The sequence below is a fragment of the Citrus sinensis genome, chromosome 7, assembly GCF_022201045.2.
Source record: "Citrus sinensis cultivar Valencia sweet orange chromosome 7, DVS_A1.0, whole genome shotgun sequence".
In the NCBI taxonomy this organism is placed as follows: Eukaryota; Viridiplantae; Streptophyta; class Magnoliopsida; order Sapindales; family Rutaceae; genus Citrus; species Citrus sinensis.
In genome coordinates, this window is record NC_068562.1 from 25,762,625 (window position 1) to 25,833,114 (window position 70,490).

Consider the following 70,490-nt stretch of genomic DNA (forward strand, 5'->3'; position numbering starts at 1 on the left):
CTTTCTTTACGTTTATTTATTTTATGAACTTGTAATTGGAGAGTTTTGAGACTTTTAAGTTTGAGATTTTTGTGTAAAGATTTTGTTTCGTGAGTAACCTCCTTTATCACGTTCTCTGCATGTACTTAGATTTGGGGTTTTACATGTGCTTAACAAGCAGTTTTTAGAGATGTTTCAGGAAAATATGTAGTAAAATTTTCAAATAATATTTTATACATGTTGTCTATGCTTCCTCACAATTAGACCAATTTAATCCACATGTCAAGTGTAATAAGAAGCGATTTACTTTCATAGAGACAACAGAAAACTGGAAGCTCGAGCGAGAATTATCCTCAGATGTAGCGACTTGTGATATAAATATTAAAAATACAAACATTAAATATTTAATATTTAATCTATTAAATTAAATTACGTATCACAAGTCATTCCATCTTAGAGTATTTTACACTCGAGCTTCAAGTTTCCTATTCTCTCTATGAAAGTAATCACTTCGTACTATACTTGACATGTGGTTTAAATAGGTCTAAAGGTGAGTAGGCACAGGCAGTATGTATAAAATATTAATTAAAAATTTTAATATAGATTTTCTTATAACTTCTCTAAAAACTATTGCCAAGCACATGTAGAGAAAATATAACTAATATTAGAGACTATATATATATGTATACACACACACACCGCATCGAGGTCTACATCATGAATAAAAAGATCTAAAGGAAGTTGAAATAATGTATGCATTTCTCAAATCCACACGGCCATTGTTTCATTTATTTTATTTGCAGTGAGATGTGTAGTTTACAAAATTTATAATTATATATAAAAAATTCGCTTGTAATTAGAATAATGAATTCCCTGTTACATCAGATTTTACTTAAGAAAGATAATTATTAAAAGTGAATTCCGACCATGTCCAAGACTTAATGTTGCTAGCAGTTATAAAATGTATAATGAAGCAAGAAATTGAACTGCTTTAATAAAAAAAGTAAAAGACGTACTTTTGTTTTTACTATTTTTATGTCGAATATTATTAGAAAATATATTATGAATGTTTACTTATCAATGTTATAGTTTATATATATTTGGGGACTGTAGTCTACAGCAAATTCAAAATGACTGATTCATAATTTTTAAACATTTTAATAACTTAAAGTTCAAAGAAGTAGAAAAATGGTGTCAAAGTCCAATATTGAAGCTGAATACAGAGCTTTGTTAAATAGAGATGCAAAGGTAACATAGATCTATCCAGTACTGAAGCTGAATACAAAGGGATAAGGCTCTTCAAATTGAGGTGCCGGCTTCTCCATCATGTTTTCTTGGCCTGGAACAGTTCAGTCATTTTGCCAGCGTTTAAGTTCTCAAAAGGTTTGGAAGAGAAGCTGAGTCTCCGTTGACATTGGGCTGTACAGCTTGCAGGGGCTCGATTGAGGGAGCCTTATCCGTGTTGTCGGCATCATCATTTTTATTCCCATTTTGAGTCTTTTTTTATTCTGAAGGGGTTTGAATTCTCTCAATGACTTCAATCAAAAGTTTCCCAAATGGGATGCCGGGAGATATTATGGATTTGGCTTCTGCCTCGAGCAGCACCTCTGAAGGTCGTTGATTTATCATGCCCTTGAGCCATCAACACGTCAGCACATATTTCTGAGTATTCATGCCATATCATATGCTGTTGGCATACAAATGACTCCTGCTGACAGGGCTTGATGGAGAGCAGTTCACTGAGACATTTTGTCGATCGGGAAGTTCGTTTCATCAAACATTTTGCTTTGCCTAACAACATTGATTCTGACAATATTCGTACTCAGGCTAGCATTGGCATATAACTCTATTTAACCTCAACATACGTAGTTCAAGCTCAAGCTTCCAATTTTCTATTCCTTTTACGAAAGAAAAATGCTTCTCATCATTCTTGACATCTGGTTTCCGATCTAGCAGGTGTCCAACTATCGGGAGCTGTGATCATGAATCCAATTGTAAGCATAATTAAATATGTTACTGTAAATTCTTAAAACTTGTAAGAAACTGCTTGTTGACAAGATAATTAAACAGCTGACACAATTAATATTAGGGGGTTGAATATTTACCTTATCCAGGTCTAACATCACGCAGGAATAGAAAGATGTCCCAGCAGTCTAAATGTTCAATCAACAAGGCCATATGGCCTTATTTCGTTTAATTTTCTGCAGTGAGATATAGTGATAGTGAATTGACTGAATTCGGATCGAGTACATCATGCCATGGAATATGCATAATGATTAATTAAGCAAGAATTACTTCGACCATTCCAATCTAAAAATTTTGAGCCGCCAGGAGGCGGAGCTCAGACGTATTCACTGTCACCAAATATTTTTCCTTTCCATTGACTCTTGAGTCTTTTATCTAGTTGAAACACCAAATGTCAAAATATTGCAAGGGTCTTGCTATGGAACTGGTGTGACTCAGCGAATCTGACTGTGTTAAGATGGAGAAACAATCTTTTAGGGAATGTGCTGGAGAAGAGCCCATGTATACCAAGTGAATGTGTGGGAGTAAGGGAAAATTATTTCAATTGCAAGAGAGGGTCGGGTTGACATGAGAGCTAGGATACGTGGAAACAAGGGTTACTAAAAGCAAGTAAGCAACTGTAGGATCAAGCTGTTGGCATCAACATTTTACTCTCAGACAATTGATGCTCCAATAATAATCAAAAGAGGATCACAAAGGAAAAAATATTCAGGCTTAGGAGACTTGAAGGAATATTTTGATATGTGAACTTCTGGTTGCAATTTTCTTAGGCTTTGTGTAAAAACAAAAATTTGATTGGATAAAAAATGACATTTAATAAAAAAAAATAAACAAGAATTTACACATTTTAATTTACTAAAAGACTTTTTTTGGTTTACTTTTTTCAAACATTAAATGTTAGAAAGTAAAATTTATATATCTTACCTTAAAAAAGTTTATGGTAAATCGCTGATTCGATAATACATCAAACTTTTTTTCTTATTTTCTTCTTCTCCTCTTAGTTCTACAACCTCCATGATTAGTTTTTATCAAATATTCTTTTGATGAAAGGAATATTTATGAAGTTTTACAAATTGGAAAATGAATTATGTGCCAATTGTGAATGATGGTTTTAAGCATCTTGCATTATTTATAAAATGAAATGTAGTGGTTTTGAAAATGTTAACTAAACTATATGACACAAAAGAAAATCTCGGAGAATCTAGTGTATAATCTGGCTTACAGTTAAAAAACAATAATAATTAAATTCTTGAAATATAATTTGGTATATAATCTGGCATATCATATATTACCTAGCTTATACTAAAGAGTTTAAAATCTCAAAGAATGTGGTGTATAATCTGGCACATGGTAAAAAAAAAAAGTCTAAATATGGCATATAATCTATAACCTGGCATATATAAAAAATTCCTAAATCCCGAAGATTGCGGTATATAATTTGGCATATAATACTATAATTATGAGATATAGGGCCAGTTTAGGATTGCGGAGGCTGATGAAATAAGCTGCTTTTGTTGTGCAAATAAAATAAGCTGCTGATTAAAAAAGAAGCTTAGCATTTGGTAAATTGTGTTGTTATAGTTGCTGTGAGTTTGAAAAGTAAAGTGTATATGTTTGGTTAATTTTATTACGAAAGTACTGTTTTATTATATAATGACCAAAATATACATAAGTTTTAATTACTTTTTATTTTTAGAATATGTTTAATAAAATTTTTTAGACATGTCTTTTTTCTTAAATATGTAAAATTACATTAAAAACTCAATTAAAAAAATCTAAAGAACTTTATAATATGTTACATAAAAATGATAAAGATAAAGATATGATTTATATATTAGGGTTTATGGATAAATAAGATATAATTATCTCTTTATTAAAATCTAGGGTTATAATAGGAATTTTAAAAATGTATGGCAACTTATTAAATAAGTTGTTTATGAAAAGTAACCTTATACCTATTTTTAAAAGCTGCTGATAAAATGAAGAAAATTATGAAATAAACTGCTTTTACAAAATTTACCAAACACTATTTTTACCGAAAATTATGAAATAAGCAATTTATTAAATTTCAACCACAATCTCAAATGGGCTCATAATATGCAATTTGCTTTACAAATTTCGCTTTTACTGAGGGAAAAAGGGTGAAACATCATTGTTGTTTGATAAAACTAATTAAAATCCTCCTGTTGTTTTAAAACACTTCCAAATTCCCCGAAATGTCAACTTTTTTTTTTTTCCTGATTGTATCATTTTACCCTCAGTAGTTGTTTGATATTGAAATATGAATGCCTTTAATTATTTGATTAATTGAATAAGTTTTTTTAATCATAATTAATTGAAAATTTATGGGAAAAAAGTAAGGGAATTGTCATAATTTTTTAATTAATTCTGAAAAATTCATGTGCATGCATTTTAATTCTAAAAGAATTTCAGAATTAATTGAAAAGTTATGACAATTCCATTATTTTTCCTATAGTTTTTCAATTAATTACAATTAAAAAATTATTCAGCTAAATAAGAGTAATGATACAGCCACAAACTTTTGTACAAACTTATTTTGTACAAACTGATGTGGCATGATAAGATTGGTTGAATTAAATATCACTTGGCCCGCATGATTTGTTTTTATTAATTTATATTTTTATTCAACCAATGAATTAATGCCACATCAGTTTGTATAAAATAAATTTGTACAAGAGTTTGTGGCTGTATCATTACTCGCTAAATAATTAAAGGTATTCATATTCCTAACATCAAACAACCACCAAGGGCAAAACGATAAGTCAGCAGAAAAAAAAAAAAAAGTTGACAATGATATATATAAATTTGTTCATTTGAATGATTCTTGTAGATATTTGTATATATATCTCTATAATTCAACTATAAAAGCAAGTTTTGCAACATCCAGATTTGGCCTGAGGTCATCAAATGATCAAATCATTGTATTTGTTTATCAATTGATGTGAAAAGAGTAGGGCGGGATAAATTAGAAAATTAGTTGATAGAATAATCAAAATAAAAACAATAGTTTCTACTTGGTGAAGAAAAGAAAGAGATATTTGTTACACTATACAATGTCGGTATGTTGACTACTTGTGTATTTTCTAAGAAGATAAAATAAAATTAAAAAAAAAAGTAAATAGAGCTTATTGGAGTACATATGCAGAGCTTATATACATACCATTCAGTATTGATTCACCAAGGCAACTATATTGATAAATAATTGCAACGATAATGACGGAAAACGTGGTTTCTTGAGTTCTTGGCCAAGTTCTTATGCAATGAGAGTGAAAACTGCATTGGTTGAGAAGGGAATCAAATATGAGTCAAAAGAAGAGAACTTGATGGACAAGAGTCCTTTTCTGCTTGAGATGAATCATGTTCATAAGAAAATTCCTGTATTGATTCATGAAGGAAAGTCCATTTGTGAATACCTTATTATCATTTAATACATTGATGAAGTTTGACATCACATATCTACTTCTATGCCCTCTGATCCCTTCCTTCGATCTCAAGCCAAGTTTTGGGCTAATAAGGTTGACAAAAAATGTAAGCTCCCTAGCCACATATCTCTTGCTAATTCCTTTTATCTTTTTTTTTTTTTTTTTTTTTGCTAAAGATTTTAAGTGACAACTCTAAATTATTTAGAAAATACTTACAACTATAGTTTGGAAGGGGATAATTAGCAATACCTTTTTCAAAAAAATATATATTTGATACCCTTTATCGAAATATTTCGCTCCTCCCCTCGTGATGAAAAATTCATCAAAACTCTAAAACAGGTTTGACCTTATTAAGGTAAAATAGTAAAAAGAATAAAACAAATTAAAAGGGGATTTTGATGGACGTTGAAAAGTGATACATAACAAATTAACAAAATACTATAGTTATTTAGTTAATATACTTTGTTCATATCCTATTTAAAGTGGCAAATAATGTGTCAATATTTGATTGATTTAAGTAATATTTAATTATTAAATCTTATCATTCATGTTCCAAATAGTGAATTCTATTTGTGACATATCAGTTGGGATGCTAAGTAATTATCCCGACTGAGCAAGCATAGAAACACTCGAAACATAATTAATTTATTGAAACAACATAGCAAAATTACGCAACTCTTACAATTTTTTTAAGATATTTGTTATTTTTCACACATTAAAATTTGTAAGAACCAAATATTATCCATCTAAAGTTTTTATTACACAACAGTCGTGGTTTAATCAATTGTTGAAGATTTTGTTTAGGGAAAGAAGAATATCCAGAGGCAGGAAAGAAAGAGATGATAGTTTTTTTAAGAACATGGAATGAGAGCTTGGAGACAAACACTTCTTTGGTGGAGAGAGTTTCAAATTTGTAGATTTGCACTGGTCCCATTCACAACCAACTTTTATAAATTCTAGACTCTTAGGAATTTTAGCATTGAAGCTGAGTGCCCCAAGCTTATCGAGCTTATTGCACGAGCCAAGAGATGCTCACAAAAGGAGAGTGTGTCTAGCTCCCTTGCTGATCCTCACAAGATCTATGACTTTGCTTTGGACTTTAGAAAGAAATTTGGGATCACATAGACAGTCCAAAGGCTATAGAGAAATAATTCAATGACCCATGTGATGTAATGACATTTAAATTATCAGTTTTTTTGAATTTGCTTGTTTAGCATAAAATTCTGGTAAGCAAATACTAAAACACACTTTATGGTAGCTGTTAATAATAAGTTGATTTTACTGATGATTTTACATCACATCAATATTGAACTTATGTTTACAATGTAAAGGAATTTGATAAAATTTAATTAAAGGATGTAGCCTTTAGGCTTATACAGATTGTCATTAATAATCTACTAAGACTCGTATACAAAGCAAACTATAATCTCAGTAAATTCGAGTGCGGTGAGCATAGAAGCCCAACATTTATTAACAATGGTAACAAAATGGCACTGCAACGGTCCTTGTCAGGATAACTGATTCACACCCAATATCAAAGGAAAGCAAAATGGTTTGACATTAGTTAAAATTGATAAAGAAAGACTAAATGAACCCCAATAATGCAAAAGTATGAGAATGTAGCCGGCACACAGCATAATCTTTCATTGGAATATATACAAAGTTTTAGCTTGTTTCCCAAGTTGATTATCGTACTACACACATACAGCTGTATGATGGATCTAGTGGCAACATTCAATTTGACCACAGGGTTGTTCTCAGATGTCCTTTGAATATATAGGGCAATCTCACTTGTCTTCATTATTGTAGGTGTTGAAGTGTGAGCTCTGAAACTGATTTTCAGAGATTCATACGACATGTCAGTTCGTGATTGGAACAGACTACGACTGGTCGGTTAAGATCATGCAAAGCCGTACGACAAAGCTGTTTGTTCATCCATGTGTGAGTAAGTGAAGCACGTGGTCATCACATGCTTACACTTAACCAATACGACTTTGCTGAGTGCCGTTTTGGAGCCTTCATTTAACGTGAAGCAAACACGTGGCTCAGAGGCTGTTATGTTCTGTTACAAGAGCGGGAAAAATCTGGGTTTTGGATTACAGGAGGATAGCTGACTGTTGGGGGGTTTTTCTGGGCTCTCTTAAGCGTGTATATATAGCCTTAAGAGATAAGAAATCAGTGTCTCCAGGCTGAACCACTTAAATGTGTTTTTCGTTGGTTGCTGTTCTTTAGTTCCTTTTGTGCATCTTTTATTGTTGCTTAAGTATTTCTTAATCAAGCATCAGAGTGTTTAGATAAGTCTTGGGGAATCTTGGTTGATTAAATTCGATCAAGGTCTAACAGTAGGCTCGATATTGCTGAGTCATCCAACATGTGACAGGGTTTAGTGTAGAGTAATTCACTGAGACATTTCGTCGAGCAGGTACTTCATTGCATCAAACACTTGATTTTGATAGCAATTATTTGCATTTAATAAAATCTGTTGTTTGAATTATTTAATCTCATAATCCATAATTAATTTCATAGCAAGGAGTAAATTCATAGATGGGATCGACGCATAAAGTCAATCAACTTCCTGTATCATAAGTTGCACCATTCGAGCCTAAATTTCGCTCAAGCTTCTAGTCTGCTGCGACGAGATGGAGTTTTTAAAATGTATAACTATATAAATTTTCTCGTAATTATAGTAATAAACTCCCTGTTGCGTCAAAATATAATGAAAAGAGATAAATATTGACAATGCATGACTTCATGTTCATGGCATGTACTGTCTCATGCCCAAAAGTTGCATTATGAAATTTGAAAATTCATGTCTTACCTTATTGTTTCTGGTAAATCACCAATTGAATATTGTCGAGCTTTTTTCATAACTTCTTCTTCTTCTTCTTCTCCTTCTTGTTCTACAACTTTAATCATGAATTTTATGAAACATCATTTTAAGGGGAATATTTATTAATGTTACAAATTAGAAAATGAGTTCTTATGTAAAATGTGAATGATGGATAAAGCGTCTAACATTATTTATAAGAAGAGATGTAATGACTCAAAGGCTATTAAGTAAATCTACAAAAAGGAAAAATATTTAAATCCCGAAGAATCCGTTATATATTCAAATATATAGTAAAAAATCTAAATTTCAAAGAATCTATTATATAGTAAAACATATAGTAGAAAAATCTAAATCTCAAAAAATCTAGCATAAAATCTTGTTTATATCTTTTTTTTTATAGAAATCCTGCTTATATCTAGTATATAGTAAATGATATGATATGTAGTCTTAAAACTTAAATTTATAGTATATAATATTGCATTAATATTATAATGGGTAAATTTCACTGTACCCCCTTATTAAACCGACATACTTCAATTTTCCTCACAAAAGTGTGAAAACTTCAATTTACCCCCTAAATATCATTATTTTTAACAGTTGACTAATGTTGACCAATTAAAATATGAGAATGCCCTTAACCCAATAACTAACAGTTTTGTGGAGTTAACAAGGATAATTTTATTTCACCCCATAAGGTCTGATATATTTTAAGTTAAATGACAAAAATAAATTTATCAATGAAAACCCTCAAATAGTAAATGACCTTTAAAAAGATAAATTAATTTTAACTTATATTTTAATTTATAAAACAATTATAATAACAACAAATTTTGTTTACAATATCACCACAATGGAACTCAAAAAAAATTTTTTTTACCCTTATCTTGAATTTAAATACTTTGTGAATGAATATAAATCATTAACCAATTAGTTGACTTTTACCATCCAAATTACCATTTTACCCTTCAAAGTATTTAAAAGATAAATTAACCCATAAAATTTATTTAAATTCCATTACTAATATAATTCAATGGATTAAGAATTAGAAAATATATAAAATTTAGCAAAATTCAAAAACAGAAGTCTTAACTCCTAATCCAAATCCTAAATTTTTGTCAGTTTGTTTTTTATTAATATAATTTGTTATAATATATTAATATAATTTTCTCTCTGTTAATTTTAAAAATCAAAAGGGTAATATTATAGGGTCAGCTAAGTTGCATTAGTGGTATGGTACCACTCTTTTTGTCTTTTTATGACCTGACTGTTAGATCCAACAAAAGAATTGCAAAAGTAAAAGCAATGGTAGGATGTATTTACTTAGGTAATTAACATTGCAGTCTCTCTAATTTTCTAAAATGTCAGAAATAATAATATTATTATTATTTTACACTCCCACCACATCAATGGTTATCCTCATCTCTACTTCTCATGCAACCCGTGATTCATATTTAGACTTTCAATTTTTTTTCTTTTTATCATAGTTTTTTTTATTTCTTTTATAAAATATTTTTATTTATTGGCTAAGTTATTAAATAATACGAATAAGGAAGATATAGGGAATTTTGAGAGCATTTTTTATTATTGATATTGGGTGATTATAATGTATGATTTAGTTGCGCATCCATGAGAGCTACAACCTCTTAAATACAACAAAGCCTATGAACTTTAGAAAGACAAATCCCTTAATTTATTCCACAAGTACATCAATATTTTATAAGTCTCTAATTATTACTGTTATTTCCATGTCTACTTCTATAATTAATTATCCATAATATTGAGAAAGTATATAACATTAAAATTGAGTATAAAAATTATTAGGAGATATTATTATCTTGTTTTTAGTGTAAATTGGATAAGGTTTTATAAAAATTTTGACAATATCAAAAAGAAAAATAAATAATTATTAAATAAATGCTTGGATAGTTGTTTAAATTTCATTATGGAGGTTATAAATAATATTTTTAAAATAATAAATTTCTATATGTAAATTTGAAATTATGTAAAATTATTTATACCTTATTACACGTACGAAGCTAATCAATTATTTATTTAATGTGAAAACAAATGCATTGTATAATATTTATTCTATTACTTAAATTTAAAATTATAAAGATTGAAACTTAAATTTAAAATTGTAAAGAATGAATTAATAGTTTATGGGAGAATACCTTTCAAAAAAAATTAAAATTAACTAACTTTTTAGGCTTCTAACGTAACATTTTTATTTTTTGTTGTCATCATAAGACAAAAATTTAGTCTAAAAAACTCATTTTAGGGTCTCCTTAGAGAAAAAAATTATTATCACATGATAATTTGGTAGCTTAAGTTATATTATTTGTAGTTTACTTATTCATGCGAAACACCTTATTGAGATTAAATTTTAGTAAAGTAAACTCATCCCACCATCTTTAATCGCATTCAGCAAGCCCTAATTGATTAGATCTTGTTTTAGAAAGTAAGATATAACTCTTTCTTTATTACAATGGTAAAGAAAAAGACAAAAACACAATATATATCCTCTTGAGAAAATGCAAGTATTATGTTTTTGAGGTTTTGTGCTTAAGAAATTAATTTAATTTATGTAGTTAGAAGACTCTTTTTTTTTTATGTTTTAGAAGAATTATATGTTTGATAAGGAATAAATTAAGATTTAAGATAGGACAAACTGATTTGAGAAGGAGATAGAGAGAATAAACTTTTTAGAATTTGAAAATTATTATATTTTAATTGGGGCTAATTGCATAAAATTATTAAAACATATGGTTTTTATTATTTATAGAAAACAATAGGGATTGCTAAAGAAAACACTAAATAAATTTTTAAAAATTTTGAAATTATTATATTTTTACTGGGGCTTATTGCATAAAAGTTTTAAAATTTATAGTTTTTATTATTTACAGAAAATAATAGGAACTCTTAAAGAAAATACCAAATTTGGGGTTTGGTACAACGGTTGCAAAATAATTTTATCCACTATTATATTGGTGTATTCTCTTAAGAAGTTAAAATTTTTAAGCTAATTTCACAAAACCCAAATATTTCAACAAATTTTGACAAACATTCAAACATTTCAATAAAAGTTGCTTTGCACGCAAATTGATAATATTTGTTTTTTTAATTAGTTAATTTTTTAACTGCAAAAGTGTAAAAAATTATTTCTTTTTTAAATGAGAAAAAAATTCACTTTTTTCTTTAGTTTTTATTTTCTGAAATTTTTTCCCCTTCTTCAATAGTTCAATTCCTTTTTTTTTTTCCTTTTTTTTCCACTAACTACATTTTTCTTCATCTGTTCCATGCTTTATCTTCTTCAAGCGTCATAGAGCCATGGCAGTAACTCGTAACAAAGATTTTGAAACGGGCGATGGTGTGCCTACACCCCTATTCTAAATCTTGGCCCCTCTTCTCCTTTAAACAAACCCTAGCTTCTTCCCAAATTTATCAATAAACCTAAAACCAAACTAATCATTGAAATCATCAACACCCATTGCTTGGATCATTGTATGCTTGGCATGGTCGCGCACGGCCATGGGTTTGTTTGGAATGGCTGTGCTCAGCCATGAAATTGCTTAGCATGGCTGAGTGCAGCCATGGGCTTGCTTAGAATGGTCGTGCATATCCATGGGCTTACTTGGCATGGTCACGCACTGCTATAGGCTTGCTTGGAATGGCCGCTCACAACTGTGGGTTTACTTGGCATGGTCGCACACTACTATGGGCTTGCTTGGAATGGCCACGCACGGCGATGGGCTTGCTTGACATGGCCGCACGCTGCCATAGATTTTGCTAGGCAATGGACATAGTTTGAATTATATATGTTGCTAATTAGGGTTTCAAGTAGAGTGTTGTGATGAAGACCAAGTCTTTCTGTAAGAAGGAAATGAAGATTGTAATTATTATACTTTGGTTCATAGAAATTAAGTTTCATTTTTAAATAATGGATTCAAAGTGGAATTGTAGAAATTAGATTTGAAAGTGGTGTGGAGTTGTTAAGTGTATGAAAGAGAGGGAAAAAATAAAAAGAAATGAAGAAGAAGCTGAATAGGTAGGGGAACAAAGTAAATAAAGAAGAAAGAAGAAGAGAGGAAAAAATTTTCCACTTTTTTATAATTTTTGAGATTTTGATTTTTAGATTATGTTATAATCTTTAATTTTGATTATGATATTGTTGATTTGGTCCAGGACAGAAGCAAAAGAACAATGAATAAGATAAAGAGACAAACACGAAATGAAAAAAAAAAAAAAGTAGAAGACAAAGAAGAAATAAGATAAAAAGGAAAAGGAAGACATAGAAGTGAAAAAATGAAAAGAAGATGAAGGATAAAAGAAAAAAGAATTTGAAAAAAAAATGCAGCGCAACTTTTAATTTTAATTAAGGATAAATTGTAGTGGATGGCATGGATAGTAATTTATTAGATTTCAAATCCCAAATCAGGAATAAAATTATTTTTTTCCAAAAACTCATTTCAAATTTTATTTTAAAAGATTATAACTGTGCATTTTTAACATTTTAATCATTACTTAAAAAAGGATTACTGTTCAAGTTTCTTAAGATTAATGAATAAAAATAATAAATATTATTTTAAGAAAAGTGATAGATACTGGATATACTAAAATATTTATAAATTATTAATTATTTTATTGCTTCACCCTTCAGCTTGATGTTTGGGAAGAAAAATGGCTTTCAATAAAAAAGAATCATTATTTAATAAGTAAAATCAAAATTTATAACAAATAATATTAACAAAAAAGAAACCGATGAAAATTTGGATTAGGATTAAGGCTTTGGTTTTTGAATTTCACTAAAGTTTATAAATTTCTTAATTTTTAATCCATTGAATTATATTAGTAATGGAATGTAAATAAATTTTATGGGTTAATTTGTCTTTTAGATACTTTGAAGGGTAAAATGGTAATTTAGATTATAAAAGTCAACTAATTGGTTACTTATTTATATTTATAAAATATTTAAATTCAAGATAAGGGTAAAAAATAATTTTTTATTTTCATTGTGGTGATATTATAAAGAAAATTTGTCATTATTATAACTTTTTTATAAATTAAAATATAAGTAATAACTAATTTAACTTTTAAAGATCTTTTATTATTTGGGGGGTTTTCGTTGATAAAGTTATTTTGTCATCTAATTTAAAATATATCAGACCTTAAGGGGCGAATAAAATTATCCTTGTTAACTTCATGAAAATGTTAGTTATTGGTTAAGGGCATTCTTGTATTTTAATCGATCAATGTTAGTCAATTGTTAAACATAATAGTATATATGGGGTAAATTAAAGTTTTCACACTTTTGAAGGTAAATTAAAAAATTGAAGTATGCCAATTTAATAAGAGGGTACAGTAAAATTTATCCTATTATAATTATCATATAAAAAATTTATAATTGTATGAAATAGGGTTTTGTCTTGGTTGGAGTGTTTACCTTACATTTCATCAACTAGTTAAAGTGATTATAAATGTAATTATCATATGAAAAGGTTGTAATGGGAATTTGTACTAAAATGTAATATACACCAACTTGGAGAATGCTACCCTATTGATGCTGTAAGGTACAACCATCTTTATACAATGAAATGAAAAGTTGGTTCAAGTGAGAAAAATAATTGAAAGTGTATATATAAAGGTAGGAAATAATGATCTAATAGTGAGCATTGATGTCCACCTACTCACCATATGATTAATATTTGAACACGTGACAAAATTATGTGGTTCGTTTTGAATAATACTAAAACTAAAAAATTCACCAAATCGCACCATATTATATTATCGCTCACCATAAATTAAGTAGGAAAATTTACCAATTTAACCATTTTCTAACTTTTAATATAAAAAAAGACCACACTCCAATTTTTCTTACAATAGCAACCATTTATAAGGTTCTCAAACCAAAATATCCCTAAAAACTAAAGAAACAAGACATTTTTCAAAACTAAATAAACAAAATATTATGCCCAATATCACCTAAGACATCTCTTGTCGCCCCAACTACACTCATAAAGTTCCTTCACTTTCAGCATTTCTTGAATTAAGGTGATTTCTTTTACCTCCAGCGGTAATTTTGTATGATAAACTTACTGCTTGTTTAGCGATGACCATTATAAAAAATGTCATCCTGACAAGCCATGTCCCAATAATTAATGTTTTTTATTTGATAAAAGTGATAATACAGCTACAAATTCTTGTACTAACTAATTTGGCATTAATTCATTCGTTAAATAAAAATAAATCATATATTCATGTGAATCAAAAAATATTTAATTCAACTAATTTTATCATACTACATCAATTTGTACAAAATAAATTTGTACAGAGTTTGTGGCTATATTAATATTGATTTGGTAATACAAAGATTAAGAAGAAAGAGAGATTAACAAAAAGGGGAGAAAAAGGACAGGAAAGAGAGAAGTAATAGAGGAGGAAAAAAATTAAAAATGAAAAAGAGATAGAATTAAAGAGAATTTTCATTAAACTTAAAGTAACAAAATTGGGCGAGCTGTGCCGCGAGTCAATTTCATTAGATGAGGCGAGTGGTGCAAAATATCAATTCATTTGAGGGTACCAAAATATTTCCCATGAACCGCAATAAGCTTCAGCTTAGGCTTGATCCAATCACAAAAATGGTGAAAAATGGAGAAAAACAAAAGTTTTTATTGCATATACTTTCACGCCAGAGCCTCATATTACAAATTATCAATAATCAATTATACAAGGATATGGATCAAGTCGACCGTCCATTAAAGAATACAATTGTTAATTAAATGTTAAACACAGATTAGAATCAACAACAAATGAAGCTTCCAAGATCCATCATTCTCCATTCTTTAAACCAATTACCATTTCCATTGTATTAAACTTCATACAATCTCTGTCACTAACTATGGAGTCAAGGGAATCAGAAAAGCTGGGATGCCACACAATGACCGCTCCCACCGTCCTTGGCACTGGTTGCAACATGAACCATTCTACAGCTGAAGAGGATTTATGGGTGCCAGAATTAAAGCCCACCAAATGAAGAGAATTAAATAAGTTTCAGAGAATCCAAGATGAACTACATATGGAACTAATAATTCAAATCATGCAAAATTAGTGTATAAATGAATGCACTACAAAAGATCAGCACATGAAACCAGTGAATGCACAGATGACAATTGAAGTCCATCTAATAGAAATAAGCATAAGCAGAAAATAATTTCTATCAAAAATAAATAAACAAAAGGAGTCACTACAGATACAACCAACTCAGAGCAAGGGAAAACAAATATCAACCAAGCTAAAAACAATAATTCTTAGGTCTCAGACATCCGAGGAAGAATTGAAGCAGCACAAACTCTCAAGCCTGGTGAAGGCGAAAGCTCTTAGGCGGCCACTGCGAATGTTTTGAGAAACAAGCCTTAGGATTAGTCATCATCAACAATACTCTTGAAAGACAATAATTGCCAATCATAAAAAGTAACATACACATAAAAAGTAGCAAATTAAAAATCAGAATTGCAATACTTATAAATAACATATGCAAATAATAGACTTATGTCCTGTGTTTTGTATAGAATCAAGGTTTCAGACATCCAAGGAAGGAATGAAGCAGCATAAGCTCTCAAGCCCTGCGAAGGCGAAAGCTCTTAGGCGGCCACTGCGAATAAATGAGAAACAAGCCTTCAGGATTATCATCAGAAACCTCAACACAAGTTCTTACATTGTGATTCTAACTCCAGGCATTACAAACCCCAAAAGTTCAAAAGCAATGTTTGAATTTTCAGTGATGTGTCACAAAGGCCTTTAAAAAAATTGAATTTTAAAAATTGCAAAATTAATAATATTTATTTTAAAAAAAAAAGAAGCAAGTCGATAACTGAGACACAGAACATTTTATCATAATGTGCAACAATTAGTATCCTGTCAATCTACCAACATCACAAGATGATTCAACAAAAACAACAGAAAGTCAAAAGAAATAACAATTAAAGCTAACAAAAAATACTTAAAGGTCTCAGACATCCAAGGAAGGATAAAAGCAGCATAAGCTCTCAAGCCCGGCGAAGGCGAAAGCTCTTAGGCGGCCACTGCGAATGTTTTTGAGAAACAAGCCTTTGAATTTGTCATCATCAACGCCAATTCAAAACTAAGAACCCATAATTAATATCGATTATAAACTTTTGAAAAAAAAAATTCCAAATTTCCCACCCTCAAATGATCAGCAAGCAACCCGGAAAGAGACTGTTGACAAAGTGAATGGGATGGATAAAAAATTAAATTTTAGGGACTTGTTCATCCCTAAAGCACTCTTAATCCCTGCTAAAGGGGCAGACGTATAGTCCCCCAAAGGAAAAAAAAAATCTCAACTCATCAAACCATAAATTATTTTCACGGGCATAACAAAAATTTCAATTATTTTTATTCATATGATAAAATGCATACTTGATACCCTAATTCTAAATACAGTGAGCAATCAAACAAGAAACTCAGAGCTTAAAGCCAATCGGCTAATTCTTAAATTAGGATATGCGAAGAGCTTCAAATAGACAAATGAGAGAGAAGATTGTATTATATAGTGAGGGGATGAGGGGTTAGGGTTTTGAGGGTGAATAGATTAGGGTTTTGGAAGATGGACGGTGAGGATTTTTTGGATGGAACAATCTAGATGGTTTCGATTTTGATCTGGCGGTGTTAATTGGGCTTTTGCGCATAGCCCAATTTTGTATTGGGCGAAAACTTTGGGCCAACAGGTAAACAATTGGATATAGATCAAATAGAGGGTAAACAGATAATTATGTTGAAATATAACGATGACATAGCGTTAAAAATCGATGACCAAACAAACGCATTATAAAGATTGAAACTTGGCTTTGGTAGCATTTATAACAGCTTGGCCCGAACGACTAAATAAATTATATGGGCTTTGGGCACCAACACATAACGTACCGCGAGTTTGTTCTTGAGATTGTTATCCATACGCTTTATTAAGTTTAAACAATCCAAAGCTTAGAGGACAGCAGCTCAAATTCTCACAAATGTATTGTGGGGGTATTTTTTTCCTCAATTAAATTTGAGTGAAGACAGTCTTCTTCCTTACCCAAGTGTGAGGAGTAGACCTCCCTCGAATATTTATAAAGGTTAAAATATGTGCAGCGCTCCATTAGCATTGATGTAAGTTGGTTCCCTCGAATATTTGTGAGGGTTAAAATCTGGGCAGCGCTCTATTAGCATTGATGTAAGTTGGTCCCAGTAATAGTCTGATTTGTAAATATCAGTTATAGTCTCATATAATATCAGTTGTAAGGGTTAAAATTTGGGCAGCGCTCCATTAGCATTGATGTAAGTTGGTTCGCTCGAATATTTGTGAGGGTTAAAATCTAGACAGCGCTCCATTAGCATTGATGTAAGTTGGTCCCAGTAATAGTCTAATTTGTAAATATCAGTTATAGTCTCATGTAATATGAGTTATAAGGGTTAAAATTTGGGCAGCGCTCCATTAGCATTGATGTAAGTTGGTTCTCTCGAATATTTGTGAGGGTTAAAATCTGGACAGCGCTCCATTAGCATTGATGTAAGTTGGTCCCAGTAATAGTCTAATTTGTAAATATCAGTTATAGTCTCATGTAATATGAGTTGTAAGTGTTAAAATCTGGGCAGCGCTCCATTAGCATTGATGTAAGTTGGTTCCCTCGAATATTTATGAGGGTTAAAATCTGGGCAGCACTCCATTAGCATTGATGTAAGTTGGTTCCCTCGAATATTTGTGAGGGTTAAAATTTGGGCAGCGCTCCATTAGCATTGATGTAAGTTGGTCCCAGTAATAGTTTGATTTGTAAATATCAGTTATAGTATCATGTAATATGAGTTATAATTTGAACAATAGTCTCATGTAATAAAAAAAAAAGTTTAAACAATCCAAAATTTATAAAACAATAATATCGTAAATCGCTAGTGAGAGAGTTATTTTTCTTATATTATTTTATAAATTTTAGATTCTCCTATATATATTTTGAGTTGCAAAAATTTAGAAATAAAATCTACTTGACTATCAAACTTACACTGTTACATCATCACTTCTTTAATAATAGGAGCGGAGTTATTTGTGGGCTGTAGCCTGTCCAAAATTTTGAAAAATTTTCAAAAATTCCATTGTGCAAAGTTTAAAAAATTGTCATTACTCTATATTTTTATTTACAACTTTATCATTCTATATAATTTACAGCTTTGCTATTCATGTAAATAAATAAAAAAGTGAGTATTTATTTTATTCTTTCATAACTTGCTTTCTTTGTTTCTTGGGTTCTTGGTGCTAACATGCTCAACTTCTTCTTCAATTATTCATCTTCTGTTGGTAAGAATATATAATAAATTTATTTTTTATTTAATCATTTACAGTATATTTATTAATTGTAAGGCAGTAAAGACTTTAACTAGTTCTTGTTCTAATTTTATTGCATAACATTAAATTATCGTTAGGTCAAATCATTGAATTTTAGCAATTAAAATTTTAAATTGATTATTGATAGATCATAGACTAGAGATAGTTATTTCCATGAAAGAAAAGAAGGAATCCGGGAGTTAAATCAAATTGCTTGATTTAGTGGGTTATCAAGACACCACTTCGAAATAAGATGAAGAATAAGTTTATGTCAAATTGTATAGTTATCTATAATAAAAGAGAATTATAGACATTATCAATTTAAATTTAATAATAGATAAATTTAATTTTCAAAATTATAGTAAAACACAACTTAAATAATTTTTAATTATAATTAAATTACTTTTGAGATTCGATTTATTTTCTAATATATTAATAAAATTTTCATTAAATTTTATACTCTTAATTACGATAATATTTGGACTTGGAAAAAATTTAGCCCACCCAAAAATCTTTTCTGGTTTCGCCCCTGTTTAATAGTGTCATTCAAGAGAGAAGTGATAGATGCTCAAACGCCATCCCTAGTGTGAGCAAACCACAAGCTTGACCATTCAACCGATATTAATAAAGAATATGGATATAGATGCTACTTCGTTCAATCAATTCGATCTATTGAGATGATGCTAGATGTTGTAGGCCTACACAGGCATTCATGTGGGATTTGGTGCAAAAGAAAAAAAAATAAATTAAAAACGTGGGATACAAAAACGGTCAAAAAAGAATAAAGATAAAAAAAAAAAAATTGCAGATATTTAAAGCACATTCAACACACCGGGCCAAATCCTTTCCTTTATGAAGAGGTAAAATGAATTAAAAGCGGCACGCCTACTATAACTTATTTCCCAAAATGCCCACGAAACCTACCAATAACTTCACCAAATTAGATTTCTGCTTTGATCATTTTGGTCATTTCTCAGTTCAGCCAACCCTCTAACAGATGATTTGTATGTAAAATAATATTTTAGAAGCAGCTGCCACCTTAACCTTAGCAAACATTCTTTAATCTCCCCCACACTCCAGTCATTTTCAGTCTCTATGAACGATATAATAACATTTGAATCCCCGTATTATATATATTTTTAAATAAAAACATAGTTTGTCTATCTTTTATCAAACAGGTACCAATCTCTTTTTAAATACTAAATTACTATTGTATATCAAATTTTGATCATCATAGTATAAGAGTTATGTAACTTTTATTGAAGGAAAAAAATAAATCTAATTCGTTTTGCTTTATGTGATTTTTTCTTATTTTTAAAATTCGATCTCGTAATAGAGTATGAATTATTAATTGATAGAGAGAGGTTAGTAAAAGATTTTGTGATTTTCATCTTAAAATGTATAATTATTTTTAATTAAAGAATTATACTTAAATTACAAATAAACAAAAATAAAACAAACATTCAACTAATGAATCTCAATTGAATTGAGTTCATGATACAAGATGTTCTAGATATATTATTTAGCACTTATATCTTTTAGATGAGAACTCAGTTTAAGTAAAAATAGTCAAAATTTCACTATTAAGGTATAGAAAAGTGTACCATTCGTTCTTATATACAATCTATTTGACAAATAGACAATTCAATTTATGATTCAATAATTAAAATTTATTCCACATATAAGTCACGATGTATACCTATACTCTATTTATATTATGTATCGATATACTATATATTGTAGACTTCTTATACAAAAAGTTTATGAGTGATCATCATAATAAAACAACGCATTGACATTAAACTATAATGCGGCAATAATTAGAACATATTTAAAAACTATAAAGGTAATTACTTTATCTTTTTCCTAACATTAATAATGAGTAATAATGTTTGAATTAACCATTAAAAAGGATGCTCTGAGCCATTCGAAGATGAATTGGTATCAGCCTGCTGGGTACTTTGTTAATAATAATAGACCAATTACATCTTTATTTAGAATAATATAAAATATCGGGGAGCCGATGTTATTAGCCACTCTATAAACATTAGAAAAAGGTGGCGGATTAAAGTTGGAGAAAAAGCAAAACCGAAAACCCACAAAATCATCATTCCTTACAGCTCATTTGAACCAAAGAGCGCCTCTCTTTCTTCTCTCTCTAGAAATGGACTCAAAAGCTACAAGTTTCAAGCATTCTTCACTTTACTTGCTTTATTTACTCATAGCAGTCGAAGTAAAACCATTTCTTGATGGCTAAGCCCCAGCGTGTGTATCAAGTTTGGAAGGGACGCAATGTATTGATTCTTAATCCTGCACTTTTCTGTTTCTTGTATGTGCTGGTTTTTGATACTCTTAATGGCTTCTTTTGCATTTGGGCTAGCTCAGTTTATGCTATAAGCTGGGGGGTTCTTGTTAGTTTATTGGAAAATCATCTGGGTTTGGTTTGGTTTGCTGTTTGCTGCTATATTTTATATAGTTACTAGTTGTTGATTTGTTTAGTTATTATAGGAACAAGTTTCAACGGGCTCTCTTTGATGTGCTTTTGATGGAATTCCTTTAGTTATTTTAGAATTTGTGGGGTTTTGCCAACATATATAATGAAGTTGGATCATGGATTCATGGTTGCTAAAATGGGATTTTTGGTCTCGGAATTTTTTAGTCAAGTGTGAGAGCTTAACAAATTTACAACTTGATTACGCATGTACTTTGTAAAACATGTTTTGTGAATGTTATGTGCTAGCTTTTATGTTGTTAATGTATTAAACTTTATTGTTAGTTTTGCAAAATTATTGTCTAATTTTTGTAAATTTTGGCTCAGGGACACACTTATATTTCACGGCTATAAATAAGAGAATATAGAAAACCAACACGAATAAAAGTAGCATGGATGTGCATTTGGCATCCAATCATTTCAGTGGCATTTGGGTGAAGACAAGAAAATACACTTGCATATAGAGATGAATTTGTGTATGTGTGTGTATATTGTGAGTTCTATGTATCATAGAGCTTTCAGCCAACATTTTTTGTAAAATTTAGATTTCTAGGCTTTCAATTAAATTATCTGTGTAATTTTGTATGCATTATGCTGAAGCATAGAAGACAATTTATACTGTCTGTTCATCTGTCTTATCTTGTTGCTCATCTTACATGGGGTTTATTTTCTCCCCCTCTATTAATCTGTCAATATTTATCTTTATTGCTGCCATCCTTTACTTGACTAAATATCTTCTTTGGCTTCTATGCAGAAATTCATGTTTAATGGGAGGCTCATATTTGGTCCAGATGCTAAGTCAATAGTGGTCACCTTGCTGCTTATCCTTGTTCCAATTGTGACCTTTTGTTCAAATGTTGCAAGAAACCTCCTTCACGAAGTTTCAACATATACTACAGGTTATGCAATTATGGGGGTGGCAATTATGCTCACAGTCTATGTTAGTTCTTCTAAGCTCTCTAATGTAGCCTTTGGTATTTGTTACTCTGTGAATTCTACCTCTGTTTTGAAAGGATAGTTGTTCAAAAAATCTCTCTCGTGCTCAGATTTCTGAAAAGGGGATAAATGATGATTTGAGAAATTTAACAAAATATTGCTTGATGTACCTCTCACTTTCAAATAGGTACAGCCCTTCGGAAATGAAATTTGGACATTTCTTTTTTACTTTGTTTTTGACATACTTATTCATTTGTGTCACCATACACTTGGTTTTATGATCATTGTTTCTTACTTCTGTTTTAGTCTTCAGTGATTTCAAGCAACCAATCAACTGTAATCCCTTATAGTTAGTTGGTCATATTAGGTGTTGGTGCTGCTCTTTCTTACTTCAGCCCGAGACCCAGGCATTGTTCCCCGCAATTTACATCCACCAGAAGAAGATGTTACATATGACTCTTCAGCTTCAATTGAGACTGGTGGTGGAACTCAAACACCAATCCCACGAGTACCCCGAACAAAAGAAGTCCTTATCGATGGTCGTATAGTTGTGAAGGTGAAGTATTGTGACACTTGCAAGTTGTATCGTCCTCCCCGTTGCTCACATTGCTCTGTATGTGACAATTGTGTGGAAAGATTTGATCACCATTGCCCCTGGGTGGGCCAGTGCATTGGGCAGGTATGTTCTTCAAGATTTCATGCTTCTTGCAGCAGTACTCAACTTTCTTGATATGAGCTGTAGTGCACAATTGATCTTGCTTCTATCATAAGCCCACATTAAAGCTCTTATCATATATTCTGCATTTTATGCACCATGATTATTGTTTCATCTGAAATTACCAAAAATATGTTTTCAGAAAATCAAGCCAGTCTTTTGGAATTGCTACATATCCGCGTAATACAAGACATCTGAAAATTAAAATACAAGACAAGAAAAGTAGTTAAATGAACTCAATCAGATGTGCCAGTTAAGGATATGAATTTTTCTATTTCCTTTGTACGTCTTATTGTGAGCCTCATACTAATTCGGCCAAGTGTTTGTATAAACATGCAGCGCAACTACCGTTACTTCTTTCTGTTCGTCACTTCTTCAGCTCTTCTTTGCATTTTCATCTTCGCAATGTCAGCTTTGCACCTAAAATATCAAATTGATTATTATGGAAATGTCTGGAAGGCAATAAAAGAGTCACCTGCCTCAGTCATACTAATGGCCTATTGCTTCTTCTTCCTTTGGTTTGTTGGAGGCCTCACCTGCTTCCATTTATATCTCATATCCACAAACCAGGTCAGTTTTGCTTTTATTGCTTGCACAATATTCCTATAGTCAAGTGCTTTATTTTGGTAGCTAGTTATAAAGGAGTTGGATCTGTAGCTTTTGTTCCGTTTCATTTACTTCTAGGTGCAGATCATGTGGCTAGCAAATTTTTTGAAGCAGTATTATAGGTATAGCCATTAAATCATACCAAAAATAAGATGTATGTGAGAACATTTCACGCTTCTATAACATCTCTACTACTCGATTGTGAAAGGGTAAGGGTTAGCAGTTCCTTTTTATTGTACCTAAATTATGACAAATCTTTGGCACTAGGTTAAAACATTTTGAATGTCAAAATTATATTGGATGTTGCCAAAGTTGCTGTATCTCGAGAATAACATGTAAGTTTGAATGAGGGAGGATAGATTCTCTTTTCATGTAAAATTTTCTAATTCTAAACCAACTTCTTTAGACCACATATGAGAACTTTCGCTACCGAAGAGAGGATGGGGTCCGCTTATACGACCGGGGTTGCTTGAACAACTTTCTTGAAGTATTCTGCACCAAGATAAAGCCTTCAAGAAACAACTTCCGGGCGTATGCACAAGAAAACGAACCAAGGCCTCGCACTCGCACCCGCACCACCCCAGAAGCGGAAACTGACAGACGAGCAAAAGTAGAAGATGACCGAGAGATTGGTGGTGATCTCCTGAAAATATCCAAGCGCCGCGATGTTGAAGAAGCTTAACACAGTTGCACAGTCAATAGAAGGAATGGAACAGTCACAAGTTGCTTCCAGTGTTGAATTTTGAACTGTACTGGCAACGTTGCACAGCAAGAACACGATTAAAGCATAAGTTTGTTAGAGAAGTGGGGGGCCTGGAGACTTTTTCATTGATTTTTCCAAACAATCAAGAGACAGCGATAGCATTAGAATTTCAGAAGACACTGAAACAGTATAGTGATTTTTTTTTTTAACTTTCTTTAGTATTTTTTAAAACTTTTACCAATGTTTATAATGCACAATTTTCAGAGTTTTTTTGCCGTAGTGAGCTCTTCTGATGTATGATCTTATGGAAGTTTTGGCTTATCCTTTTGATTTGCATGATTTGGGAAATTATAACACATGATCAATGTCCATTGTTACTAAATAAAATAAATTCATGATAGGTTGCTAGACCATCGGTGATGACTAATGACTATGCGCCTTTGGTCCAGGCTATTAAGGATTATTTCAATTTGGATTGTCATGTTTCCATCTCCCATATCTACAGAGAAGCCAATTTTACTGTATATTATATGACGAACCTCTTTTTATCTCTGCCTCTTGGCCTTCCTGTGTATCTTAACTCCCTTTTAGGTGTTAGGTCTCTTTTGCTGCATGACATTTACAGGGTTTCTTACCCCCGTTCTATTCTTCTTTAGCTCTTTTTAGAGACCTAGGTCAATCAAAAAAAAAGAAAAAAGAGCAAGATAGTAATTTAACTATGTGATTTGAAGATGATGGTGATATCTGGATACCATATTCAGCTAGGGTGTCATCAGATAATTAGAAAGTCACTAAAATTCGATAATCTAATGTGTCTAGTTTGTAGGGTAGGATAATACCATAATTTTTTTAATTAATTTTCAAAAATTATTGCCACACGGATTAACTAGTATAGAGAATTTTTGAAATTCATCAACTCATCATTTGTAATAATAAATAATAAAAGAATTATTAAGGTGAAATATTTAAAAAAAGTTAATTCCATCAGGTTTTTCAAGACTTATGACGCAACATCATCGATTTATTAACTTTTATAATGAATTTTTACACAATGGTTGAGATACAAATATAAAATTTGATCTAGACGTAATAATATTATCAAATTGAAATGAAACATTATAGTTAAATAATTATCTCCATTAAATAGTTTGCCAATGTTGCGTTTTTTTTTTTTAATCAAAATCATTTTAGATATATTAAATTTCAATATATCCGACGGATTTTTATTTAATTTATGTGAACAACTAAAAAATAATGAGAACTAAAATACCAACAAGGGTATAAAAGGAAAACCACAACCGATATAGTTTCGTGTTCAAAGGGTTTATTCCGTTTCCTTTCTTTTCAATTCTTCACCGAATCAGAATCCCTCTCTGAACTCACTCTCTGAAAATTAGGGTTTTTTCCCCCTTATTTAACAATTTTGGGCATAATCTCCGGCGATTATCAAATCGAAGATGGTAAGCCATTATTGTGTTAGATCTATGAACAGTTTAAGTACTCAAATTCACTTTGTTTGGGGAAAAAAAAATAGAAGCTGAGATTTTGCGATGATCTTTCAGGAGGGTAAAGGCAATTTGGAGGCGCAAGTAGATCAGCTTTTGAATACCGAGAAGCAGATGAGATTATCCGGTGACGTGGCCGGCACCAAGAAGGCGGTGACGGAAATTTTGCAGCTTTGCTTTGAAGCTAAAGACTGGAAGACTCTCAATGAACAGATTGTTAATCTTTCCAAGAAACGCGGTCAACTCAAGCAGGTATTTATTTGTATATAGTTAAATTAGTTATATGGATTAGAAATATTTGTTTTTTAATGGGGTATTTTGTAGACTATGAAAGAGTAGATTTGAAGTTAAAGTAATTTGTGGTTTAGGGTTTTGGGAATTTGGGAATTTAGTGTTGTTGGGATCATTGGATTTATATAAATGTGGGAGTTTGTTTATTGGGGCAAATTTTGATGTCAAGGACGATGTTGCTGAAATATTGTCATGTTCATTGATGGTGTTAAGGTTGGTCTTTAGTTTGTAAATTTTGTTTCAGTCTCAAGTTGGTTGCATGCACGGGGTTTCTGGTTCACTGAAAAGAAGTAGTTAGAATTTTGTTTTATGCATCGAAGTATGTAATGTAAAAGTTCTTTGGGAAGGATTTGTTGTTAAAGTGGTTTCGATTGTGCTGAGACTTGTGTTTACTTAGATATGGATATTTATTTTTTATCTACTGTTGATGTGATTGAATTGTAATTGTGATCCTAAATAAAAGAAGAATTATGTGATTTTTCACTGTTTAGATAGATAAGGATTGTAGGCTAGATAGACGGTACTTGCTGGCTCTCTTGAAATTCTGATAACATATCTGTTAGGAGTATACTTGTAGATGTGCACATGAGTGAGATGCTTTGATGTTGGTTTGTTACTTACACAAATTGCATTGGTTGATGTCCTGTATGTATTTATATACGTACACATATGTAGATTTGTGTAGTTGTCCATGTTGATGTGTTAATGTTCTTGATCTGGCAGTAAAGTAGTATTTGTGAGGAAATGAACACTGTGTGCTGTTTGTTTTAATTGAGTCTTGGATATTATTTCTAGTTGTTACCTTGCCTTAAAAATCAAAGTGGAGGTTGGGTTTTGTGTTTGGAGGAATTTTGATTGAACTTAAATGCTTAATTATTGTTTGCTTGTGGTTTTTTTGTGTTCCTATTGCTTTGATTCTGAACTATAGTTATCAAATTAATGACAATATTTACAGCTTTGATTACATATATAGAATGGCTGACATATATATGTAAAATACTTTTGGCATGCGGGTCACACATATGATGCAAGTATTTCTCTGTTCTCGTCTATTAATCATATGCATATGTTTAATAACACCATATGTATAGGGGTGGTTGGGTATACATTTGTATAGCAGAAAAAGCTTTTCTTTTTTTTGTTTGCTTACCTAGTGGACAACTAGTCCGCTCTCTATTTTGATTTTTCTCTGTTAGTATATTTTTTAGTTTCATATATTTAAAAAAAAAGTAAAATTATCTTGGGTTGGAACTTCTGTACCTTTGTTGTAGTGCTGTTTACCTCCTCCTGTTTCTTTTCAAGTTCAAATTGGATATGCTTAAAAGTATTCATATACCTCTACCTCTACTTGTTTTTGCATGGAGGACCGTTTAATCAAATTTAGTATGTATAGTTGTTAACTTCCCTGGGTAAATGCTAGCAAGTCACTGTTGATATGCATGCTCTTTTGTTACTGTTTATTATTAGGAGTGTATATTTGTTTCTACAGGCTGTAACTGCAATGGTCCAGCAAGCAATGCAGTACATCGATCAGACGCCAGATCTTGATACTCGTATAGAGCTCATCAAAACACTAAATAGTGTCTCTGCAGGGAAGGTGAAAACATGCTAATAGATTTAAGCTACCTTTCTGGTCATTTACTTTTTTATTCTTGTTTTTAACAGAATATTATGTTCTAATTAACATTATTATCATGTAGATATATGTTGAAATTGAGAGGGCAAGGTTGATTAAAAAACTTGCAAAGATTAAGGAAGAACAAGGGCTTATAGCGGAAGCTGCAGATCTGATGCAAGAAGTGGCTGTAAGTATCCTCTGTCTTTTTGGTTATAGGTTTCATATATTTTCTTCTGTGGTGGTATTCTCTGTAATGCCTTTTTGATTTACAGGTGGAGACATTTGGTGCTATGGCAAAAACTGAGAAAATCGCCTTCATTCTTGAACAAGTATGGCCTTTTATTTCATGTTGTTGTTACCATAAGCAGTTTTTTGTTGGCTTTAGGATCCTTTTGGGTTATGATAAAAGATATAGTGTATTATAAATTTTGATAAATTAAACTTTTCAGGTCCGTCTGTGCCTAGACCGCCAAGATTATGTCCGTGCACAAATTCTTTCAAGGAAGATTAGTCCAAGAGTTTTTGATGCTGATCCTTCGAAAGAAAAGAAAAAGCCAAAAGAAGGTGACAATGTTGTTGAAGAGGCTCCTGCTGATATACCATCATTATTGGAATTGAAAAGAATCTATTATGAACTAATGATTAGGTATCTAGTCGCCTTTATTTTTATTTTATATTTTTGATTCATTGTTTGTTTGGCTTTTGTGTTACGGTATGATTAAATGTGGTTATATTCACAATGATATCATGAGTTTTTATCTGTTGGTTGACTGTGATGATCCTTTTGTGAAATATTTCTGTACGTTCTTGTGTGATGATGATCATTTTGGTCTTTGGCATCTTATTTCTTATTGCGCACCTTGTTTCCATATATATCATATGGAGACTCTTGGATTGTCTGTAATTTTTATTGTATGTATTTTACTTGTTTTTAGGTTTGGGATTGGCCTGTATGTAGTCAGTTTTGGAGTTGATTATCTTGAACATCATTAAAGCTACACTGAGTTGTGTTTCTTTTCTCTAATATTTATCTGAAATTGTTTCAGTTCCTGAAGCATAAAACATAGATTTGTCCAGAAATAAAATGCATAGGATATTAGTACTTTTTTGGGCACTTAAAATAATGTGTTTGACCTCTTATGTTACATGAGTATTTAGTTTTATTTACTTGGAATAGTGCGATTCAATAATTGCCTTTTTTGGAGCATGCTGGTTTTCTTGGTTTTTCCTAAATGTTAACCAGCCAGCACAAAGTGAAGTTGGTTTCTAGCATTTGCATTACTTGACAATGATAATCTAGAGATGATCCTGCTTAGCTTTGATTCATATACTGTAATTTTGTTATGCCTTTCTTGGAGCATGCTGGTTCTGAGGATTTTGTTTTATCTAATAGACTACGAGTTCAATAATGGAATTTGAGCTGTATGATTTTTTTTTTTGGTACAAGTTCAATAATGGAATTTGAGTTGTATGATTTTTTTTTTGGTTGTTCTTATTATTATTATTATTATTTATTATTTTAACGCAAAATTCTAGAGGCTTGCAATGATTCAATGCCACTTTTGCAAATTCATAGAAGAAAAACTTGTTATGGTTGTTTTGTTCATATGTTTTTCTTTGTTGATTAGCGTCTTGTCCATTCTTTTCACAGCTTTGTTTTTTTCTTGCAGTATATCATGCCATTGTTTCATTCTTGTCTCTGTAGGTATTACTCACACAACAATGATTACCTTGAAATTTGTCGGTGCTATAAAGCTATATATGAGATTCCATATATCAAGGAAGACCCAGCCCAGTGGATGCCGGTAATAATTATCTTCATTTATCCCTTCTTAGTTCTGTTGAGAATTTGTGTTTAATTGTTCCCCTCCACCCTGAATATGTAGGTCCTGAGGAAAATCTGCTGGTATTTAGTTTTGGCTCCACACGATCCAATGCAGTCGAGCCTTCTAAATTCCACCTTGGAGGATAAGAATCTCTCTGAAATCCCGAACTTTAGGTATTTCTTTTATGAAGTTTGTGTTTTGTTGCTCAATGATGTATTACATTATTGTTTTTTGATGGCTGCCTTTGTTTGATGACTATGGCCTTAGGTTGCTGTTGAAGCAGTTGGTCACAATGGAGGTCATCCAATGGACATCTCTTTGGAATACATACAAGGATGAGTTTGAAAATGAAACTAACATGCTTGGAGGCTCTTTGGGTGCCAAAGCTGCAGAGGATCTAAGACAGAGAATAATTGAACATGTAAGTTTGGCTAGACATGGCTTCATCTTTACTCTTTTCCGCTCGTGGACATCTTGTATTCACTTAACACATTTGGTATCTTTCAGAATATTCTGGTCGTCTCTAAGTATTACTCAAGGATTACATTGAAGAGACTGGCAGAGCTATTGTGTCTGAGTATCCAGGTTTGTTGATGATACAATGTTTTTTCTTCTGTCAATTTCTACATTTCTATGTGGGTAAAGATGGATGGGAAAATTGGGTTTCTTTGTTATTTTATTTGAAATTATGTGGTTTTTGACCTCATTATCTCAAGTTCTCAATTCCATCTTTAAGAAGATCACTGTGGCTTCTGGCATCTATTTTAGTTGCCGCCAATCTGATAATTTGGGCAATATCCTTTTTGCTGAAGTGCAATTGCATTCTGTGAATGTTAAAAACCAATTCTTTTTCACATGGCTTGAACTTCTTTTTTTCTGACTGGCAACATTGTGGCACTGTAATTTTCATTGCTTGAATCAGATTAGTGTTCCTTATAATTCCATTGCAAATTATAATGTCAAACAGGTTATCCTGAAATTTCCCTTTCAAGTAATGTAGGCATCCTATGAAGGTTGAGCACTTTAGTAATTACATGACACCTTTAATAGAGAAGAAAGTGCTTCTTATTTTTTGGATTTTAGTTGCATTTAGGTAAATAAGAAACATGTTGGCCTTGTTTTTGAGAATGATGTTTGTTTGTCCCTAACCCTAAAGGGGGCTTTTGTTGGAGTAGATAATAGCAGTTACTAATTGCTAAAGTTGTATGTCGGCTTCTAACTTTCTGTTGCCATGAAGAATAGATTAAATCTTAGCCTTTCTTGTCCTCCTTGGCATGAGTTTACTCAGAATTTCTTCATTCCATTTTATTACTCAATCAACCTCTAAAAATTTGCTTCCCAATCCAGGAAGCAGAGAAGCACCTTTCAGACATGGTTGTTTCCAAGGCACTGGTAGCTAAAATTGACAGGCCGCAGGGAATAGTCTGTTTCCAGGTAGCCAAGGATAGCAATGACATTCTCAATTCATGGGCAATGAACTTGGAGAAGCTGCTTGATCTTGTTGAGAAGAGTTGCCATCAAATTCACAAAGAAACTATGGTTCACAAAACTGCTTTGAAAGTATGAAATCAATGTCGCCTCCAATCTGCAGGTATTGATACTCTCTGTTCCTATATACCAATATTGCCTGACACAACTTAAAAATCAATACTTCTTTTTCTTCTTTTCATCTGGTGACAAAGTTTTCACGCGTTACAGGTTTCAATTGTGATCTTAATCAACGTGTATTCAACTACGACTGGGTTGATCAAGCATGCAATCTATCACAGTTCTTTTGTTGGTAGGTTTAGGAGATATAGACCTTGCTTTTGCTTTCTAGAACTCAAAAGATTGTTGTATACTATCGGTACGTACCTTTGCCGCTGTCTAGAGCATAAACCTCATTGGTCTTGTTTCATAGCAGGGGAAAGAAATTGAATGCTTCACTTGTTCTTTATTTTCTTTGGCTTGGATTATGTGATTTTGGTCTTTTTCATAATTTCCTAAACTATTCTGTGCTATGAAGAATTTACTATTATTTTAACACTATGATTTGAGTTGAATACCCATGACCCGAGATTAGCTGGTTGTCAGATGGTACCTGTACCCTCTATTAAATTCTTGTTGGTATTGACATTTCTGGAATTAGATTGTGTGGCACCCTTATGCAGTTTCATGTCTAGTTAATCGAGTTCATTTTAAGGTAAAAGGAAAATCCTAGCTCAGTGACCATATGAATTTCTTTGAACATTTATTGATATTGTGAAAAAAATCCATTAAATTTAATTTCTCAAAACATTTTCAATTCAAGGTAAAATTTTTAATTAGATAGTGTGTATGCAGCTAATTTCATTAAGATAAGACTCAGTCAGGCTGGCAGCCTCCATCATAACAAGACAATTCAAATTTGCTTAGTGGTGAGTAAAGAAAGTAACCGGTAATGGTCGTAGCGTCGACTGTAAAGAGTTGGGACGTGAGAGTCGGGTCAAAGTTGAGGTGATTGTTTTTGTCCATGAACTAATAAGGATTCAGTTAACTTTCCAGGGTTTACTTACAATTGACCTCTTCTAGGCTGCTGACTGGTTGCTCAAATCTTTGTTTGGATAAGATAAATTATTAGTACCAAGTCGCTATTTTCATAATGGAATACTGAATAGTTGAATGCGTGAATGAACTGTGAGAATCCCCCAAATATTACAAAACAAAACAAAACAAAACATTAAAAAAGGCAAAAAAATCTTATCCTGAAGGAGGATAATAACTAGAAGCATTCCATGGTGGGATTGAAAATTCTGCACTATCGCTTTCCGTTTTGGCTGGCATGAACTGAACCGGCGGCTGCCCCGGGAAAGGGTGCGATGAAGTTAACCGCAAAGGAGATGAAGCAGAAGACAAACATGAACTCATTGGCTGCCTTTGAAACTCGGCAAAATCCGAAACCAAAAAAGAATAGTCCCGGAAATCACTAGAAACTTCAGTATTTGGCACATAATGGTCAAGTGCTTGACAATGAACTATTGGCTCAGATGGTGTAGAAATGGGCAAAAGGGTTGTTGTAGAATCAGAAATGGTCAACTGGGCCGCCACTGAATTTGCGTTTGGTGATGATTTAGCAAGCTTGACGTTTTCAGGGAAGTTGAGTTTGGCCTTGTTGCCTCTGAACCTCAAAGCAGCTTCATCATAAGCCCTGGCTGCATCCTCAGCTGTGTCAAATGTGCCTAACCAAACCCTTGCAGCTTTGAATGGATCCCTTATCTCAGCTGCCCATTTCCCCCATGGCCTATGCCTCACTCCCCTGTATCTTCTCCCTGGCTCTTGCACTCTAACGCTCTTCTTGTTACTATTGTATTCATATATTGCCTCTCCTTGCATTCTGGTGCTTGCACTAATGCTTAACCTCTCCGTTCCTGCTATTTGAAGAAGAAAAAAAAAAAAATCAAATAATCTAATAGTTGCAAAAGATGCATGCAATATTAATCATTTTTAAAACTAAGAAAAACACCCCCTCCCCCCCCCCCCCCCCCCCCTCTCCCCCACAAAAAAAAAATGGTAGGTAGAGAAAAAAGGTATTCTTAAGGTTGAGTAGGGTAATGAATCAATAAGGATACTAGCTCGTTCAATGAAACAAAGTTTAATACTCAAATTCCCGCTTATATCAGATGAGAAAATCTTCTATACAACATAGGTAGTACACAAACACCAAGTGTAAAATATGTCACGAGTGTATTCTCATTTAAGCGTAGTTATAAAAATTAATGCCAACATGATAACATGCAAATTGTTGTACGGCTAACTTGACGCCTCTAATATAATATATGTCGACGATTAAGCGGCTTACCTGTTACAACAAAAACTGAACCTGCAGTTACATGTGAAAGCTCATCAACTTCTCTCTCAGGCCTTGAAGAAAAATTATCACCGCCCTCCATTTCTCTTGCTCTCTTTTGCCCACTACCAGCCCAAGAAGAAGATGATGAAGAATTTCCAACACTTGATGTAACAGCAGTAACTTTCATATTATAATCATTTTGTTGCATTTGTTGAGCTTGAGACACAACAACATCAGTATCTCCAGCAACCACATGCTTCAAAGCAGAAACCATAGCTGACATCTCCCATTCCTTCCATCTCATTCTTCTTTGATCATCACCAGAATATTGCATCAACGGTTGATCAACCTCTGATAACCTTTCCTGGTGACTGTCCTTCTTCTGCTTCTTCTTATCTATCTGCTGATTCGCCACCTTTATCATAAAGAGCGCATGCAGGAACCTCAAACTCAGGAAGCAAAAATATTTGTTACGTGTGTTTAACAGAAACCCAAAAGCAACCAAGTCAGCTATATATATATTAATATATATATATAGAGAGAGAGAGAGAGAGAGAGAGAGAGAGAGAGAGAGAGAGAGAGAGAGAACAATAAAGTGAAATAATAATATTAATGAACTGCCGCCTTATTTTTATTGTAACAATATTTCTTAAGGTTTAAGTTATTCTCTCTCTTTTTTTTTTGTTTAATATTTTTTAGAAGATGGAGATAGATAAAATTTAAATTGATTTTTTTTAATTCATATTTTTTTTATGATTCGAATTCAGGTGGTTAGTAAAATTATTTAAAAATCACTAGAACTATTAAAAAAAGAAAATGTATGAATGAGAATTGTTTAGAAGTAAGTTTAGTTGAAGAATTGCTTTGGAAAAGGGCAAGTTGGCAAATAGGCTGTGTATTTGCCGGTGTTAATGAAAGTGGGAGCCATTTACTACAAATTGTCAAACAAGTGGGTTGGTTGGCTGCGTATTTGCCGGTGTTAACGCAAGACGACATGAGCCTTCAATTTGGGCTTATTGGATTCTGGTTGGGCTTGTATTTACTTTTAATTTAAAATACTTTTATAATTATTTTATGAAAATAAGAATAGATAAACTTTAAATTGTTTATTAATCCTGATGTATTTGTATCACTTAGTTATATAATAATATTTTAATTCAAGATTTTGGACTTTATTCTCAGGGGTGGGCATAAACCCACAACCCATGGGTTTATCCAAATCCAAACCAAATAAAATAGTTTGGGTTAAATAAATCATGAAATGAGTTAAATTTGGGTTTTTATGGAAGAAATCATTTTACAATGGTTTGGGTATGGTTTATCCATGAGTCATGAAAAAATTCAAGATAACATATTAATGAAAAATAAATTAAACAAAATAAAGGGCTAAATCAATATTTTAATAATAAATTTTTATTAAAATTACGATTATATAATAATTATACTACTACTAATAATAATTATTATATAGTAATTATACTACTACTAATTATTATTATATAATAATAATAGAAGTGCTTACTTTAATTTGTATTGACATTGTTAGAATTTATGTTGTAATATGGTTAATATTTAAGAACAAAGTTATTGTAAAATCTATTATTCATAATTTTTATCCACTACATTTTTTCATATTTTAATATTAATTAATAATTATTATAATTTGATATAATTAAATTTATTAAAATAAAAATATTTTAATTATAAAATTCAAACCAAACCAAACCCAAATGGGTTGGTTTGGGTTGGGTTAAAAATATTTGGATTGAACCCAAATTTTTATGGTTTAGTTTGAATTGATTTAAAACCCAACCCAAACCAACCCATATTTATTCCAGTCTAAAAAAACTATTAACTTATATGATTTAATAATATAATAGAATTATATTATTAAAACATATCGCTTAATCACACACACATAATATATACATATCTTTTCAAATCGGTTTATATTCGCTCTATTAAAATATTTCATGAAACAATTCGTTATGAAGTCCTTGACTTGCCAAATCTTAGCCCAGACGGTAGGGATATTGACATATTTTTCATATTCAATGTTGCCCGGAAGGTGAGGTGCTGACTATAAAATGTCTAGTCCTCCAAAGATGCCATTATCTGTTAGATTGATGTGGTTTGTAAGTTATTATAGATTTCCAAATAAATAGATTCTCCTGCTTTTGCCTGGTGCAGATCATCTCAGCAATATCTGGAGGGATTACCGATCTTTCTTTTCATGCTGCTGGCTATGCATGGCAGATTATAAATAGGTTCTTAACTGCATCATATTCTGTGAGCATAAGATTTGGAGGATTTGGAGTCTCACCCCACCCCCCCGGGGTAGTTTCATTCTTTCAAGCTGCCTTTCTTTTACTTACTCCATTTTCTTTCTTGATATTTGAACATTATTTTGACTGATTTATGGAAGCATAGCCCCACTTAATATCTGTTATTATTACTATTAGCCTGCTAGATTATATTTCCTCCCTTAGAAAACTGCCATTTTCCATAAGCCGATAACCTGAGCAAATTGATCAGGGGACATTCATGATAGGTGATATCAATTTAGTAATTAAAAGCCCTTCTATTGATAATGTAATCAAGACATGCCTTTAATTTTGCTTTCATCTAGCCCTAGCATTAGCGAGCAAGAAGTTATATGAGCACTGTTATGATGAAAGGGAATTTTGTACTTTTAACCTGACAAAAATGCTGCTGATTTCAAAAAACAAAATTTGAATAGGTAGGAGAAATATTTTCTTTTCAAATATGGAATGACATTTGCGAATGTAGATTGCATAACTTTGTGAGGGTGATACCATAATGAGCTTCTGTCATCATAGAAAGGTAAGCATGCTTGTCCTAGACAGTCAAACGGCTCTAAAATTTTTTAGAAATCATGAGGAATTTTAATATAGAAAGTGTACACACACACATGTTTTGCCTGTGACAAATGCAGAGAAGTGCCTAATTAAAATCTGCAGCTTATGTACAACTTAAGGTATCTACATCACTACATGGAAGAATATCAAGAGAATAAGAGTACCACTGCTATATTTTTTCAATTGGCGTATTCTTCGACTACTTTTAGAAATGAAAATGGTACTTTCAAGAAATATGCATTTGGTAGCGATCTTTTGGAACTAATATTTATAAATGAAAATGATAAAGATGCGTATAGTATGGGATTTGAAAATGGAAAAAAAAAATACACACACATATATAAATACGTATGTATTCTTTCCAATGACTGAAAAGGGAGCCTCTGGAAATGAAAATGAAAAAAAAGAAAACAACTTTTCATTTTTTTTCCTCGAACTTTTTTCCCAAATATTCCCAAATCAGGTCAAATTTTGAAGTTTTTAATAGCTTCTATATGGTTGGAGTTATAGTGCTTTAGTAAGTGGTAATCTCTACTGACAGTTTGAGAATAGATTTTTCTCATATGCATCCTGGTGGGATCACTGAATAAGATCCCTATTATCAGTTTCCCTCTTATCAGTTGCTGGCATCTGTTTTTTCAAAGTCCCTATCAGTTCAGAAAACTACCTCATCATCTTTTTTGGTAAGTGCTCTATTTGAAAGGCTCAAAGATGTGTGTGTTTTTTTCCCCCATGTTCTCATTCAAAAACCTTCCAAATTGCTAGCATGAACTTCTTTCAATGGATTATCTCATTGAATTGCATTTCACAGGTTTGCTGGCTGGAGGCTTTGTTTTTGCTATGAGAGAGATCCCAATCATGATGAGTTTTAACTGTCATGCATTGCTGTGACTATCTATACGTCATTTCTTCGGAGGTGATTGAATCAGCTCCACCTAGACTGATGGTAAGTAAGTTGATGAGCCACCTTGTTACTTTTGTCTTTACATTAGATTAATCTATTAGAAATTTAATAAATCTTGTACTTTGTGATTTCTTCTTGTTTGGCACATCGATTAGCAAAAATCTAGACTGGGAATTAGGTGAAGTTAGGTGAGTTGTGATTAGCGGATCTGTCAGTATATTTAGTCAAAATCAGTAACTATCCTTATCACATAAACCTGATAAGTACTTCAAAAATTGTGGGTTAATTGTGTCAATAGGAAGGATAAAAGGAAAGAATCCATATGGTAAGAAGAAAGAATAGTTGTGTTTAATAGTTGTGTTTTTCTTGGAAATGGTTTCATCATTAATAACGATTCAGCGCTCTTACTGAGACTTTTCTCTCCGACACGTTGTCAAAATTGCTTTCAGAGAGCACTGGAACATCAAAATATCACTTTGGATGAGGATCTGAACGATGCCTCAAAACAAGTTGAGGTGAGCTCCAATGGCCATTGTTTCTTTTCTGCTTTATTTTCTTTCTTCATGCTCCTTTTATCTTTTTCAAACCAAATACATTGACGCGACGCCATCTGTAGGAGGGAATGAAAACAAAGATGGACGGACTGTTAAATACCGAACTCCTCCAACAGTATGCCATTGTTGACAAAGATGCAGAGTTGAAGAAGGCTTCTCAAAATGGTGGTGCAAAGACTGCCGCTGCTGGTGTTTTGAGTGTGAAATCCACCTAAAGTAAAATCGACAAGCCTCCAAGGCACAAAACCTCGAAGAGAGTCACCAGTAGAAAAAAGCGAAACAAAGACGAAGACAGGCCTTCAAATCAAATGAAAAGCGTAAATCTTTGACACAGAAGATTGAATTGGTTGGTTATTTTTGCTTTTCTATTTGTCAACTTTGCACATCAGTATTTGCAATTTTGATGACTGTAATAGGCGCACAACCTTCGGTTTGTAAAAAGTAATATGAAGTGTTGGACTTTGGTCTTTGGATAAATGATTGAAAAGCCCTTTGACATTGTATATATTGTGAGTCCAATAGATTTCTCATTATAAATATGAATAGATTTACAATGGTAATATGTCTATCACTATTTCAGAACACGCCATCAAAAAATGATAAAATAATATCATTGAGAAATAAAAATATTTGTTTCATTTAATATCCATGTATTAGTAATATTTAAGTTTAGATTTTAAATAATAAAGTTCTTGAAAATATCAATGATAACCTAATATTAAAAAATTGTTTTAAAGATTACTGTAATTATTTTGTGGTTATCGTAGTTATGGAAAAAATTCTAATAAAACATCTTTGTTCTTCTATTTCAAATAAAATATCTTAGTTATTTTGTTCTTATTACAAGTGTTGTTAAAAAGACAAAAAGAACTAAAAAAAAAACAAAAAGAGAAGCAAAGTTTAGAAAAATCAAACTGCTTATGGCAATAAATGTAAAACCTAAAAACAACAAAACAATAACTCTTTGTTAATAAATTTGACGTGCTAATTTAACACATGTTCAAAAAGACAAAACTAGCGGCACCAGACAATTTACGAGAAAGTAATAGAAAAAAATTATTCTCAATGCTCCACCGTATAAAAACAATTAATTTGGAATTTTAAAAGAATTTTCTGTTTTAGATTTTCACTTATTCATACAAAAACGGATACTATGACTCCACGGACACTCCACTAGCTCTTCGAGAGTACTTGGACAGTGATCAATTCATAATCAAGATTCATACTTTCATAGCACAATCTCAAAAACTATAATTCATAATTGCACTTATTAATTTAAATTCACAACACAATCTCATCAACCTAATTCATAATTTAAATTCATAAATCAAAATTTTTAAATTCATCCATAATACTTAATAGATCATAATTCAGTAATCAAAATAAAATAAAAATAACAATTAATAGCTAAATAAACATTTCATTAATTCTCAACATATAACATCAACAACACTACACTAAATCAACCACCGAGAGGATAACAAGATCAAATGAATCCACTGCTTGAAAGACTCTTTGTTCAGTGATGCTAAGATGACTCTCGATATCTCTACTCGAAGAAATCCCCAAAATTTTTGTCTTTCCAATTTGTTAGTTGAATTAAGAAAATGTCCCAAACTTTTGGTGGTAAAATAATAATTTCTATTAATATTATATTAAATTAATAAAAAAAAAAAGACAGAACACAGCAAAACAAAACAATATGCTAAACTCGACTATAACTTTGTTGAATGGATTAAATATACCTCAAAATAGGGTATTTAATTAAATATACCCCATCCTTGATAATTATGTGGATATGTCATTTTGTGTGGTATATTGTCTAAAATGTCCATAAAGAAAAATATGAAGTATACGGACAAATCACATCTAACACACACCCTTTTGCACCATTTCACTCCACACAACAAAAAATCACTCCACACTCTCAAATCACTCATGAACTACCAATATGTTGAGATTTTTGTTTGTAACTAGGTGTTTTATTCATCCAATGAATAAGGTATTTTAAACTTTACATTTATTTTGAGTTGTTTATGCATTTTCTTGATATTAAATTAGTTTTAGGGCTGGGCATCGGATTGGTTTCGGATCAATCCGACTCAATTTAACCTCAAATTCGATCGGATATAATTTTTACGATCCGATCGGATTTGATTCAGATCGGATTGCATCCGGGTCAATCCGAATAATTCGATCGGATTTGCAATGCTTTAGGAAAAAAAATAATAAAAGAACAAAAGAAACTAAGCAAAACAAATGAAACCCGAGTTCCTAAATCATATGAACAATCCCAACCACGACCAAACCAATCGAACCATGATGCCGGCGGCCCAATCGAGTGACGACCAAACCCATCGAACGACCCAACCCCAGCCGCGACCCACGAGCTACAACCAAACCAATCAAACCCAATCACACCCACGAGCCACGACTTGATGGCTTGCACATGGCAACCCACGATGCCGGTGACATAATCGAGCCATGACTGAATGAATCGAACCCAACCCCTGCTGCGACCCACGAACCATGAACAATTATGTCATACCGCGGAGTTGCTGGTTACATGCGATTGCTTTGATTGAATGTTTATTTTGTGTTTGTTTTTAGTTTTTTACCATCAAATCTTGTTTCTTTGTAGATGCTGGCTAGAAATGCATAATTTTTCTAGCTATCAATTCAATTCTATGCAATCATTTCACATATGCTCAGTGGCTCTCTTTGTTAAATCACATCTGAAGAAATTAGGGACATTATTTATATTTTCACTAATAAAAAAATTCATGAAAGTTTTGCAAAAATTGCCAAAAAGGTCCTAAATCTAAATTCAATTGAACCAATCCTTATCCGAACTTATCTGAAATATTTATCTGATCCGAATATGATCCAAATTAATTCAGATAGGATCGGATTGGATTTAAAGTTCAGATGAGAATCATATGAATTTTTTTCCAATCCAAATTAACTGAAATATGATTGGATTCATCCGAATTCGATTCAAATCCGAAGTTGCCCGCCCGTAATTGGTTTTAGGGTTTGATTGGTTTGCGATAAACAACAAAGTAACTCACACTTTCATTACATTTGCATTATATCACTACTATGTGACAGATTTTCTAACTACATTTGTTGAAATCTCACTTTGTTCGCAAAATTTTGTTCTGCACCCGTTTTACATGACTGCAGTCGTTTATGCATGAATTTAAACCACTGCAATTATGTAAGTGTGCAAAATATTCCCACTGTTATAATACCTTAGGGCCCGTTTGGTACCCTTTTCCAAGCTGTGTTTTCATTTTTGCTTTCATAATACACATATAATACATGTTTGGTGAGTTAATTAAAAAAAAAACAAATTACAAAACAAAAAATCCAGATTCATTATTATAACTAATCAACTGAAAACAACTTAAACATGTTCTGCAAATATTACAAACTAAACCTAAAAATGAATTAAAAAACAAAAGAAAATCGTGACCCTCCTCCTCATTTTCTCTTCACTGCCGTTCTCTCTTTCCCCTCACCTTTCTTGATCCAGTTGCAGCAAATCTGCACTCCCTCCCTCCCCTTATCTTCATCCACTGCCCAGCAAATCTGCACTCTCAAATCTGCAGCAAATTTGCACTTTCTCAGTTGCAACATCTTTCTCTCTTGTCTCAGCCTAGCCGCTGCTGCTCCATCTTTGCTCTCCCGGACCTGTCACTTGCCCAGCCGCCATCTTGCTGCAACCACTGCTGCTCCATCCAACTACCTTGACTACTTTTGCTCTCTCAGCTCCATCTTTGTTATGTGAGTTGCTGATTGGGTTTTAATTTGCTTGCGTACAATCGAATTTGGCATTCATTGGGTTTTAATTTGCTTGGGAATCTTTGTTATGTGAGTTGCTGATTGGGTTTTGGGTTTGATTAATAGATTATAATACAGTAGATTTGTTAGTGTTAATACGTTGATAATTTGAACGTGTAATGTAATTTTCCTGCTAGTGCTGATGATTATTGATTATTGTGGAATTTATAATTGAAAGTGGAGGAGTGGATTGATGAGTCAATGTGAAGTAGTTTTTTTTTTCTTTTGGCAGAGCAAATATTGTTTCTGGAAAGCAGTTAAACTGCTTTCTAATTCCGTGTCTAATGTGTTTTCAGAATGAATATTCTAAAAAAAAAATTGGCACTTATTTCACATAAAGTTGTTCCAAGAAGATGTGTAATTGGATTTACATTTATTGCTGTGTTTGGGAGCATGGAATCAGAACCTTGGAATTGGAAATTGAAACTGCAAATGCTATATAAAATAATTTTGCACGAGCAAGCTTCATGTTAAATTGCACTAACTCGAGTTCATACCATGTATGCTTTTAGTTTATTATAGCTGGAATACACATGCTGATCTTTACGGTATATTTATTGCATTACAAATTTAGTTAAAGTACTTTTGAGATAAGAGTTTTTGTGTTAATGTTAAATGAGAAAATGCATAGATTTGATTATAACAAATCTATTGTATTATAATCCATTAATCAAATTATCAACGTATGCATAATTATAGTTTACGTAAGCAACGTCTTATTCCAATTGCATGTTGCACTTTACATAATTTTATTTGACGAGAAAATGCAAGTGATAGGTTATTTGGGGACTTTGATGTGCAAGATTTGGTTATCAACGAAGAAGGAGACACTAGTAGGCCACTTACTAATATTGATTTATCTCCAACAAGTGTCGCAGAGATGAATGCTACAAGAGATGGAATTGCAGCTTCTATGTGGCATGATTACATACGTAATGTATAATGTCTATCATGTAATTTTGTTATAATTATTTCGTTTAAATCATGTGTTGTAATATATATCTTAATTATGGTGTAAAAACAATGACAATGTCAAACTTTTTTTTAATTAATGTTAATTCTAAAACTTTATCATCATGTAATTTTTTAATAATAAATTTGTTTAAATTATTTTTTTGTATTTGTGTATGTATTAGCTAAATAATTATTTTATGACTATAAATATAATGTAAATACTTAGTAAAAATTGTTTTTGAAAAAAGCATTACCAAACGCATATTTTCTGTTTTATTATTTTCAATTGTGTCTACCAAACGCATATTATTATTTTTAGTTTTAAAATATAGGATACATAAAATGATACCAGACGCATATTTAAATTCGAAATACAGCAACTGCAAAACACCATTTTTATTTTCATTTTTATTCTCAAAAAATACAAATTCAGAAACAATACAAAACGAGCCCTTAGCATTCTCGATCCGGTCTCGTACTAAAATATACCGTCCACTTCGTATAAAAAGCAATAATGTGTATTGAATCAAATACAGTTATCCAGTACAATGCGCGCGCTAAACACACCCTAGAAAACACAACACTGAAATTGTAGTCTACCTAAACATATATATAATCTCAAATATAAAAGCTAATTCCCATTGAACCAACCTAACTCTAAACAAAATAAAATGAACTTCTAGAAGATAAAAACCATAAATAATAGGGGAAAGAGAAAACATAAAGCCACTCCCACAAAGGGATTTGTTGGGTAGAAGCATGACGAGCTCCGACGGAACCTCACACACGACTATCAAAGCCAACATAACCATTACCCCATAATACAAGTGTTTATTCCCATTCTAAACACTAGAGCAACGCCATCCACGATCTGACTTACATTGATTTTCCTTGTATTTTTCCAACGTCATTTTCCAAGCTCCATTTACTACAATAGTGGCGGCCTTTCTTTACCTCATGCAGCCTGTCTTCACATAACTTCTTTAAAAACATACTACACAGAGAAATAATGAATGCAAGTTTAATCAAAGAATTCATTGAGAGGCTAAAGGTTAATAGAAGTAAATAATACATGGTTAATAGAAGAATCCACGAAGTCTTTAGGCAGTACAAGAGGTCGGAGACTCAATCCCTACTTACACAGGTAGAAAGAAAAATGATTTGGCTACCATTTATACTACTTTAAAAAACATTAAAGAAAAATCACCTAAGCTAATAAAAGTAATATTTGGATACCAATTTGCATCCCAACAACATGCATCACTCATTTGTTTGATAATGAATTTTTTAACTAATAGAATTATGATTATACCATTCAACATATGAATGCAACGTCAATTAAGATAAAAATTGGGATCCAAAATATTGAGGAACCCCTAATATTATTCAAATAAAAATAATAAAAGTATTATAGCACGTGAAGATTTTAAGTGGTTGGATCAATTGCCATGTTGCGGCCACAAATGCTTTTCTTATGACTTTCAATGGTCCACCACAATTGCATGCTCAATCATATCTACAAATTCACCTGATATAAAAAACATTCTCATCAACTGAAATTCACAACAAGAGCAGCATTAGAAATTTTAAGTTTTCTCTAGAATTTCCCTTCATGCATGAAAAAGCCCCCCCCCCCCCCCCCCAACATAAAAAAAGAGAGAAAAAAAACCTCTAGTAGCATCGGAACTGAGGTCAAGATTGTCATGATCTAGTAGCTTGCCGAGAATATCTGAACCCACAACTCCAGTTATGGAAGCAATTGCGTATAAAAGGCATCTGTGGATTAGACTCAAATTAGTAATTGATGGAATAAGCATAATACATACGATGGACTTCAAAATTTAATTGCAACCATCATTCAATTAGCCTAGGTTTATTCTCAAAAACTTAAGGACATGCATCTAGTCTACAAGATAGTTTGGCAAGAAAACAACATGCATGGTCTGCAAGAAAGCTAGAAATAACAACTCAAATGATTCTGATTACAATTTGAGTGCATTAGCAGTGAAATTGTCTAACTCATGAAAGATTATGTAAGCCAGTAGAGAGAGTTTTTCATTTGTTTGACAAATGTATTTTTGGCCAGCTTTTCCTATAGTTCTCAAATAATAGTGCTCTGCTTTGTCAAATATATGGGATTTTCACTGTCAACAGGATAAGTTCAACAACTATATCAGCTTGGGCGGTTTGGAACATAAGCCCAAATATTTCAGAAGCCCTCCAAACCCTAAACCCTAGCATTAACTAGGTTTTTACCCCTGCTTTTAGTAAGCCTTCCATAATGGTGAAGAGGTTTGCTGAAATTATCTTTTGATATTTTGTGTAATGAAGTTACAAATGATCTTTTGATTATTTAATATCACAATTTCATTCAAATACCAAAGTGACAGGAGATAGTTCTGAGCCCTTTGGATATAAAGTTGAAGGCCCGAAAAGTAGGTTATAAAAATAATTCCTTTGAATAAAGGTCAAACTCAATATTAAAATCAAATAACTGGCAACCCCAATAAACAACCTTTAGAGCATTTTGGATGATTTGAAGAGCAATATTTTGAACAGAAGTTGTTTGGGAGGGATACTGTTTGGGACAAATGCATCGAAGGGACCAGGAAGGGACCAGGAATGACGGGCAGACATCTGATGGCGGAGTTCTGCGAACCGGTGTTTTCCGTTAAAGCCTGGCGCGTGGAAGAACAGGAGCAGAAACATCCTGCTCGTCCACGATGTTGTCGTCCGCGAGGCCAATTCCTATAAAAGGCACGAGGCCATTCCGGCTAGAGATCGAGAGGCGAGGAGACCCGGTCGACGGCAGTTGGCAAGACGTGCTCTCCAGCACGAGAATCTAGGCACAACAGCCACGCTTTCCCCAGAATCGCGACGTAACACGCAAGATCTCACGGAGCCATGACAGCCACACTTTCCCCAGAACCGTGGCGTAACACGCAAGGTCTCACAGAGCCGTGGCAGCCACGCTTCCCCTGAACCGTGGCGTAACACGCTAGATCCCATGTTTTGCCCATAACGCAGCAGTTGGAGTCCCATACCGTCTCGAAAAGAGCGGAAGACTGAGATTCAGAGGAAGCCTATAAAAAGGTAGCCAACGAAGGTAAAAGGGTTGGCATTCTTGAGAAAAGGGGAGAAAACCACAAGAAACGCCATAAGACCTGTGGCAAGCTTTTCCCGAACCTTCATATCTGACCTGAGCGTCGGAGGGTTTGCGCCGGGAAAACAACCGGCGTACTCTGACTTATCTGTGTACGCAGAGACCTCCGGGGAAGAAGCCTGGCGAGGAGACCTCCTGGTCGTGACGAAGTTGATCGAGCAGAGATCCTGATCGTAGAACGAGGAGAACCGGAATCTCGCATCAACATTTTGGCGCCGTCTGTGGGGATCCAGAGCAAAAAGCTTCTGTCGATAGCAAGAAGAGGGGTGGAGTAAGCGAAAGTCAATGGAGATAGGAGGAAGTAGCGCACAAGGGGGTGACATAAGGCTTAACGATTCCGTGACGCTGAGGGAGGTGATCAGCGAAGCACGGGAAAAAGTCATGTTCGACCGGATGGAGCGAATGGAAAAGCAGATGGAAACCTTGACAACCATCCTGCATGAGCTGCGGAACGAGCGAAGGGTAACCCAAGAGGGAAGGGTGAGAGGCGGTGGAGCGGCACCAGGTACCGATAGTGCGGAGAGAAGTCAAACCGCTGGGAGATTTGGCGGTGAGAGAGGTAACGTACCTCTGCGGGGAGAATTTCATAGAGAAAGAGAGCAGTCCCCGGTAAGACAGACTTGTGACGGGGGCGACGGGGTGGTGAACGCAGAGGAAACAGAACTGAGGCAACACTTACATGATGTAGAGCGAGAGCGGGATCAAGCTGCAGCGCGCGACCCTGGTCGCGCAGGACAGCTGGAGGAGGAAGTGCGAAGGCTAGCGCAAATAATTGATGACATGCAAGGGAGGAACAGAGCCCCTGGTTGGAGGATAATGCTGGACGGGGAATCACCGCTCGCAGCAGAGATCATGAGGGCAGTTATTCCAAGAGATTTCCGCCTCCCCGACCTCAGATACTCGGGAAGAACTGACCCGCTGGTGCACATAGAGCGCTTCAACGACATAACGGGGGTCCAGGGATTATCTCCATCCCAAAGGTGCAGGGTGTTCCCACTATCCCTTGAGGGACGTGCACGAGAATGGTACAGGAAACTTCCTCGGGGCAGCATAAAAACCTTCGAGCAGATGTGCCAGGAATTCGCAGAGCAGTTTAGTGGGGCAATGTCACCGGAAGATGACATGATGGAGCTGAAGAGCATGAAACAGGGGGAGCAAGAAACCCTTCGGGAATTCATCAAGAGGTTTCATCGGGCTGTCCTCGACTTGGGAGCCTTCAACCACCCTCAGGCGTTAAGGGGACTGAAAGAAGGGGTGAAGATAGGAAGGCTGTGGTACAATTTGAGAAGCCCAGCTATTCAAACGTATGCAGCCGCATACGAACAGGCTAAAAGAGACATCGAGATTGAGGAGGAGAAGGCTGCACGGATCAAGACAGACCAGTTGGAAGGGTTAGGGAGGAAAGAGAAGAAAGCATTACCAACTAATGGACCGAACAGGAGGAGGGACCACCAGATCTCCGGTAGTGGAGCAGGAGGTAGGGTAATTGCTTACCAGCCTCATCAGAGGCCGCCACAGTATCAGCGCAGCAGGGCGCCACCTCCTCGCTCCCCAGCTAGGGAGCCTTGGAGAAGACATGATTCGGCATCCGGCGATCTTCATCAACATTCCCACGGTAGCAGGACGAGCAGACCAGAAGCACTCCCACCGCCCCCAACTCACAGTGGGGCAAACAGAGAAAGAGCAGTGCATCTGGTCGACCAGAACCAGGACTATGGGCGGTACACTCCCTTGAAGATGCCCCTGGATGAGGTGTACGAGGCCATAAAGGGTCGAGGGCTGCTGCACCTCCCCACACCAATAACAAAGCTACCCAACAGGAGGGATAGAGGACGTTATTGTAAGTTCCATGGCACCCATGGCCATACCACAGCAGAGTGTAGAGATCTCAAGACCCAGGTCGAAGATTTGGTGAGAAATCGGTACCTGGACGAGTTTATGGATGGGACTTTCCCGATGGTGGCCACCACGGATGAAGGGGAGCAGAGTGATGGAATCTTGAGACGCGAGCCGCCCGCAGCGAGGGTGATAGCTGGGGGCCCAACGTTGGCCGGAGATTCGAACAGATCGAGAAAAAATTATGCCAGATACGCCATGACCAGTAAAGAGATACTCTTCAACACCCCAGCAGCCAAACGAGCAAGGGTCAGGCAAGTGCCAATCATGTGGACGGATGAGGATGAGGAAGGGATTCTATACCCCCACGAGGACGCGTTAGTCATCAAGGCTACGATCGCTAGCAAGAAGTTTGACCGGATACTGGTTGATACGGGGAGCTCAGTTGATGTGCTATTTAAATCAACTTTGGAAGAGATGGGAATAGCCGACCGGAAGTTGGAATACACCAACACCTCCTTGAAGGGGTTCGGAGGAGGGAAGCTGGTCCCTCTGGGCGTGGTCGAACTGCCTATCACAATCGGGAGCCCCCCGACAGAAAGAACAATGATACTGGACTTCGTCGTAGTGGACGAGGAAGGTCCTTACCAGATGATCCTAGGTCGGCCATTTTTAAGGATGAGCAAAGCGGTGCTGTCCAACCATTATCTGTCTCTGAAGTACCGGGTGAATGGGGTAGTCGGAGTGGTACGAGGAGACCAGAGGATCGCAAGAAGCTGCTACTCCTCGGCAGCAAGGGAGGCGATGCAGATAACATCCCTCGATACCCGAGTGGAAAACAAGACTGGCAGACAAGAACCCGTAGAGGATCTGGAAACAGTAAGCATGGGACCGGAGAACCCGGGAAAGACGATCAGAATCGGGTCGAGACTTGAGGGAGAGCAAAAGCAGGAGTTGGTGAAATGCTTACAGGCTCATGCCGACGTGTTTGCCTGGACACATGAGGACATGCCAGGGATTGACCCAGAGGTAGCATGTCATAGGCTGGCAATAAAGAAAGGTGCTCGGGCAGTAAGGCAGAAGAGGAGGTGCTTCAACCAGGAGAGGTATGAGGCTGTAAATGATGAGGTGGAGAAGCTTCTGAGAGCAGGGTTCATTCGGGAAGTTAATTACCCAGAGTGGATATCAAATGTGGTGTTGGTAAAGAAGGCGAACGGCAAGTGGAGGATGTGTGTGGATTTCACAGACCTCAATAAGGCGTGCCCAAAAGACAGCTTCCCTTTACCAAAGATCGATCAGCTAGTAGATTCAACGGCTGGACATGGTCTGCTTAGCTTCATGGACGCATTCTCGGGATACAACCAGATCCCCATGTACGAGCCGGATGAGGAGAGCACGGCTTTCATCACTAACCAAGGTCTGTTCTGTTACAAGGTGATGCCATTCGGTCTCAAGAATGCTGGGGCCACCTATCAAAGGCTGGTGAATAAAGTCTTTAAGCCCTTGATCGGGAAAACCATGGAGGTGTACGTGGACGACATGATCACCAAGTCCAAAATCCCGAAGGAACATGTCAGACACCTCGAGGAGACGTTCGAGCTTTTGAGGAAGTATAAGATGAAGCTCAACCCGGAGAAGTGTGCTTTTGGGGTCGAGTCAGGGAAATTCCTGGGATTCATGGTGAGCCATAGGGGGATTGAAGCAAATCCCGAGAAGATCCAGGCGATTGTGCAAATGACGTCTCCTCGAAACCTGAAGGAGATGCAGAGCCTCACGGGGAGGCTGGCGGCGTTGAGCAGATTCATATCCAAGGCTACAGATAAGTGTCAGCCATTCTTTCAAGTGATAAGGAGGGGAAAGAAAACGGAATGGACCCCAGAATGCGAGGAAGCCTTCCGGAACTTGAAGCATTACTTGCAGCAAGCCCCGCTACTGTCCACACCGAGGGATGGGGACAAGTTGAATCTGTATTTGGCGGTATCTGATCGGGCCGCCAGTTCCGTTCTAGTGAGAGAGGAAGAAGGAATTCAGTATCCGATATACTACACCAGCAAGGCCCTGCTCGACGCTGAGACCAGATACCCAACGACGGAGAAATGGGCACTGGCCCTTGTGGTTGCTGCTCGGAAGTTGAGGCCGTACTTTCAAGCATTCCCGGTCTCGGTAATCACCAACCAGCCATTGCGTCAAATTCTGCACAAGCCGGACGCCTCTGGTCGGCTCGTCAAATGGGCTGTAGAGCTGAGCGAATTCGACTTAGACTATAAACCCCGCGCGGCGATAAAGGCCCAGGCAATGGCCGATTTCGTAGCTGAGTTCGCGGAGCCCGAAGTATGCTTGGGTCAGCAAGATGCAGATGTAGGCAACGGCGAAACTCAAGTATGGCAGATATCTGTGGATGGGTCATCAGGAGAGCGGGGTTCAGGAGCAGGGATTGTCCTGGAAGGCCCAGAGGGGGAGGAAATCTCTTATGCTGTAAAGTTGGAATTTGCAGCCACAAATAACCAGGCAGAATATGAAGCCTTGATAGCAGGGCTGGAATTGGCTAGGGCCGTGAAAGCGGACAGAGTTAAGATCAGAACCGATTCCCAGCTGGTTGCGAATCATGTCAGTGAAAGATTCCAACCAAGAGAGGAGAAGATGGAACAGTACCTAAGGATAGTCAGGCAGATGATGGGGAAGTTCGAAGCAGTGGAGGTGATACAAATCCCCAGGGAGCAGAATAGTCGAGCAGACATTTTGGCTAGGATGGCAGCCGTCGCCGACCCAAAAATGCCAAAGTCGGTCCCCCTAGAAGTGAAGTCTCGCCCGAGTATCGAGCAAAATTTGGGGGTGTTGCGGATAGAACAAAAAAGCTCGTGGAGGGACCCGATAGTTTCATACCTTAGAGACGGGGTCTTACCACCAGATAAGCTACGGGCTCGGAAGATTAGAGCTCAGGCCTCGAGATACACGATGATCGATGGGGTACTGTATCGACGAGGATATACATTACCGTTCCTTCGGTGTTTGGACGATGACGACGCGGATTACGTGCTGAGGGAAGTGCATGAAGGAATTTGCGGAAATCATTCTGGCGGGAGATCCCTGGCCCACAAGGTTCTAAGGCAGGGATATTTCTGGCCGACGATGCACCAGGATGCGCAAAGGAAGACCAGGAGCTGTGCAAGCTGCCAGAGTTTTGCGAATTTCTCTAACCAACCACCAGAGAAGCTCACCTCCATGGCCTCCCCTTGGCCATTCGCTCAATGGGGAATTGATCTGATCGGCCCATTGCCAAAGGGACGAGGAGCAGCAACACATGCGATAGTCGCTATAGATTACTTCACGAAGTGGATAGAGGTAGAAGCCCTTAGCAGGATCACAGAGAAGAAAACAACAGACTTCGTGTGGAGAAACCTGGTCTGTCGATACGGGATCCCATATGCCTTGGTAACGGATAATGGCAGGCAGTTCGATAATCACAGCTTCAGGGATTTCTGCCAGAACCTCGGGATAGAGCTGAAGTATTGCTCGCCTGCTCACCCTCAATCGAATGGACAAGTAGAAGCAGCCAACAAGACAGTCAAGAGGCTTCTGAAAACCAGGCTCGGAGCAAAAAAAGGTGCGTGGGTTGACGAGCTGTCAGGTGTGCTATGGGCATACAGAACAACCCACAAAACCGCAACGGGGGAGACACCGTTCGCTTTGGCTTTCGGACATGAAGCGGTCGTGCCGGCTGAGGTAGGAACGACCACACACCGGACAGATCATTTCAATGAACAGGAGAACGACGAGCAGATATGTTTGAATCTTGATCTGCTAATGGAGAGGAGGGAACAAGCAGCCGAGCGATCAGTCACTTACCAACAGAGGGTTGCTCGGTATTATAACCAGAAGGTGAACATACGGCAATTCAGGGTCGGAGACTGGGTACTGAGAAGAGTGAATCAGAGCACCAAAGATTCGACTCAAGGAGTGCTGGGACCGAATTGGGAAGGGCCGTATAGAGTCAAGCAGATAGTGGGGCCCGGAGCTTACAAGCTGGTTCGCACGGACGGCCACGAAGTGAAACGCCCATGGAACGCAGCACACTTCCGAAAATACTTCCAGTAAGACTTGCTCACATTTTAAAGCAATTTCTGCTCATGCTGTCTATCTTTTATTTTTATGTTTTATGTCCGAACAATTTCATGTAAGTCAAATCCTGCCATTAATGTAACGTCGACGAATTTTATTCGCTTGAAACCGAAAAAAATCCTAAGGCATGCAAAGGCTCGCCAAGTCTCAGAGCCTGTCTTATGGCGAGACAGAAGCCAAGCATGCCAGGATCTGCTCGGCCACGAGAAGGCAGCAGAATCCAAATCGTTTGAAGAAAATCCTAAGGCATGCAAAGGCTCGCCAAGTCTCAGAGCCTGTCTTATGGCGAGACAGAAGCCAAGCATGCCAGGATCTGCTCGGCCACGAGAAGGCAGCAGAATCCAAATCGTTTGAAGAAAACCCTGAGGCATGCAAAGGCTCGCCAAGTCTCAGAGCCTGTCTTATGGCGAGACAGAAGCCAAGCATGCCAGGATCTGCTCGGCCACGAGAAGGCAGCAGAATCCAAATCGTTTGAAGAAAACCCTGAGGCATGCAAAGGCTCGCCAAGTCTCAGAGCCTGTCTTATGGCGAGACAGAAGCCAAGCATGCCAGGATCTGCTCGGCCACGAGAAGGCAGCAGAATCCAAATCGTTTGAAGAAAACCCCGAGGCATGCAAAGGCTCGCCAAGTCTCAGAGCCTGTCTTATGGCGAGACAGAAGCCAAGCATGCCAGGATCTGCTCGGCCACGAGAAGGCAGCAGAATCCAAATCGTTTGAAGAAAATCCTAAGGCATGCAAAGGCTCGCCAAGTCTCAGAGCCTGTCTTATGGCGAGACAGAAGCCAAGCATGGCGGGATCTGCTCGACCGCGTAAAGGCGAGCAGAATCCCGAACATCGGAAAATTTTCTAAGGCAGGTGGCGAAACCATATACCAAGCCATAGCCAGCTCGACCAGACGAGGACGAGCAGGCTCTCGTAATTACCACACAAGGGAGTAATCAAAAACATTTCTACTAATTTATTAATAATTAACAAAGCAGATAATCTTCACAAACATTGTTTATTACAATACAAGAAACATATCAGGAAGGTCGTGGATCAGTAAGCCCAGCAGCGTCGGTTGGCTGGACCTCCTCAGGTGCAGGAGGAGTATCACCAGTCGCATCCAGAGGGGCGCTCACCTCGCCAACATCAGCAGGGACTGCACGAGGAGGAGAGTCTCCCTCCTCAATCACGATCGGCTCTACCCCTTCGGCATCTTCCTTGGCCGCCTCCTCGTCCATGTGTTGAGCAACACCAGCTGCAAGGTCATCCATCTTCAGATCAGGGTGTTGCTTCCCGAGGACGGCCATGATACAACGATAGGAATGCCGAAGTCCCTGGTCGTACTGGTTGTCAGCCTCCCTCTCCAAGTTCTCTACATGAGCTCGGTGGGAATCGCGGAGAGATTCGAGCTGAGCCTCGTACATAGCCCTCTGCCCTTGGAGATCCTCCTTAACCTTGGTCAGCTCCTCCTCGAGGGTAATGGCTTTTGCTTGAGCAAGGGACTCTTGCTCTATCAGCTTGAGGTTCTCAACGTTTAGCTCCCCCGCTTTTTTCTCGGCAACGTCAGCTCTGGTCGTCGCCGATTGAATGTCCTCCTTCATCTTCCTGTCATAACGGCCAACCTTGGCCTTATAGTAGGTGGCCATGCAGCTGAGATGGAAAGCACTATACTGCATGGCTCCCACCAGCTCGCCCAGGGTACAACCGTCAAAGCCCTCCAGGTCCTTCTTGTTCACGAGTTTAGACAACTCATTGAGATAGGGAACCAAGTGTTCTGGTCGGCTGTCGGGTAAGCGAGACCGAGGCACAACAGGTGGAGAAGAGGAAGCAGGATCAGTGGCTGCTCTACTGGATTCCCCGACTTTGGCAGAGGCAGGAGGGAGAGCCTGCAAGGGAGGAACCTGCTGCACGATGTTCTTTCGCTTCGCAGCGGGAGCATCTTTGTCCTGGTCCCTATCGGTTGTTGGAGGCCGAGAGCGTTTCCTGGTCAGAGCTCCAATCACTGCGTCCTCCATCTTATGGCCAGGAAGTATCAACCGAGACTCGAGGAAGTTGTATGTAGATAGCAGTTCTCGGCTCGAGCAGGAATTGGCCAATACAGCCTCGACCCGTTTAAGCTGACCAGGTCGGAGCGGGAAGTGAACACCCCAGGAAACTACAGCACAAACAGACACTTGGTTAGAGACAAACCAATACAGCAGGAACAATTATGGATACAAGACATCTAAAGCGAGCAGGCAACCTGGGACCGTGAAACGGGGTGGGACGCGACAATCCTTCCCGTCTATTTGTGCAACTTGACCCCAGGGACCCCCAGCAAAAAAGAATTTCCTCTTCCAAGTCCCACCACCACCAGTTGGAAGATCAGTTATGGGTTTCCTGCTCTTGGTACCAGATTGGAAGTAGTACCAGCCGGCATCTTTAGGGCTGCTCTTCAGCTGGTACAGGTGCTTCACCTCATCAACCGTGGGCTCGCTTTGGCAACATCTGTCCCACAATATGAACAGACCAGAGAGCACTCTCCACCCGTTGGGGTTCAGCTGACCAGGAGCCAGATTTAGCCCGTTAAGTATCCGGGCAAAGTAAGGCTGCAAGGGACACCTCAGCCCATACTTAAAGCTCTCCAGATACAGGGTAACGTATCCCCTGGGAGGCCGGCTAGGTGTATCCTTCTTTCCTGGGATCCTAAGAGGTATCTCACCAGGAATACTATACCTAAGTCGGAGGTCATTGAGCTCGTCAAACGTGGTCGTACACGACATGTAATCAATGGCATAATCACGCGACAAGGCTCTACCCCCTACTGTACCCCGTTCTTCTGGTCGTGATGCTCCTGATGGGGACGCCTCACTAGAATCATCCCCTTGACCCTCACTCAAGGTGTTCTCCGATCCAGAAGATCCTTCTTCATCGCTACTGTCGCTCGAGGAGGTTGTTTGGGGAGACATCCTCCTAGCGCTAGTACCAACACTAGACCTAATGGGCTCTAAGGGGATCCCGGGATCAAAAGCAAAATCAGCGGGCAAACTAGGCAAAAAACCTAGTTCGTCGTCACCAACCTCAACGACCTTCTCCTTACCCTTCGACATATCCTAAGTTCTAACCAAAACACCACCGCCAACTACAACCTCAAGCAAAGCAGAGAGAAAGGAAATTACCTACAACTAACCAATACCGAAAAAAATAGAAGAAATACCTGAAGCAGGGACTCGGTCAGAGAGAGACAGGGATGACAGCTTTGGCGCCGAGGTTCATTCGCCGGAGAGACAAGAATGGAGAAAATGACGAGTTCGTGTTTGAAGATTTTGGGTTTCCTTACTAAGAAGCAAACTCTTGGGCTGCCAGCATTTAATGACGCATATTCCGAGAATCCCGTAACCGTCGGTTTGAAATTCAAATGGAGGGGGGGATTTCTGCCACGTCACCTCGTCCGCAATTAAATGCGACATGACTCCTGGCAGCCTTTTCCAAACCCACGCGAGCGAGTACTATCGAGTTTCTACTGCTGGTCCACTACATTACCCAACACCAGAAACTGGGGGACCGGTGTTTGGGAGGGATACTGTTTGGGACAAATGCGTCGAAGGGACCAGGAAGGGACCAGGAATGACGGGCAGACATCTGATGGCGGAGTTCTGCGAACCGGTGTTTTCCGTTAAAGCCTGGCGCGTGGAAGAACAGGAGCAGAAACATCCTGCTCGTCCACGATGTTGTCGTCCGCGAGGCCAATTCCTATAAAAGGCACGAGGCCATTCCGGCTAGAGATCGAGAGGCGAGGAGACCCGGTCGACGGCAGTTGGCAAGACGTGCTCTCCAGCACGAGAATCTAGGCACAACAGCCACGCTTTCCCCAGAACCGCGACGTAACACGCAAGATCTCACGGAGCCATGACAGCCACACTTTCCCCAGAACCGTGGCGTAACACGCAAGGTCTCACAGAGCCGTGGCAGCCACGCTTCCCCTGAACCGTGGCGTAACACGCTAGATCCCATGTTTTGCCCATAACGCAGCAGTTGGAGTCCCATACCGTCTCGAAAAGAGCGGAAGACTGAGATTCAGAGGAAGCCTATAAAAAGGTAGCCAACGAAGGTAAAAGGGTTGGCATTCTTGAGAAAAGGGGAGAAAACCACAAGAAACGCCATAAGACCTGTGGCAAGCTTTTCCCGAACCTTCATATCTGACTTGAGCGTCGGAGGGTTTGCGCCGGGAAAACAACCGGCGTACTCTGACTTATCTGTGTACGCAGGGACCTCCGGGGAAGAAGCCTGGCGAGGAGACCTCCTGGTCGTGACGAAGTTGATCGAGCAGAGATCCTGATCGTAGAACGAGGAGAACCGGAATCTCGCATCAACAGAAGTTGTAGTTTGTAATTTGTCCACATACATACATACATACGTACATCCATCCATCCATCGTTCAAACAAAATTCTCAAGTAGAAGGCTTACCAGATGCAATTCCTTCTTCCATGGCAGCCTTGGCAGCATTGAGAGCATGAGTAAGAATACGCACTTTTTTAACTCACATTTTGACTGTTAGAGCCTCCAACCTTAGGAAAGAGCAAACCTCCATTTATAGGTAGTTAAGATGCCACGAAAATAAACTTAACACAACTCAATGAGCAGTTCCAAAGAACCGAACTTTTAAAACAGCATATCACCGATCTTCAGCTGTAATGCTTTTAGACGTCGATCTCAACTGTATCAGCAGTAAAAAGAAGAAAAAAAAAGTCAATAATGAAATGAGATTTACAAAAGAGTGGTCTCGACTCAAAAGACTGTACAGCTGGAAAAACGAACATCCCAGGCAAATGTAATAACTAATAAACACAATCAAAGGCCTACGAACCTGCTGAAAAATCATGTGAGAAGCCACAATACAAATCTCTTTAGACTTCTTCAATCTTTTCCACGGTAAGAGAGCATTTATCAAGGAAAATGGTTTCATTCTCTGATGCTATAACCTATGTGAAAGAGGACATTTAATATTTATGTTAGAATTCTAGACATGCTTTTAGACCACAAAACATAGGTCTATCCCACTGTCTGGCAACAGCAAGCCATTAGTATCATCAGCTGAGGCACTTTCCCCGCAAATCCTAAAAGGTCAACGTATTTTGAGCAATCCTTTTCAGTGATGACCTAAGGAAAGGAAAGGACAGATTGCACATCACATCATAATGCATGTTCAGGAGATTAGTTTTTTCCATCTGATATTAAGTAGATCTTTCATAATATCATGTCCAGGAGCTTTGATGGCACAAATCTTCAAACAAAGTTAGAAAAACTCCAAGAATCAGTGGCGGATAAAAAAGTTGATTAAAAATAGAACAATATCTTAATGTTGCATAAAACACAGAATTTGTAGTTTCTTGACAGCTGAAAACTTTGAAGTATTCCTGATCCTTCTCGCACGGACTAGATTACCTTGGCTCCAGTAGTTTGCTTATTCATTATAAGAGTATCCAGGACATCATTTTCAAAATCTTCAGCAACAAATCAGGAGTCTGATGAATACTGTTTGGGAGGGATACTGTTTGGGACAAATGCGTCGAAGGGACCAGGAAGGGACCAGGAATGACGGGCAGACATCTGATGGCGGAGTTCTGCGAACCGGTGTTTTCCGTTAAAGCCTGGCGCGTGGAAGAACAGGAGCAGAAACATCCTGCTCGTCCACGATGTTGTCGTCCGCGAGGCCAATTCCTATAAAAGGCACGAGGCCATTCCGGCTAGAGATCGAGAGGCGAGGAGACCCGGTCGACGGCAGTTGGCAAGACGTGCTCTCCAGCACGAGAATCTAGGCACAACAGCCACGCTTTCCCCAGAACCGCGACGTAACACGCAAGATCTCACGGAGCCATGACAGCCACACTTTCCCCAGAACCGTGGCGTAACACGCAAGGTCTCACAGAGCCGTGGCAGCCACGCTTCCCCTGAACCGTGGCGTAACACGCTAGATCCCATGTTTTGCCCATAACGCAGCAGTTGGAGTCCCATACCGTCTCGAAAAGAGCGGAAGACTGAGATTCAGAGGAAGCCTATAAAAAGGTAGCCAACGAAGGTAAAAGGGTTGGCATTCTTGAGAAAAGGGGAGAAAACCACAAGAAACGCCATAAGACCTGTGGCAAGCTTTTCCCGAACCTTCATATCTGACCTGAGCGTCGGAGGGTTTGCGCCGGGAAAACAACCGGCGTACTCTGACTTATCTGTGTACGCAGGGACCTCCGGGGAAGAAGCCTGGCGAGGAGACCTCCTGGTCGTGACGAAGTTGATCGAGCAGAGATCCTGATCGTAGAACGAGGAGAACCGGAATCTCGCATCAACATTTTGGCGCCGTCTGTGGGGATCCAGAGCAAAAAGCTTCTGTCGATAGCAAGAAGAGGGGTGGAGTAAGCGAAAGTCAATGGAGATAGGAGGAAGTAGCGCACAAGGGGGTGACATAAGGCTTAACGATTCCGTGACGCTGAGGGAGGTGATCAGCGAAGCACGGGAAAAAGTCATGTTCGACCGGATGGAGCGAATGGAAAAGCAGATGGAAACCTTGACAACCATCCTGCATGAGCTGCGGAACGAGCGAAGGGTAACCCAAGAGGGAAGGGTGAGAGGCGGTGGAGCGGCACCAGGTACCGATAGTGCGGAGAGAAGTCAAACCGCTGGGAGATTTGGCGGTGAGAGAGGTAACGTACCTCTGCGGGGAGAATTTCATAGAGAAAGAGAGCAGTCCCCGGTAAGACAGACTTGTGACGGGGGCGACGGGGTGGTGAACGCAGAGGAAACAGAACTGAGGCAACACTTACATGATGTAGAGCGAGAGCGGGATCAAGCTGCAGCGCGCGACCCTGGTCGCGCAGGACAGCTGGAGGAGGAAGTGCGAAGGCTAGCGCAAATAATTGATGACATGCAAGGGAGGAACAGAGCCCCTGGTTGGAGGATAATGCTGGACGGGGAATCACCGCTCGCAGCAGAGATCATGAGGGCAGTTATTCCAAGAGATTTCCGCCTCCCCGACCTCAGATACTCGGGAAGAACTGACCCGCTGGTGCACATAGAGCGCTTCAACGACATAACGGGGGTCCAGGGATTATCTCCATCCCAAAGGTGCAGGGTGTTCCCACTATCCCTTGAGGGACGTGCACGAGAATGGTACAGGAAACTTCCTCGGGGCAGCATAAAAACCTTCGAGCAGATGTGCCAGGAATTCGCAGAGCAGTTTAGTGGGGCAATGTCACCGGAAGATGACATGATGGAGCTAAAGAGCATGAAACAGGGGGAGCAAGAAACCCTTCGGGAATTCATCAAGAGGTTTCATCGGGCTGTCCTCGACTTGGGAGCCTTCAACCACCCTCAGGCGTTAAGGGGACTGAAAGAAGGGGTGAAGATAGGAAGGCTGTGGTACAATTTGAGAAGCCCAGCTATTCAAACGTATGCAGCCGCATACGAACAGGCTAAAAGAGACATCGAGATTGAGGAGGAGAAGGCTGCACGGATCAAGACAGACCAGTTGGAAGGGTTAGGGAGGAAAGAGAAGAAAGCATTACCAACTAATGGACCGAACAGGAGGAGGGACCACCAGATCTCCGGTAGTGGAGCAGGAGGTAGGGTAATTGCTTACCAGCCTCATCAGAGGCCGCCACAGTATCAGCGCAGCAGGGCGCCACCTCCTCGCTCCCCAGCTAGGGAGCCTTGGAGAAGACATGATTCGGCATCCGGCGATCTTCATCAACATTCCCACGGTAGCAGGACGAGCAGACCAGAAGCACTCCCACCGCCCCCAACTCACAGTGGGGCAAACAGAGAAAGAGCAGTGCATCTAGTCGACCAGAACCAGGACTATGGGCGGTACACTCCCTTGAAGATGCCCCTGGATGAGGTGTACGAGGCCATAAAGGGTCGAGGGCTGCTGCACCTCCCCACACCAATAACAAAGCTACCCAACAGGAGGGATAGAGGACGTTATTGTAAGTTCCATGGCACCCATGGCCATACCACAGCAGAGTGTAGAGATCTCAAGACCCAGGTCGAAGATTTGGTGAGAAATCGGTACCTGGACGAGTTTATGGATGGGACTTTCCCGATGGTGGCCACCACGGATGAAGGGGAGCAGAGTGATGGAATCTTGAGACGCGAGCCGCCCGCAGCGAGGGTGATAGCTGGGGGCCCAACGTTGGCCGGAGATTCGAACAGATCGAGAAAAAATTATGCCAGATACGCCATGACCAGTAAAGAAATACTCTTCAACACCCCAGCAGCCAAACGAGCAAGGGTCAGGCAAGTGCCAATCATGTGGACGGATGAGGATGAGGAAGGGATTCTATACCCCCACGAGGACGCGTTAGTCATCAAGGCTACGATCGCTAGCAAGAAGTTTGACCGGATACTGGTTGATACGGGGAGCTCAGTTGATGTGCTATTTAAATCAACTTTGGAAGAGATGGGAATAGCCGACCGGAAGTTGGAATACACCAACACCTCCTTGAAGGGGTTCGGAGGAGGGAAGCTGGTCCCTCTGGGCGTGGTCGAACTGCCTATCACAATCGGGAGCCCCCCGACAGAAAGAACAATGATACTGGACTTCGTCGTAGTGGACGAGGAAGGTCCTTACCAGATGATCCTAGGTCGGCCATTTTTAAGGATGAGCAAAGCGGTGCTGTCCAACCATTATCTGTCTCTGAAGTACCGGGTGAATGGGGTAGTCGGAGTGGTACGAGGAGACCAGAGGATCGCAAGAAGCTGCTACTCCTCGGCAGCAAGGGAGGCGATGCAGATAACATCCCTCGATACCCGAGTGGAAAACAAGACTGGCAGACAAGAACCCGTAGAGGATCTGGAAACAGTAAGCATGGGACCGGAGAACCCGGGAAAGACGATCAGAATCGGGTCGAGACTTGAGGGAGAGCAAAAGCAGGAGTTGGTGAAATGCTTACAGGCTCATGCCGACGTGTTTGCCTGGACACATGAGGACATGCCAGGGATTGACCCAGAGGTAGCATGTCATAGGCTGGCAATAAAGAAAGGTGCTCGGGCAGTAAGGCAGAAGAGGAGGTGCTTCAACCAGGAGAGGTATGAGGCTGTAAATGATGAGGTGGAGAAGCTTCTGAGAGCAGGGTTCATTCGGGAAGTTAATTACCCAGAGTGGATATCAAATGTGGTGTTGGTAAAGAAGGCGAACGGCAAGTGGAGGATGTGTGTGGATTTCACAGACCTCAATAAGGCGTGCCCAAAAGACAGCTTCCCTTTACCAAAGATCGATCAGCTAGTAGATTCAACGGCTGGACATGGTCTGCTTAGCTTCATGGACGCATTCTCGGGATACAACCAGATCCCCATGTACGAGCCGGATGAGGAGAGCACGGCTTTCATCACTAACCAAGGTCTGTTCTGTTACAAGGTGATGCCATTCGGTCTCAAGAATGCTGGGGCCACCTATCAAAGGCTGGTGAATAAAGTCTTTAAGCCCTTGATCGGGAAAACCATGGAGGTGTACGTGGACGACATGATCACCAAGTCCAAAATCCCGAAGGAACATGTCAGACACCTCGAGGAGACGTTCGAGCTTTTGAGGAAGTATAAGATGAAGCTCAACCCGGAGAAGTGTGCTTTTGGGGTCGAGTCAGGGAAATTCCTGGGATTCATGGTGAGCCATAGGGGGATTGAAGCAAATCCCGAGAAGATCCAGGCGATTGTGCAAATGACGTCTCCTCGAAACCTGAAGGAGATGCAGAGCCTCACGGGGAGGCTGGCGGCGTTGAGCAGATTCATATCCAAGGCTACAGATAAGTGTCAGCCATTCTTTCAAGTGATAAGGAGGGGAAAGAAAACGGAATGGACCCCAGAATGCGAGGAAGCCTTCCGGAACTTGAAGCATTACTTGCAGCAAGCCCCGCTACTGTCCACACCGAGGGATGGGGACAAGTTGAATCTGTATTTGGCGGTATCTGATCGGGCCGCCAGTTCCGTTCTAGTGAGAGAGGAAGAAGGAATTCAGTATCCGATATACTACACCAGCAAGGCCCTGCTCGACGCTGAGACCAGATACCCAACGACGGAGAAATGGGCACTGGCCCTTGTGGTTGCTGCTCGGAAGTTGAGGCCGTACTTTCAAGCATTCCCGGTCTCGGTAATCACCAACCAGCCATTGCGTCAAATTCTGCACAAGCCGGACGCCTCTGGTCGGCTCGTCAAATGGGCTGTAGAGCTGAGCGAATTCGACTTAGACTATAAACCCCGCGCGGCGATAAAGGCCCAGGCAATGGCCGATTTCGTAGCTGAGTTCGCGGAGCCCGAAGTATGCTTGGGTCAGCAAGATGCAGATGTAGGCAACGGCGAAACTCAAGTATGGCAGATATCTGTGGATGGGTCATCAGGAGAGCGGGGTTCAGGAGCAGGGATTGTCCTGGAAGGCCCAGAGGGGGAGGAAATCTCTTATGCTGTAAAGTTGGAATTTGCAGCCACAAATAACCAGGCAGAATATGAAGCCTTGATAGCAGGGCTGGAATTGGCTAGGGCCGTGAAAGCGGACAGAGTTAAGATCAGAACCGATTCCCAGCTGGTTGCGAATCATGTCAGTGAAAGATTCCAACCAAGAGAGGAGAAGATGGAACAGTACCTAAGGATAGTCAGGCAGATGATGGGGAAGTTCGAAGCAGTGGAGGTGATACAAATCCCCAGGGAGCAGAATAGTCGAGCAGACATTTTGGCTAGGATGGCAGCCGTCGCCGACCCAAAAATGCCAAAGTCGGTCCCCCTAGAAGTGAAGTCTCGCCCGAGTATCGAGCAAAATTTGGGGGTGTTGCGGATAGAACAAAAAAGCTCGTGGAGGGACCCGATAGTTTCATACCTTAGAGACGGGGTCTTACCACCAGATAAGCTACGGGCTCGGAAGATTAGAGCTCAGGCCTCGAGATACACGATGATCGATGGGGTACTGTATCGACGAGGATATACATTACCGTTCCTTCGGTGTTTGGACGATGACGACGCGGATTACGTGCTGAGGGAAGTGCATGAAGGAATTTGCGGAAATCATTCTGGCGGGAGATCCCTGGCCCACAAGGTTCTAAGGCAGGGATATTTCTGGCCGACGATGCACCAGGATGCGCAAAGGAAGACCAGGAGCTGTGCAAGCTGCCAGAGTTTTGCGAATTTCTCTAACCAACCACCAGAGAAGCTCACCTCCATGGCCTCCCCTTGGCCATTCGCTCAATGGGGAATTGATCTGATCGGCCCATTGCCAAAGGGACGAGGAGCAGCAACACATGCGATAGTCGCTATAGATTACTTCACGAAGTGGATAGAGGTAGAAGCCCTTAGCAGGATCACAGAGAAGAAAACAACAGACTTCGTGTGGAGAAACCTGGTCTGTCGATACGGGATCCCATATGCCTTGGTAACGGATAATGGCAGGCAGTTCGATAATCACAGCTTCAGGGATTTCTGCCAGAACCTCGGGATAGAGCTGAAGTATTGCTCGCCTGCTCACCCTCAATCGAATGGACAAGTAGAAGCAGCCAACAAGACAGTCAAGAGGCTTCTGAAAACCAGGCTCGGAGCAAAAAAGGGTGCGTGGGTTGACGAGCTGTCAGGTGTGCTATGGGCATACAGAACAACCCACAAAACCGCAACGGGGGAGACACCGTTCGCTTTGGCTTTCGGACATGAAGCGGTCGTGCCGGCTGAGGTAGGAACGACCACACACCGGACAGATCATTTCAATGAACAGGAGAACGACGAGCAGATATGTTTGAATCTTGATCTGCTAATGGAGAGGAGGGAACAAGCAGCCGAGCGATCAGTCACTTACCAACAGAGGGTTGCTCGGTATTATAACCAGAAGGTGAACATACGGCAATTCAGGGTCGGAGACTGGGTACTGAGAAGAGTGAATCAGAGCACCAAAGATTCGACTCAAGGAGTGCTGGGACCGAATTGGGAAGGGCCGTATAGAGTCAAGCAGATAGTGGGGCCCGGAGCTTACAAGCTGGTTCGCACGGACGGCCACGAAGTGAAACGCCCATGGAACGCAGCACACCTCCGAAAATACTTCCAGTAAGACTTGCTCACATTTTAAAGCAATTTCTGCTCATGCTGTCTATCTTTTATTTTTATGTTTTATGTCCGAACAATTTCATGTAAGTCAAATCCTGCCATTAATGTAACGTCGACGAATTTTATTCGCTTGAAACCGAAAAAAATCCTAAGGCATGCAAAGGCTCGCCAAGTCTCAGAGCCTGTCTTATGGCGAGACAGAAGCCAAGCATGCCAGGATCTGCTCGGCCACGAGAAGGCAGCAGAATCCAAATCGTTTGAAGAAAATCCTAAGGCATGCAAAGGCTCGCCAAGTCTCAGAGCCTGTCTTATGGCGAGACAGAAGCCAAGCATGCCAGGATCTGCTCGGCCACGAGAAGGCAGCAGAATCCAAATCGTTTGAAGAAAACCCTGAGGCATGCAAAGGCTCGCCAAGTCTCAGAGCCTGTCTTATGGCGAGACAGAAGCCAAGCATGCCAGGATCTGCTCGGCCACGAGAAGGCAGCAGAATTCAAATCGTTTGAAGAAAACCCTGAGGCATGCAAAGGCTCGCCAAGTCTCAGAGCCTGTCTTATGGCGAGACAGAAGCCAAGCATGCCAGGATCTGCTCGGCCACGAGAAGGCAGCAGAATCCAAATCGTTTGAAGAAAACCCCGAGGCATGCAAAGGCTCGCCAAGTCTCAGAGCCTGTCTTATGGCGAGACAGAAGCCAAGCATGCCAGGATCTGCTCGGCCACGAGAAGGCAGCAGAATCCAAATCGTTTGAAGAAAATCCTAAGGCATGCAAAGGCTCGCCAAGTCTCAGAGCCTGTCTTATGGCGAGACAGAAGCCAAGCATGGCGGGATCTGCTCGACCGCGTAAAGGCGAGCAGAATCCCGAACATCGGAAAATTTTCTAAGGCAGGTGGCGAAACCATATACCAAGCCATAGCCAGCTCGACCAGACGAGGACGAGCAGGCTCTCGTAATTACCACACAAGGGAGTAATCAAAAACATTTCTACTAATTTATTAATAATTAACAAAGCAGATAATCTTCACAAACATTGTTTATTACAATACAAGAAACATATCAGGAAGGTCGTGGATCAGTAAGCCCAGCAGCGTCGGTTGGCTAGACCTCCTCAGGTGCAGGAGGAGTATCACCAGTCGCATCCAGAGGGGCGCTCACCTCGCCAACATCAGCAGGGACTGCACGAGGAGGAGAGTCTCCCTCCTCAATCACGATCGGCTCTACCCCTTCGGCATCTTCCTTGGCCGCCTCCTCGTCCATGTGTTGAGCAACACCAGCTGCAAGGTCATCCATCTTCAGATCAGGGTGTTGCTTCCCGAGGACGGCCATGATACAACGATAGGAATGCCGAAGTCCCTGGTCGTACTGGTTGTCAGCCTCCCTCTCCAAGTTCTCTACATGAGCTCGGTGGGAATCGCGGAGAGATTCGAGCTGAGCCTCGTACATAGCCCTCTGCCCTTGGAGATCCTCCTTAACCTTGGTCAGCTCCTCCTCGAGGGTAATGGCTTTTGCTTGAGCAAGGGACTCTTGCTCTATCAGCTTGAGGTTCTCAACGTTTAGCTCCCCCGCTTTTTTCTCGGCAACGTCAGCTCTGGTCGTCGCCGATTGAATGTCCTCCTTCATCTTCCTGTCATAACGGCCAACCTTGGCCTTATAGTAGGTGGCCATGCAGCTGAGATGGAAAGCACTATACTGCATGGCTCCCACCAGCTCGCCCAGGGTACAACCGTCAAAGCCCTCCAGGTCCTTCTTGCTCACGAGTTTAGACAACTCATTGAGATAGGGAACCAAGTGTTCTGGTCGGCTGTCGGGTAAGCGAGACCGAGGCACAACAGGTGGAGAAGAGGAAGCAGGATCAGTGGCTGCTCTACTGGATTCCCCGACTTTGGCAGAGGCAGGAGGGAGAGCCTGCAAGGGAGGAACCTGCTGCACGATGTTCTTTCGCTTCGCAGCGGGAGCATCTTTGTCCTGGTCCCTATCGGTTGTTGGAGGCCGAAAGCGTTTCCTGGTCAGAGCTCCAATCACTGCGTCCTCCATCTTATGGCCAGGAAGTATCAACCGAGACTCGAGGAAGTTGTATGTAGATAGCAGTTCTCGGCTCGAGCAGGAATTGGCCAATACAGCCTCGACCCGTTTAAGCTGACCAGGTCGGAGCGGGAAGTGAACACCCCAGGAAACTACAGCACAAACAGACACTTGGTTAGAGACAAACCAATACAGCAGGAACAATTATGGATACAAGACATCTAAAGCGAGCAGGCAACCTGGGACCGTGAAACGGGGTGGGACGCGACAATCCTTCCCGTCTATTTGTGCAACTTGACCCCAGGGACCCCCAGCAAAAAAGAATTTCCTCTTCCAAGTCCCACCACCACCAGTTGGAAGATCAGTTATGGGTTTCCTGCTCTTGGTACCAGATTGGAAGTAGTACCAGCCGGCATCTTTAGGGCTGCTCTTCAGCTGGTACAGGTGCTTCACCTCATCAACCGTGGGCTCGCTTTGGCAACATCTGTCCCACAATATGAACAGACCAGAGAGCACTCTCCACCCGTTGGGGTTCAGCTGACCAGGAGCCAGATTTAGCCCGTTAAGTATCCGGGCAAAGTAAGGCTGCAAGGGACACCTCAGCCCATACTTAAAGCTCTCCAGATACAGGGTAACGTATCCCCTGGGAGGCCGGCTAGGTGTATCCTTCTTTCCTGGGATCCTAAGAGGTATCTCACCAGGAATACTATACCTAAGTCGGAGGTCATTGAGCTCGTCAAACGTGGTCGTACACGACATGTAATCAATGGCATAATCACGCGACAAGGCTCTACCCCCTACTGTACCCCGTTCTTCTGGTCGTGATGCTCCTGATGGGGACGCCTCACTAGAATCATCCCCTTGACCCTCACTCAAGGTGTTCTCCGATCCAGAAGATCCTTCTTCATCGCTACTGTCGCTCGAGGAGGTTGTTTGGGGAGACATCCTCCTAGCGCTAGTACCAACACTAGACCTAATGGGCTCTAAGGGGATCCCGGGATCAAAAGCAAAATCAGCGGGCAGACTAGGCAAAAAACCTAGTTCGTCGTCACCAACCTCAACGACCTTCTCCTTACCCTTCGACATATCCTAAGTTCTAACCAAAACACCACCGCCAACTACAACCTCAAGCAAAGCAGAGAGAAAGGAAATTACCTACAACTAACCAATACCGAAAAAAATAGAAGAAATACCTGAAGCAGGGACTCGGTCAGAGAGAGACAGGGATGACAGCTTTGGCGCCGAGGTTCATTCGCCGGAGAGACAAGAATGGAGAAAATGACGAGTTCGTGTTTGAAGATTTTGGGTTTCCTTACTGAGAAGCAAACTCTTGGGCTGCCAGCATTTAATGACGCATATTCCGAGAATCCCGTAACCGTCGGTTTGAAATTCAAATGGAGGGGGGGATTTCTGCCACGTCACCTCGTCCGCAATTAAATGCGACATGACTCCTGGCAGCCTTTTCCAAACCCACGCGAGCGAGTACTATCGAGTTTCTACTGCTGGTCCACTACATTACCCAACACCAGAAACTGGGGGACCGGTGTTTGGGAGGGATACTGTTTGGGACAAATGCGTCGAAGGGACTAGGAAGGGACCAGGAATGACGGGCAGACATCTGATGGCGGAGTTCTGCGAACCGGTGTTTTCCGTTAAAGCCTGGCGCGTGGAAGAACAGGAGCAGAAACATCCTGCTCGTCCACGATGTTGTCGTCCGCGAGGCCAATTCCTATAAAAGGCACGAGGCCATTCCGGCTAGAGATCGAGAGGCGAGGAGACCCGGTCGACGGCAGTTGGCAAGACGTGCTCTCCAGCACGAGAATCTAGGCACAACAGCCACGCTTTCCCCAGAACCGCGACGTAACACGCAAGATCTCACGGAGCCATGACAGCCACACTTTCCCCAGAACCGTGGCGTAACACGCAAGGTCTCACAGAGCCGTGGCAGCCACGCTTCCCCTGAACCGTGGCGTAACACGCTAGATCTCATGTTTTGCCCATAACGCAGCAGTTGGAGTCCCATACCGTCTCGAAAAGAGCGGAAGACTGAGATTCAGAGGAAGCCTATAAAAAGGTAGCCAACGAAGGTAAAAGGGTTGGCATTCTTGAGAAAAGGGGAGAAAACCACAAGAAACGCCATAAGACCTGTGGCAAGCTTTTCCCGAACCTTCATATCTGACCTGAGCGTCGGAGGGTTTGCGCCGGGAAAACAACCGGCGTACTCTGACTTATCTGTGTACGCAGGGACCTCCGGGGAAGAAGCCTGGCGAGGAGACCTCCTGGTCGTGACGAAGTTGATCGAGCAGAGATCCTGATCGTAGAACGAGGAGAATCGGAATCTCGCATCAACAAATACCAACATATTTCTCTACTAATTAGCTTTTGTCTTTCTAGAAGCAATGAAACTATTAATATCTTTTATTTTTTGCATACAAGTCTCCTTACCCTCGTAGCCATCTTCAATATTTCCATGGCAGCGTCAATATTTGAAAGTTTCCTTTTCAAAAACAAAAATTCTTGGAGACGTAAAAGTCTGATAAATAAATAATAAAAAAAAAGTGATACCCAATGAGGCTAAATTTGTACAATCCAAATTAACTTATCATCAATGCAAATCTAAAGAGATAGGCAATGACATGTTGAAACACTTACGCATAACTTTTTTATCTTAGTGGTGACAAAGCTAGGGGATACATATCCCTGATCTAGCTTCAATCCCTCAAGAAGCTTAGGTTCCCATTCTGGTTCAACTAAAAATTTCCCACCTTCCGACACATTTTTAAGAGTATCTCAAGAAGATTTAAATTTCATCATAAAAAAGCACCATTACCCTTTATCGGTTAGACTCAAGAGTTCCTAATGAAGAAGAGAGACCTGATTCTCCCTGATCTGGACTTCCTTTTTATATCGATCTGTTCACTTTAGCCTTAGCTTGCCTATTCAGCCTTTTGCAAAGAAATTACTTATCGGCCTTGATGTCCCCTCTACACAACTCGCTCTTCCGGTTTAGAGGAGTATTATTAGATATTGTATGTACTAGAAAGAGTTATTTAGGAAAGAAGTTGCCTTGGGTATATCAAAGGGCTTTATCAACTCAAGAAGCTTCCCTCTTTAAGTTCAGTATACCTTACTCCTTGGGCATCGGGTAGCAGCCCAGTAGCTCCTATGCCTGCCTTGAAGAAAGACTTGAAGCATAGATGGTTTTATTGCGGATGAGGATTGAGGCTCTGCTATAAAGCGCAGGGGAGCCATGTCAGGATTACCTTCAACTCAAAGATTATGTGTCTTCTCCTAGATTTTCTTTTCAATATAATACTTGAGAACTGATTTGAATTGCACTCACTGCATTATAGATATTATGTTGAGTAAAAATGACTGTTCGGTGAAAGAGATAAAAGACTTCGTGGCTACTTATAGAACAAGACTTGCCGTTCTTTATAAGAGGGGGGGTGGGTTGAGTGGGGATAAACATCTTAAGTCTGGGCTTTGTTGAAGAGCGCTCCTTATCTGACAAGCAAGTTAAATCACTGATAGGTGCTTCTATTTTACTCGTTTGTTTCTTTCTGTGTTTGTTTTGCTTAGCCTTTCTCTTTCACTAGTTTAGTTGAAGTTTAATAGTTATCCTCCTGTTTTGAAGCTATGGAATCTCCTTTCGGTTTTGGTGGAAGTAGAAAAAAATTATTAGATAAACAGGCTTTTTTGCCAGCCTTATGACCAAAGCAGAAGGAAAGACAGTAGTTGAGAGCTCTCATGGGAAAGGAGCTATCCTTTCACTCCCTTCCTGAATGATCAGATACTAGTGCTCCTTACTATCCAGCCTTAAGGTTTCTCCCGAAGCTACTCCCGTTTCACCCTAGAAAAGGGAGCAACTAGAGGCATTCTTCTCCACTCAATATGTCGTGGAGTTAGATCTAGTCACTGACGGTATAGCTCCACATCTCGGAAGATTCATCCAATTCTTGGGGAAACACCTGATCCCCCGAGGATGGTGCTATAATGAATAACTTGAGTCTTCTAGGGAGTGTAACTAGAGCCATCAAAGTATGTCAGCATATGAGCTCTCCTCCTATTTCTTTATTAGGTATCCCTACATGCCTCTTGTATTATGTGCTAATTTTTTTTTTTTAAAGGAGCCTTCATGTTGTCAACAAATTATGATTTGACTAAGGAGTCATCTGCGTCCTTTCGACTCATGCTAAGTGTGATGAGTAAATGGCTTAGCTTAGAAAGGAATATTAATGTGCGGATAGGCGATGAGATGAGTGTTTGGAGGAGGTAACCTCCTTGTTGGAGTCTGAGAGGCGCAAGTGGGAAGTTGAGGAAGAAGTGGGAGGATGAGCTGAGCATGGAGAGGAGGATCACTGAAGAGGGTTGAAGTAGGGTGATCAACACCTTAGGTGGCTGTGAACTTCGCCATGTCCTAGAATTAGAAGGCTAACCCCAATGTCGAGACCCCTTATTTAGAGCTATTTGTGGTGAAGAATGACATATTGACCTGATAAAAGAAGATGGAAAGGCCAAGAAACATGTTAAGGGAGATTTTAAGGATGTTCCTACTCTGGATAAGGAAATCTCCATGAGCGGTACTCCCCCAGCTCCACTAAAGCATACCTCCGGAACGAAGACGTTGACCCGCTGCTTGAAATATATCATTTTCTACTTGTATTATTGCTGGTGCTTTTGGATAGCACTTGAAAACTCTTATATTTTTATATTTTTTGAATACTTTGAACTATCCCTTCGTAGGGATTGGTTTGATTTTTTGGATTGTTCCTATATTTTGTTTGTTTAGAGGCTTATAGTTGAAGCTTATCTCAGGCTAAAGTCTTTGTTCAAGAGGTAGTGTTTGGTTGTTTTGTCGATAATGTTTGTAGTTTTTCAGAGTTTTGGAGCTATCCTTCACGAGTAAAGATGTTAAAATCCCCTGCAGTTCTCTCATACATGTTCATAGGCGCCTGTACCTTGTCATAGGGTATCTGAACTTATTTAGCCACATGGAGAACAACTACTAATGGGCAGAAGTTCTCAACCTATTTCATGAATACT

At 38.6% G+C, this 70,490-nt stretch overlaps 5 protein-coding genes, 4 non-coding genes and 2 pseudogenes across 10 annotated transcripts; 4 read left to right on the forward strand and 7 right to left on the reverse strand.

The window, feature by feature from the left end:
- The first annotated feature begins 2,395 nt into the window (after nt 1-2,395).
- LOC102613397 (uncharacterized) lies at nt 2,396-2,607 on the forward strand (annotated as a pseudogene).
- A 2,631-nt stretch (nt 2,608-5,238) lies between these two features.
- On the forward strand, nt 5,239-6,572 carry LOC112498556 (probable glutathione S-transferase parA; annotated as a pseudogene).
- Nucleotides 6,573-15,584: 9,012 nt separating this feature from the next.
- On the reverse strand, nt 15,585-15,708 carry LOC112496478 (small nucleolar RNA SNORD14). Its single transcript, XR_003063041.1, has one exon. It is a non-coding gene; the product is annotated as a small nucleolar RNA SNORD14 (small nucleolar RNA).
- Nucleotides 15,709-15,848: 140 nt separating this feature from the next.
- On the reverse strand, nt 15,849-15,971 carry LOC112496475 (small nucleolar RNA SNORD14). The gene has a single exon (XR_003063036.1). It is a non-coding gene; the product is annotated as a small nucleolar RNA SNORD14 (small nucleolar RNA).
- Nucleotides 15,972-16,278: 307 nt separating this feature from the next.
- On the reverse strand, nt 16,279-16,403 carry LOC112496477 (small nucleolar RNA SNORD14). Its single transcript, XR_003063040.1, has one exon. It is a non-coding gene; the product is annotated as a small nucleolar RNA SNORD14 (small nucleolar RNA).
- A 62-nt stretch (nt 16,404-16,465) lies between these two features.
- LOC112496440 (small nucleolar RNA snoR99) lies at nt 16,466-16,575 on the reverse strand. The gene has a single exon (XR_003063003.1). It is a non-coding gene; the product is annotated as a small nucleolar RNA snoR99 (small nucleolar RNA).
- A 4,150-nt stretch (nt 16,576-20,725) lies between these two features.
- On the forward strand, nt 20,726-24,455 carry LOC102612894 (protein S-acyltransferase 8-like). Its single transcript, XM_006464479.4, has 5 exons — nt 20,726-20,940; nt 21,892-22,077; nt 22,441-22,752; nt 23,128-23,358; nt 23,801-24,455. Exons 1-5 carry the CDS (start codon nt 20,896-20,898, stop codon nt 24,074-24,076), a joined length of 1,050 nt encoding a protein of 349 aa, XP_006464542.1. The 5' UTR covers nt 20,726-20,895; the 3' UTR covers nt 24,077-24,455.
- Nucleotides 24,456-25,391: 936 nt separating this feature from the next.
- Nucleotides 25,392-31,273, forward strand: LOC102612587 (26S proteasome non-ATPase regulatory subunit 12 homolog A). Its single transcript, XM_006464478.4, has 12 exons — nt 25,392-25,557; nt 25,660-25,854; nt 27,383-27,490; nt 27,594-27,698; nt 27,784-27,840; nt 27,961-28,157; nt 29,217-29,316; nt 29,398-29,510; nt 29,605-29,758; nt 29,845-29,922; nt 30,685-30,928; nt 31,036-31,273. Exons 1-11 carry the CDS (start codon nt 25,555-25,557, stop codon nt 30,901-30,903), a joined length of 1,329 nt encoding a protein of 442 aa, XP_006464541.1. The 5' UTR covers nt 25,392-25,554; the 3' UTR covers nt 30,904-30,928; nt 31,036-31,273.
- A 385-nt stretch (nt 31,274-31,658) lies between these two features.
- On the reverse strand, nt 31,659-33,650 carry LOC102611997 (ethylene-responsive transcription factor ABR1-like). Of its 2 annotated transcripts, none has more exons than XM_015527460.3 (2): nt 33,155-33,650; nt 31,659-32,726 (listed from the first exon to the last, which is right to left on the reverse strand). In XM_015527460.3, the coding sequence occupies exons 1-2, from the start codon at nt 33,567-33,569 to the stop codon at nt 32,056-32,058; spliced, it is 1,086 nt and encodes a 361-aa protein (XP_015382946.1). In that variant the 5' UTR covers nt 33,570-33,650; the 3' UTR covers nt 31,659-32,055. The 2 variants fall into 2 exon arrangements, with proteins under 2 accessions (XP_015382946.1, XP_006464861.1); XM_006464798.4 differs by having other exon boundaries at nt 31,659-32,723; nt 33,155-33,649.
- Nucleotides 33,651-52,422: 18,772 nt separating this feature from the next.
- Nucleotides 52,423-54,474, reverse strand: LOC127898887 (uncharacterized). Its single transcript, XM_052431390.1, has 3 exons — nt 53,895-54,474; nt 52,762-53,540; nt 52,423-52,656 (listed from the first exon to the last, which is right to left on the reverse strand). Exons 1-3 carry the CDS (start codon nt 54,472-54,474, stop codon nt 52,423-52,425), a joined length of 1,593 nt encoding a protein of 530 aa, XP_052287350.1.
- Nucleotides 54,475-64,520: 10,046 nt separating this feature from the next.
- On the reverse strand, nt 64,521-66,530 carry LOC127898888 (uncharacterized). The gene is made up of 3 exons (XM_052431391.1): nt 65,951-66,530; nt 64,818-65,596; nt 64,521-64,712 (listed from the first exon to the last, which is right to left on the reverse strand). The coding sequence occupies exons 1-3, from the start codon at nt 66,528-66,530 to the stop codon at nt 64,521-64,523; spliced, it is 1,551 nt and encodes a 516-aa protein (XP_052287351.1).
- Between the last annotated feature and the right edge of the window lie 3,960 nt (nt 66,531-70,490).

Excerpts from the sequence above, each read along its gene's own strand:
- LOC102612894 (XM_006464479.4), top strand. The coding sequence starts at position 20,896 with ATGGCTAAGCCCCAGCGTGTGTATCAAGTTTGGAAGGGACGCAAT. Across the intron at positions 22,078-22,440 it reads CAATTATGCTCACAGTCTAT|GTGTTGGTGCTGCTCTTTCT; the intron begins GTTAGTTCTTCT and ends TGGTCATATTAG. Across the intron at positions 22,753-23,127 it reads TGGGCCAGTGCATTGGGCAG|CGCAACTACCGTTACTTCTT; the intron begins GTATGTTCTTCA and ends ATAAACATGCAG.
- LOC127898888 (XM_052431391.1), bottom strand. The coding sequence starts at position 66,530 with ATGTCGAAGGGTAAGGAGAAGGTCGTTGAGGTTGGTGACGACGAACTA. Across the intron at positions 65,597-65,950 it reads CGGGTGGAGAGTGCTCTCTG|TTTCCTGGGGTGTTCACTTC; the intron begins GTCTGTTCATAT and ends TTTGTGCTGTAG. Across the intron at positions 64,713-64,817 it reads GCGATTCCCACCGAGCTCAT|ATGGATGACCTTGCAGCTGG; the intron begins GTAGAGAACTTG and ends CCTGATCTGAAG.
- LOC127898887 (XM_052431390.1), bottom strand. The coding sequence starts at position 54,474 with ATGTCGAAGGGTAAGGAGAAGGTCGTTGAGGTTGGTGACGACGAACTA. Across the intron at positions 53,541-53,894 it reads CGGGTGGAGAGTGCTCTCTG|TTTCCTGGGGTGTTCACTTC; the intron begins GTCTGTTCATAT and ends TTTGTGCTGTAG. Across the intron at positions 52,657-52,761 it reads GCGATTCCCACCGAGCTCAT|ATGGATGACCTTGCAGCTGG; the intron begins GTAGAGAACTTG and ends CCTGATCTGAAG.
- LOC102612587 (XM_006464478.4), top strand. Across the intron at positions 25,855-27,382 it reads AACGCGGTCAACTCAAGCAG|GCTGTAACTGCAATGGTCCA; the intron begins GTATTTATTTGT and ends TTGTTTCTACAG. Across the intron at positions 29,511-29,604 it reads TCTGAAATCCCGAACTTTAG|GTTGCTGTTGAAGCAGTTGG; the intron begins GTATTTCTTTTA and ends CTATGGCCTTAG.
- LOC102611997 (XM_015527460.3), bottom strand. The coding sequence starts at position 33,569 with ATGATAAAGGTGGCGAATCAGCAGATAGATAAGAAGAAGCAGAAGAAG. Across the intron at positions 32,727-33,154 it reads TTCAGTTTTTGTTGTAACAG|CAGGAACGGAGAGGTTAAGC; the intron begins GTAAGCCGCTTA and ends TTCTTCAAATAG.